This window comes from Spermophilus citellus, assembly GCF_964194105.1.
Source record: "Spermophilus citellus genome assembly, chromosome: 1".
In the NCBI taxonomy this organism is placed as follows: domain Eukaryota; kingdom Metazoa; phylum Chordata; class Mammalia; order Rodentia; family Sciuridae; genus Spermophilus; species Spermophilus citellus.
In genome coordinates, this window is record NC_138182.1 from 223,475,765 (window position 1) to 223,536,712 (window position 60,948).

The 60,948-nt window shown below is 40.9% G+C and overlaps 1 protein-coding gene across 1 annotated transcript; it reads right to left on the reverse strand.

Annotated features, from left to right (window-relative positions):
• Positions 1-34,266: 34,266 nt before the first annotated feature.
• BHMT (betaine--homocysteine S-methyltransferase) lies at positions 34,267-60,612 on the reverse strand (the record flags this gene model as incomplete). Its single annotated transcript, XM_081305556.1, has 8 exons — positions 34,267-34,453; positions 36,695-36,923; positions 37,254-37,436; positions 41,646-41,793; positions 42,138-42,329; positions 43,725-43,843; positions 56,315-56,447; positions 60,580-60,612. The coding sequence occupies 8 exons, from the start codon at positions 60,610-60,612 to the stop codon at positions 34,267-34,269; spliced, it is 1,224 nt and encodes a 407-aa protein (XP_081161682.1).
• Between the last annotated feature and the right edge of the window lie 336 nt (positions 60,613-60,948).

The following is a 60,948-nucleotide window of genomic DNA, read 5'->3' on the forward strand; positions in this document are numbered from 1 at the left end:
TTTTCTCGTATTATTTCATTGAATAGATTGTTTATTCCTTTGGTTTGGAGCTCTGTGCCTTCCTGTATCCCAATGAGTTTTAAGTTTGGTCTCTTTATGTTATCCCATATTTCTTGGATGTTCTGCTCATGGTTTCTTTTTTTTTTTTATTTTTAGAGAGAGTGAGAGATGAGAGAGAGAGAGAGAGAGAGAGAGAGAGAGAGAGAGAATTTTTAATATTTATTTTTTAGTTCTCGGCGGATACAACATCTTTGTTGGTATGTGGTGCTGAGGATCGAACCCGGGCTGCACGCATGCCAGGTGAGCGCGCTACCGGTTGAGCCACATCCCCAGCCCTGCTCATGGTTTCTTAGCAGTCTTGCTGAGCTGTCTATGTTCTTCTCAAGTTGAAATACTTTGTCTTCATTGTCTGATATTCTATCTTCTAAGTGATCTACTCTGCTGATGGTATTCTCAATTGAGTTTTTAAGTTGGTTTATTGCTTCCTGCATTTCTAGGATTTCTATTTGTTTTTTATTACCTCTATCTCCCTGTGTAATTGATTTTTTGCTTCCTGGATTTGTTTATGTAGTTCCTTGTCAAAGTGATCTTTCATTGTCTGATTTTGCTGTCTCATGTCTTCCTTGAGACTCCAGATCATCTGAAGCATGTATATCCTGAACTCTTTATCTGACATTCCATCTGTTGCAGCTATTACCTCTTCTAAAGTTGAGTTGACCTGCATTGCTTGTGGTCCTTTCTTTCCTTGTCTTTTCATACTGCTCGCGTTTCTTTCTGCTTGGTGAAACTGTTGTGTTTTTGAAATTTTCCCCCTATTTATTTATATTGCTCTTGTATAGTTGGAAAATCTCCCTTGCAGGGCGGGTAGTGGCTGTGTTCCTCCTCTAATTAGGGTGATCTGTCTACCACGCTGGTCGGTCGTAGGTCTGCCCCCCTGCGGGCGCGGGTGGCAGCTCTGCTCTGCCCCCACTGCAATTGTGGTGACGTGTGACGTGTCTATCACGCTGGCAGGCCTTTGGGCCTGTTCCTCCGGTGGGTCGCAGGTCTGCCTACCTTGCGGGCTCAGGTGGCAGTTCTGCTCAGCCCCCACTCCAAATGGGGCTACCTGACTGCCTCTCCAATGGGTCGCTGGTCCTTTTCTGGACACGGCCGGCGGCTCTGCTCCACCCCCACTCCAACCAGTGTGACGTGACTGCCTCGGTGCTAAGTGTCCACCACGCTGGCAGGCTACCGGGCCTGTCCTGCCAGTGGGTCGCAGGTCTGCCTACCTTGCAGGCTCAGACGGCGGTTCTACACAGCCCCTACTCCAAATGGGGTGACTTGGCTACCGCGCCGCCGGGTTGCTGGTCCTGTTCCAGGTGTAGGCGGCTACTCTCTTCGGCCCCAGCTGCAGTTGGGGTGTCATGATACCACACCGGTGGGTCACTTGGCCTGTTCTGGGCGCAGGCGGCAGCTCCCCTCTGCCCCTCTGGCCCCCACTGCACCCAGCAGGACCTGGACCGAGAAGCAGTTACCACGGGGTCCCTGTCCCTGCGCCAAAGCCGCTCCGGGAGCCAAAACCCAGCCTCTCCGAGCCCGGTGCACGCACCGCTAGGAGCAGGCTCCAAGGAGCGATCTCCGCGGGTTCCCCAGCCCTAGGCCAAAGCAGCTCCAGGAGCCAGAGCCCGGCCGCTCCAAGCTCTCCGAGCTCGGTGCACGCTCTGCTGGGAGCAGGCTCAAAGACGCAGACCCCGCGTGTTTCCCAGCCCTGGGCCAAAACTGTTCCGGGGGTCAGAACCCAGCCGCTTGGAGCTCGATGCACGCTCCACTAGGAGCTGTCTTCAATACACAGTCTCCGCGGGTTCCCCAGCCCTGGGCTAAAGCAGCTGCGGGAACCAGAACCCGGTCGCTTAGAGCTCGGTGCACGCTTTTCTAGGAGCGAGCCCCAAGGAGTATTCTCCACAGGTTCTCTAGCCCTGAGCCTGAGCGATCTGTCTGCGAGACGCAGGCAAATGCCAGCCTGAAATCACCTGTTCTGTAGCTGAATGAGCTGAGATCAGTAGAAAACAGGGATGATTACATCAGCTCTCCAAGATGGCGGCCGCTGTCCTCCTCCGTGGTCCAACCAGTGTCGAGAACCGAACTGGACCGCTTCTCTCCTCCGTCTCAAAGCCAGAACTCAGCACTAAGCACGGCCATTATGCCGCTGGCAGGAGCCCCCAGAATCTGCATCGCTGCACCCCTGCTCCGGCACCTCGCCGCTTCCCAGCGCGCGCCCCAGACTCCAGCCTCGGGACTATCCACCGATCAGGCAATGCGACCCTCCGTGCGGAGAAATCGCCCGCGTCTGAGCCCACGCAGCCGAACCTTGCGCGATGGAAATCCCTCTACTAGATTCTGGAGCACCTCAATTTTGCTGGAATTTCCCAACAAGATAGCCTTCAGCTGTTTCACCTCATCTTTCTCCCGCACAGTGACGCGGCGCATGGGGGTGATGCACTCCCTTCGCCGCCATCTTCAATCCCCCCCTTTTCAAAGTTAATAGGATAAATAGTATTTCATTTTCACTTGTATTTGCATACTTTTTATTATTAATAATATTCAAGATGTATGATTACTATTCATTTATTTTTATTTGAATAATTTAGTTCTTAACTGTTACCAATTTTTAATTTTTATAGTACCTTGAAGATTAATGGATTTTATTTTATTTTTTTGGAACCAAGTATTGAACCCAAGGTCACTTAACCACTGAGCCACATCCCCAGCCCTTTTTAAATATTTTATTTAGAGACAGGGTCTCGTTGAATTGCTTGGGGCTGGCTTTGAACTTGTAATCCTCCTACCTCAGCCTCCTGAGCCACTGGGATTATAGACATTTGCCACTATTTCCAACCAGACTTAATTTTTTGAAATAGTTTAGGTTTCCAGAAAAAAAATCAGTTGGAAAATAGATATTTCCTATATTCCTGCCCACCTTCTTAGCAGCTCCCCTACTCCTTCCTACCAATTTCTCCATTATTAACATCTTGCATTAATGAAGTATATTTGTTATCATTAATGAGCCAATGTTATTCCATTATTATTAACTGAGGTCTATAGTTTACATGGAGTTGACTCTGTGTTGTAGCAACAGTTGTCTTTCAGTAACTTAGGAGATTGATTCCAAATCCCTCCCCTAGGATGCCAAAATTCACAGATGCTTGAGCAAGTACCTTATGTAAAATCATATAGTATTTGTATGTAACCTGTGTAAATTTTCCCTTGTACCTAAAATCATCTCTATACTTAATATAAATGCTAGTTAAATAGTTTCACAATGGCATTGTTCAGAGAATGATGACAAGAAAAAACAGTATGTACATGTTCAGTACAGGGGCAGTCATCACAGGCCTAAAACCACATTGTATCCTATCTGAGGCTGGTTGAATCCAGGATGCAGAACCCACAGATACAGACCAACTGTACATTCAATGGGTTTTGACAAATGTATAATGATATGTAACTACTATTATAGCATCATAGAGATGAGTTTCACTGTCCCAAGAATCCTCTGTCCTCTGCCTATCCGTCCTCTCTTTCCTCTTAACCCATGGTAACCACTGATCTTCGTATTGTTTCCATAGTTTGGTTCTTTCTATTGTGTCTTGTAGTTGGAATCATAGAATAGGTGGTCTTTTTAGACTGGCTTCTTTGTCTTAGCAATATGTATTTAAGATTCCTCCATGTCTTATTGTGTCTTGATAGCTCAGTTTTTATTGCTGAATATTTTATTTTACGGATGGCTTATTTACTCACTGATTGAAGGACGACTTGGTTGTTTCAAGTTTTGGCAATTATGAATAAACCTGCTGTAAACATTCATGTGCAGGTTTTTGTGGGGATATAACTTTCAACTCTTTTGGGTAAATATCCAAGAGGATAATTATTAGATTCTATGGTAAGAGTACATTCAATTTTGTAATAAGATGCCATACTGTTTTCCAAAGTGGCTGCACCGTCTCATTGTACCACCAATGAGTGAGAGTTCTTGTTGCTTATAATACTTCTTAAAAATCAATGCATCAGCTATTTGTCTGGGAGGAAAACCCATTTGTCACATGTGGAGTAGAGCTTTTTTCCCTCAGCTTATTGATTATATTTTAATCTTTTTCAATCGTTGAAGTTTTACTGTGAAGGATCTGCTTAGGATAAATCCCTCCAAAATTCTATTGTTCATACTGGATGCTTTGAATTCTTGATTTTAATAGTAATTAAAAATTATTTTCTCAGCTGGGCAGGGAGGTGGTGTGCCTATAGTCCCAGATACTTAGGAGGTTGAAGCAAGGATCACTGAGCCCAGGGGTTCAAGACCAGCCTGAGCAATATTATCAGGAGCCCATCTATAAAAACTACTTTTGAGGGTGAGGGGGATAGGAAAGATGGTGGAATGAGATGGACATCATTACCCTAGGTACATGTATGACTGCACATATGGTGTGACACTACATCGTGTACAACCATAGAAATGTAAAGTTGTGCTGCAATTGTGTACACTGACTGCATTCTGCTGTCATAATTAAAATAAATAAATAAAATTTAAAAATTACTTTCTAAATTGTAATAAACTCACATGCTGCGCTCATGGAGCCCACATAGCATGCAATCCACATTTTGCCCTATTTGTTCCACATTGAAATCTCTCACCAGCCAATTTTATCTGCAGATATAATTCACTTTAGTGGATATGCTTCAAAGACCTTGAGTGTATTCAGCTGAGCTATTTTTTAGATTCAGGAAAAATATTTTGTTGAAATAACTTTCAGATTACTTAAATATCCAAAGAAAGACTGCGAGACCTTTAATGAAGTCAGTGCAAGGCTCACCTGTCCTCTCCTCACTGTGGAAGGACCCAGGTTACACCGCAGAAGTGAATTAATTTGATTATAGACTCATGAGCTAGAGAGGAGACTTCTAAGGTGCAAGTTCAGCTATCAGTCTGACCTAATTTAAGTCATGTCCAACATAGGATGTTTGTTCATATCTTCCAGAATTCCAGATATTCTATGCTTATTAAAACAGAAAAGTCACTAAATTTTTCTTTTTTGGATGTATTTTTCCTTAGGCAGAACTAAACTTCTTTATGTGGAGTTAGAAAAAATCATTCCAGGCCTGGAGATGTAGGTGGTAGTGGAGTACTTATCTAGCATGCTCAAGGATTTATTTCCCAGCACCATAAAAACAAAACAAAGCAAACAAACAAACACACAAAAAACTGTACTTTTGTTTGGAAAACACCCATGATCATAATCTTTTGTACACATAAAGATGTTACTTTCTTCTCTTGCTTCTGTGTCAATATCCTTAAATGTATCTTTGTGTTTCTAAATTTTATTATTCTTAAGTCTCCATATTTGTATCTTTCTAGATGATTAATTACCACTTACTGAGCACCTACTATGTGCTGAACATTGGGCTAAGATCTGGGAACTATCAAAGACAAGGGCTGGACAACTTTTTGGGTAAAGGACTAGGCATTTTAGACTTTGGGAGCTATGCAGCTTCTGCCACAACACTCAACTCTGCAGTTGTGTGAAACCAGCAATAGACAACACATAAAGGAAAGGGTGTGGCTGTATATAAGTGGGTAGCAGAAGCCTCATGGAGGAGATTACTGAGATTTGTCAAACAATGTAGATTAGAATATATTGAATGTCCTTCTTGCTGGGCACGATGGTACATGCCTGTAATCCCAGTGGCTTGGGAGGCTGAGGCAGGAAGATCCGAGATCAAAGCCAGTCTCAGCAACAATGAGGCACTAAAGCAACTCAGTGAGATCCTGTCTCTAAATAAAATACAAAATGGGGCTTGGATGTGACTCAGTGGTTGAGTGCCCTTGAGTTCAATCCCTGGTACCAAAAAAAAAAAAAAAAAAAAAAAGAGTGACCTTCTCTAGTGCCGTGTGACAAGTGAACTATATTTGCAGTGTGAACAACTTGTTGCCAGAATATAACAGTGAATAGTCATTTTTTTCCAGGGGAGCTGAGCAAATTGTCCTTTAGGAGGTGACTTTTAGGACTTAAAAATTTTGAGAAGGGCCAGGTGTGGTGGTGTACACCTGTAATCCTGGACACCTGGGAGTCTGAGGCAGGAGATCAAAAATTTGAGGGTAGCCTCTGCAACCTAACAAGACCTTCTCTTAAAATAAAAATAAATAAATAAATAAAAGGGCTGGGGATATAGCTTAGAGGTAGAGCACCCCTGAATTCAATCCCCAGCACCAGGAAAAAACATCCAGAAGGAAGAAGGAGTTTCCTAAAGAGAATTTCAAGTGGGTGAGCACAGGGTGTGGGCATGAAAGAACATGTCATGTTTGGGAAGTCTTGAGTACCCTTTTGTGGCTAAAACACTGTATTTATAGGAAGATGTGAAGGAAAGTTATGCTGGAGCCAGACTGTGAAAGGTCCAGAAGAACTGGATTTTAGCTGTGGGCAGATTAGGACCCAGTTAGCTCTGGTAAAAGTGAATCCTGGAGGTCTACACCTTGGGTGGGATAATTTTAAGTGGAGGAGAGAGGTGGGGAAACAAATCATAAACTCATTTCTCTTGTCCAGGGAGGGGCTTGAGCTGAGACTGTGGCTATGGAATAGAGAAGAGGTCCATTGGGAGGGTGAACTGACAGAATGGCCAAATCATTATTTTCAGAATTCTGGGAGGGCCAACTGGTTGGCTGTCAAGCCAGTTACTCAGATTTGCTCCCAGACAGACCCATTCCTTATTCTTTCTTCCTCTCCATTTTGGGGAGCGGATCCCTGCAAGCCTCACTGCCCAGCTTCCTTGCCAATGGGTTTTTAGTTGGGCACAGTCACAAGGGAGGTGGCAGAAGAGAAGCCAGAGCACTTGTTTGTGTTAGCTTTCTGTTGCTGGGATAAAATATCTGACAAAATCAACTCATAAGAGGGAAGATTTATTTTGGGTCATGGTTTCCGAGGTTTCAGTCTATGATCACTGGGTTCCATTGTCGCCGAACCTGTGGTGAGGCAGAGTGTCATGGCACGGAGCCCAGGGTGGAGCTAGGCTGCTCACCTCATGGCAGCCAGGGAGGGTGGGGGTGGGGGTGGGTGGAGAGAAGGAATTTAACATTGGCCACTGAGGTTGCAAAGGTGTGAGGAACACTGAAGGAGGAAACAGAGGAAGGTGGAACATCCCACAGATTAGCAATGGGAGAGAGAAGGTAGCCAGGGATAAGATACAGCTTTCAAGAGCCATGTCCCCAAGAACCTACTTCCTCCAACCAGGACCCATCTCCTTGGTTTCTACCACTTCCCAATAGCACATTAAATTATGAATCCATCAATGAGTTCATTCATCCATGAGGTTGGAGCCCTTATGATCCAATCACCTTACAAAAGCCTCACTTTAAAACACTGCTGCGCTGGGGACCAGTGATGAGCCTTTGGGGGACGTTTCTTATCCAGACCCTAACACTTCCCACCTCCCTACTCCAGTAGCATCACCAGCAGCAGCTGAGTCTCCTTCATTATCCTCCTGTGGCCCAAGGTTCCAGCTCTCACTGGGTGGCCTTGGATCTTTGGAGCCATAACACCAACACCTCATGTTGCTTGAGGCTTCACGGGAGTAGCAGCTTCCTGCCATTGCTCGTCTTTGGGATGTCCCCCCTTCGTCTGTGTTCTCTCAGTTTTTCTTACACCTTTGTAACCAATCCCCCATGTTCAATTCCTTCTATTGAACTGCCTAGTGTAGCTTCTATTTTTCTGATCTGACCTTGACTCTCAGAGATATAATGACTTTAAAAGAGTTGGGCAGTGCAGCAGATGAAGGTAGGAGGGGAAGATAATTCAGTTTTGAGATTCCTATTGATACAATTTGCTCCCTATGCCTAGAATGCCCTCTTCGTAAAGCTATTCAGAATAATTGTTTTTAACACCTCGGATTAAACTCTTTTAGTGACTTTCCATTGCACCTGGAATAAAAGCTAAACTCCTTACTTAGGCAAATTGATCTTTACCTGTTCCTACTTATCTTTCCTCCCTCATTCACCTTGCCCAATCACGCTGATGCACTTGCTGTTCCTCAAACTCACCAAGGTAACACCTATCCCAAGGCGTCTGTACTTGCTGCTCCTTCTGGGAATGATTCCCCTTGCTTTATCTTCATGCAGGTCTCTGCTCTTGTGCCACTTGAAACGTTACCACCACCTATTTCTTTATTCTTATTTATGTTCCTCATTGCATGTATTACTCTTTGAAATTATACTCTCTGTTTCCTTCTATCTCCAAGTGTGAGGACAGAGACTTGGGCCTTGTCCATCTTTCTATTCTTTGAATTCCTCTGCACCTACTGCAGAGTCTGGCATAATTAAGGGCTATATAACTATTGGTTGATGAATAAATGAGTAACTAATTTTACCTTTCAAAAGTGTTATATAGTAGAGATACTTTGCATATTTATTTTGTTACTTTTTATTATCTTAACTTCCATAATTTCTTCTACTGAAATGTCCTGTTCTATCCTCACTATTCACCTTTCACAATGATTGAAATCCTTTCTTCTGTGAAACTTCTCTCTTTTTAAAAATTGATTTTATTATTTTTTAAAAATACACAACAACAGTGGAATGCATTACAATGAAACTTCTCTTTTTGTGGCTAGAAAATTGGAAGGCTTTCTCCTTTGGGTTCCACTATACTCTATTAAGACTCACATTTCATTTCACTTATTAAATCTTTGTCCCCTTTTCCTAGATGGAAGTAGAGATCATAAAGTTGTCACCCCTATAGTTTAGTATCTATACTAGTGTCTGATACATAGTTGCATTTGGTAAATATTCACTGAACGAATGGGTGAAGATCAGATACAGAGGTTTTAACTCTGCACTTCTATTTGTTTCTCAACATATGAGTTGCTGGAAAAGAAAGATGGCTCCCTATTTCCAAAATGGCAATGACAGTACCAACCTCATAGTATTTGTGGAGAAAACAGAGGGAAGGAAAGCTCCTGGGAAATATTATATAAATAAAACCTCTTGTTTCCATATTTGGGGAAAATGCTTGCACTGACAAAGATGGATCTTGGTGGCAATATCAGTTTTACCCACAACTTGTCTACAAAAAGCCTTAAGATTTCTAGAATTTTTATGACAACTTGGGGAAGATGTCCTTCTGAAAACAGGGTTAAGAAAGACTTCACAAAAGATGGGGAAGACGTTCCCAGGAGCTTATGTTCAGGTTGCTGTAGAGATTTGGCCAATCCTCTGAGAAAGATCGTATGCTGAATTCACTAGGAAGGAAACTTCAAAGCCACAGGTGTGAGAAGCGCACGTCTGACCCACAGCTAGATTGAGGAGCTAGTCCAAGGTGCACAGGTTCACTGTATAGCACCCAGTTGCCCCTTCCTTCTCCGGTGTGAACCCAGGCCCCAGCCTGCACCATGTCCAGGCCTATCAGAGAAAGAAGCCTGGCTTCAGGCTGTTCACTGAAGGACTTACTTTCACCTGAGATTTGGAGTCCTTCAGACTCTTGCTCCGATCAAACCAACTCATTCTATATGGAACTTCAAGAAGCAAAGGGCAGGTGGAATCATATGACTCACATTTTTCCACCCACCATTTCGGCCCTTTGCTATTCCACCAAGCCATTTGGAAAATTAGAGGTTGTTTTGCCTCCAATCTGATTTTGCACTAAGTACCACTAAGTACAAACTCACTACAGCCGTACACCACATAGCCATGTTTCAATCAGGGATGGATCACATACACAACAGGGGGTCCCTTAAGATTGGAGCATTGCTGAAAAAATCCCTCTCTCGTCACATTGTAGCCATCAAAACTTCAGTGTAACACACTCTCACGTTCTTGTGGTGATGCTGGTGGAAACAACCTACTGGGATGCCAGTCGCATAAAAGGCAGAGCACAATTGAACAGTACCAATTATATGATAATAATAACAAGTGATTGTTGTATATTTATGATATGACTGTGGCTTATGTTTACTATATATATTGTTATGGTTATTTTAGAATGTACTCCTTCTACATGGGTTAAAAAAAAAGTTGACTGTAAAACAGGGTGATGTGTTACATTGGCAGAGACCTCTCCTGTTCACTGTCTCTTGATTGCATCACTTTCTATTAGGCTTGGTTTGATCTTAGGCTATTTGTTCATTGTGGCCCTGGAAGCAATAAGCTGGGATACACACACACACACACACACACACACACACACACTCCCCACATAGGGTGTGGTCAGCTATCTCACCTAGGCTTGTAAAAGCACATGCTATGATGTTCCACTAAGGATGAAATTGCCTAACCACACTTTTCTCATAATGCATCCCCTTTGTGAAGCGACACCCAACTATATTAATAAGAGACCAGAAGGGAGAAACAGGTGTTAAAATGTTTAGAATACTCAGTGCCAAAGTATTTTTCTAAGGATGTAACTCATGATAAGATGTAGAGTGTTGGGGCTGGGGTTGTGGCTCAGTGGTAGAGCACTTGCCTGGCATGTGTGAGGCCCCAGGTTCAATTCACAGCACCATGTATAAATAAATGAATAAAATAAAGGTTCATCAGCATCTAAAAAAAACTATTTAAAAAAAGATGTAGAGTGTTTCACTCAAGATTTCCTTGAAGACAAAAAAAGATCCATTAGAGTGTAACTTGAGGGCCATGTGGGTGGGGGACAGTGGGTTGAATTAGCGTCTTTATGTAAAATTAATGGTGGTTCCAGAATTTAAGATGAAGTCATCATGTGTCTAGGTACCTTCTCACTTTGTGTCTCCCTTACTGCCCTTTCAGATAGAATCTCACCATCATTTCTGTTTCTTTTCTTTCTTTCTTTTAAAGAGAGAGGAGAGAGAGAGAGAGAGAGAGAGAGAGAGAGAGAGAGAGAGAGAGAGAGAGAGAGAGAATTTTAATATTTATTTTTTAGCTATCGGCGGACACAACAACACAACATCCTTGTTTGTATGTGGTGCTGCGGATGGAACCCGGGCCGCACGCATGCCAGGCAAGCGCGCTACCACCCTCCCTTCTTCCCTCCCTTCCTTCCCTCCTTCCCCAGGGATTGACCTCATGGGCACTTAATCACTGAGCGACATCCCTACCTTTTAAAATTTTTTATTTTGAGGCAAAAGTCTTGCTAAGTTGCTGAGAGCCTTGTTAAGTTGCTGAAGTTGGATTTGAATTTGAAATTCTTCTGCCTCAGTCTTCTCAGCCTCTGGGATTACAGGCATGAGCCACCACGCCTGGCTTCTCACCATCATTTCTGACGTATTTTTAGTTAAAGCACCTTTTTACAAATCTCAATTCTATTAAAGCATCTATGGATATTTTTACTAATCCACAGAGCCAAGTTTTAAAGGACACCCAAGTAGATCTTCAAAAAAAAATTAAAAAGCATTCATTGTCTGCTTTCCCTAAGTCTCTGCCTTTTAAAAATTAGGTATTTTAGGAAAATATATATGAATGTCTGTTACATGAGTTGCTCTTCTCCATGCTTCCCCCACTTCTAAATAGCATATCGCATCCATCTCCCTCGTTAGACCTCAGATTATCTGGGGCAGATAAGGTCTCACCCATCTTAGATTCATCAGTGCCTATGAGTGTGCCTAGTGCAGAGTTATTTTTCAAAATCTATTTGTTGAATGAAGAAGTAATTTTTAGCTCTAGAATTTTGCTTGGCTCTCAGCCTAATTAGGTAATTTTTAATTCCTAACAAGCACTAGCTCTTAATCAGATCAAAGCTGCTCCGACTCACTTTTTAAAAAAGAAGTACAAATTAAAACTCTATTGAGAGACCCATTTTTCACCTGTCACATCCTTACTGGTAGTTGTGTAAACTAATACCACTTCAAGGGAAGGGATTTTGGCAATGTCTACCAAAATTCCAAGTGAACATACTCTTTGATCCAGCAATTGTGCCTCTAGGAATTTCTTTGACAGACATTCTCCCACATGTGCCTTTCATATCTGTGAGGACATTTACTATGATGTTGCATGGTAGCAAAAGGCTGGGAATGCCTTAATGTCCACTATAGGGGATTAATTAAATAAATATCTTTACAATAGGCAATCTAGTCCAGAGGAAAAAAGAATGAGGCAACTTTGTTGTGTACTAATATGAGACAATTGCTAAAATCTATTAAGAAAAAAAGATTCAAGACTGTATACAGAATACTACCATATTTTAATACAAGATGAAAAGATAGACATACTTGCATGTCATGCATAACTACCCCAAAATGGATTTACAAAACTCTAGTGACAATTGGCTTCTATTAGTGCAGGGAACTGGGTAGATAGCTAATAGGGTGCTGTGGCTTCTATCACTCACAACACAAAAAGTGCTATTCAACCTCCTATGGTATGCTTATGGGGGGTACTAGGGATAGACTCCAGGGCTTTACACATTCTAGGTAAGTGATCTACCACTGAGCTTCATCCCCAAGGCCCCTTTATTTTATTTTGAGACAGGGTCTCACTAAGATGCTCAGACTGGTCTTGAAATTTATGATCCTCCTGCCTCAGCCTCCAAAGTAGCTCATCTGGCTAATTTCCTAATGGTCTGCAGGACTTCAACTTTGAGGCCATGTCATCAGGGTGACCTTTCCTAATTCTCCAGACTAGGCTTTTCTCATATAGATGCTCCCCTGTACCCTGAGCTTCTTTTTCAGTAGCAAACAACAAAATTGCAATTGGTAAATTACTTACTTGAAGTCTGCATTCCTTTCTAAGCTGCAAGCTAATGTCTGTTCTGGTTGCCTCTGTACCTGCGCCTAGCACAGAGCAGACCCTTAATAAACATTTGTAGGGGGAAGGAAGAAAGGTTTTAAAAAAAAAGTAGGGTGGAAAGTCTGAATGTGAGAGGCAGGAAGTGCGGAGAGCCGGCTGTGCCCTGCTCAGTTATTCCATGTCCTATTGAACAGTGGTGCCTAACCCTGGGTGACTCCTTTTTATAAAGCCACAAGCTACTCCATTTTGAGTACAAATGACTTGGTCATTTGTTTGGTCAAGTAAGTAACAACCAAATGTTGGACATACAGAACTCATCAAAAAGAATAACATCCAGTTGCAAAGCACAATCATTAGGCACAAATTGATAAATAAATTAATTGTGCTAATAAAAAATGATCACCTATGATCTTATCCAATTAAATCAGAAGCACATAAAGGGATGCATGGGCATATCAAGCCCATATCAAAGAAACCAGGCCCTTAAGCTTTTCAATCTCACCAGGCATAACCACCAGACAGAAACACAAAAGGAGAGGCACCTTAGACAATGGCACACTGACCTGTCATCAGACCAGCTGGTGAACACATGATATTGGGTGAACTAGTTATGAGGTGATGAACTCCGACTGTTCCTGGAGCTTCAGCTCACAGCTAGATCAACCTGCTCAGCATGGCTCACTTCGAAACTGCCTGCAGTCCAGACCCTGGCCTAGAATAAGCCCCAGTTCCTGATTCTCTGCTCTCTGAGTAATTTTATCTGACCACCTGCAATGACTGCATTTGCATCTGCTTTCTGCCAGCATCTTGGTAGACCTCTTGAAACTCCATGGCTGCCTTAAGGCTTTCTTGGCCTTCCTGTACTCTACGTATCATTCTGCAAAGTGTGATGTGTGCCTCACGTCCTATAGATATGAGCAGGGAAGGTTGGAATGGAATAAAAGAACTTGTGATTGCCTGGGTCATGATACCAAGTGAAACGTAAGTATTTTCAGGGGATTAAAGCTGATGAGAGTAAAGTAGCTTGTCAAGTTATTGTTATTTCATAAATCTTGATATTGTGGAAAAATGGGATCACTTCCAACCTATGTTAATGGCATAGCTCACTCACCACAGGGAGGAGGCAGGGAAGGTAACTGGGGCGAATCCAGAACACCAGAGAGAGCAACCACCAGGACCTCAAAGCCCACTGTAAAGAGATCCCTGTGTACGTGTAGTCTTCATTAGCAATTAGTTGTGGGCTTAGCACTCTCAGATTTACTTGAAATTTACCTTGTTAACTCTGTGGGCTTACAATTGATACTTCACAAACATTGGGTATTTTGGTTTGTGTAGTGAAAAAATTTATCAAGGCCAATGAACTTTTGTTTTACTTTTGTTGAGAATCATTATTATTGGGGATCTTTCTTTCTTCTCTTTTTGTTACCCCTAGGTTTTCACACAGAAGGCAATGATTTCGATCTCTTATGAGTAGGATGACGTTAGGATTTTAGATGGTCATGAGGTTATGTTTAGAATGAGACCCAAACTTTGTGCTCAGGCTCCAAGGCCCTGAGGGAGCTGCCTGAAGCCCTTCACTTCTCTGCTCCAACCACAAGGGCTGAACTACATCCCAGCCTATATATGTCTACACACACACACACACACACACACACACACACATACATATATATATTAAGTTATATATATAGTTTTTAGTTATAGATGAACACAATATCTTTATTTTGTTTACTTATTTTTATGTGGTGCTGAGGATCAAACCCAGTGCCTCACATGTGCTAGGCAAGCACTCTGCCACTGAGCCACAACCCCCACCCCCAGTCTTTTTATCTATTTATTTTATTCTAAGACAGGCTCTCACTAAGTTGCTGAGGCTGGCCTTGAATTTGTAATCCTTCTGCCTCAGCCTTGTGATTTTTTCCCCCATATAAGAGCTCTAAGACTGTAGGGTGTTTCAAAGCATTTTGTTTTAGTGGTGTGTGTGTGTGTGTGTGTGTGTGTGTGTGTTTATAGGGGTGTACATGGTAGGTTTTATCTTATCTGTGTGGCGTGTGTATACTATGAACGTAGCCAAAATTGTGGTTAAAAAAGTACATGTCAGAGCTGGGGTTATGGCTCAGCAGTAGAGCGCTCGCCTCTCATGTGTGAGACCCTGGGTTCAATCCTCAGCACCACATAAAAAAATAAATAAGTGAAATGAAGGTATTGTGTCCAACTACAACTAAAAAAAAAGTATTTAAAAAAAGTACATGTCAGTTAATTAATATATGTTGTTTGTCTAGCTTTTTACCCTAGAGTGCTGGTGTCCCACCCAGGGCTTTGGGAGGGGCCTACGCAGAAATTCAAGCTTCATTAGCTTCCCAGTAAGCCCCAGTTTGTCTTCACTCCAACCACTTGTGATCACTTCATCTGTTTTCATTTTCCTCAACACTTAGTCCAGACTGAGATTATTTTAGTTATGCGCTTGCCTGTTTACAAACTGCCTTCCCCTGTGGCAGCCAGAGCTCACAAGGGACTGGGCCCTGGTTCCCTGGCCTTCTGGGGCCTCCCACAGAAGCAGGCCTAGGCAAGGGGCTTGATAATTTGTTGAATTGGTGAGTGAATGTTAAATGGGATTTAATGTCAATCTCTGGTATTTATGCTTGGAATTTATGAAAGTTGATTTTTCATTAAAGCCATTTTAATTAAACTTGATTGCAAATACTGGAGTGTTGTAAGACTTAATTGTGCTAATAGGATAATTTTCTGACACAGTAGTTTGTTCCTGATAGCACAATGTGTTCCTATCTGGCTGGACGTAAATCTGGAGACTCTTCAGAGTGTGTGTGGCCCTCAGATCTTTGCTACAGCAGTTTTCAAATGTCCTTACCACGCCTCCCGCCCAAATAACTTAAAAATAATTGGCACCCTCACACCTTTTCAAGTCATCAGCTTTTGAAGTCATACATTTAAATGTTTGCAAAGGATATAATTTCTAACCTAATATAAATTGACACTTCAAAAAGCCAAGTATATTAATTAGAAGCAAAATACAAAATCAATCTGATTCCTGACTTAATTCTTTAAAAAAAATACATTAATGATCTGGGCATGGTGGTACACACCTGTAATCCCAATGACTAGAGAGGCTGAGGCAGGAGGATTACAAGCCTCAGTAATTTAGAGAAGCCCTGTCTCAATATAAAACATTAAAAAAGGCTAGGGATATGGCTCAGTGATTAAGCTCACCCTGGGTTCAATCCCTGGTACCAAAATGAAAAATAAAATGATCCATAATGTACTAGTCTTTAATTGTTATATAGTTTTAAATATTATACTGTTTTTTTTTCTCTCAGATACCTGGATTTTCATTATGTTCCTCATCACCCCAACCCTGTAATTTTGTATATTTTTCTGTATTCCCCTATGGGCAGACGTATAAAACTCTGCAACCAAAATATGTATGTATATTTAAATTAAAATTTTAAAAGTTATTGTGATCACAAGTCTCAAGTTGTTAAAAATGTCTTCTGGACTAAATTATTATATAATTATTATTAGTACTGATGATCAAAAAATATAAATATATGATACATTTATTTATGTAATTTGAGAAAATGTAAAATAAAATTTACATGTCTGAGGTGATAGATATTCCAGTTCCCCTGATCCGATCATTACATATTGTAGCACATTTTGAAATTCCACACTGTAGCCCCCCTATGCATATATAATTACTGTGTCAATTTTTTAAAGTACAAAAAATTTTAAAAAGTCAGAGACATTTAAATTTAAAAAGTACAGTTTTATTAGAACTGTTTCTGAAGTAGATAATGGAAGTATTTTTATTCAATTAGTTTTTGTATTCAAGTTTCAATATTATTATTTTTTTATTGGTTGTTCAAAACATTACATAGTTCTTGATATAACATATTTCACACTTTGATTCAAGTGGGTTATGAACTCCCATTTTTACCCCGTATACAGATTGCAGAATCACATCAGTTACACTTCCACTGATTTACATATTGACATACTCAAGTCTGTTGTATTCTGCTGCCTTTCCTATCCTCTACTATCCCCCCTCCCCTCCCCTCCCCTCCCCTTTTCTCTCTCTACCCCCTCTACTGTAGTAATTCATTTCTCCCCCTTGTATTATTTTTCCCTTTCCACTCACTTCCTCTTGTATGTAATTTTGTATAACCCTGAGGGTCTCCTTCCATTTCCATGCAATTTCCATTCTCTCTCCCTTTCCCTCCCACCTCTCATCCCTGTTTAATGTTAGTCATCTTCTCATGCTCTTCTTCCCTACTCTGTTCTTAGTTACTCTCCTTATATCAAAGAAGACATTTGGCATTTGTTTTTTAGGGATTGGCTAGCTTCACTTAGCATAATCTGCTCTAATGCCATCCATTTCCCTCCAAATTCTATAATTTTGTCATTTTTTAATGCAGAGTAATACTCCATTGTGTATAAATGCCACATTTTTTTATCCATTCGTCTATTGAAGGGCATCTAGGTTGCTTCCACATTCTTGCTATTGTGAATTGTGCTGCTATGAACATCGATGTAGCAGTGTCCCTGTAGCATGCTGTTTTTAGGTCTTTAGGGAATAGACACAGAAGGGGAATAGCTGGGTCAAATGGTGGTTCCATTCCCAGCTTTCCCAGGAATCTCCAAACTGCTTTCCAAATTGGCCGCAACAATTTGCAGTCCCACCAGCAATGTACAAGTGTACCCTTTTCCCCACATCCTCGCCAGCACTTGTTGTTGTTTGACTTCATAATGGCTGCCAATCTTACTGGAGTGAGATGATATCTTAGGGTGGTTTTGATTTGCATTTCTCTGACTGCTAGAGATGGTGAGCATTTTTTCATGTACTTGTTGATTGATTGTATGTCCTCCTCTGAGAAGTGTCTGTTTAGGTCTTTGGCCCATTTGTTGATTGGGTTATTTGTTATCTTATTGTCTAATTTTTTGAGTTCTTTATATACTCTGGATATTAGGGCTCTATCTGAAGTGTGAGGAGTAAAGATTTGTTCCCAGGATGTAGGCTCCCTATTTACCTCTCTTATTGTTTCTTTTGCTGAGAAAAAACTTTTTAGTTTGAGCAAGTCCCATTTGTTGATTCTAGATATTAACTCTTGTGCTATGGGTGTCCTATTGAGGAATTTGGAGCCCGACCCCACAGTATGTAGGTCGTAGCCAACTTTTTCTTCTATCAGATGCCTTGTCTCTGATTTGATATCAAGCTCCTTGATCCATTTTGAGTTAACTTTTGTGCATGGCGAGAGAAAGGGATTCAGTTTCATTTTGTTGCATATGGATTTCCAGTTTTCCCAGCACCATTTGTTGAAGATGCTATCCTTCCTCCATTGCATGCTTTTAGCCCCTTTATCAAATATAAGATAGCTGTAGTTTTGTGGATTGGTTACTGTGTCCTCTATTCTATACCATTGGTCCACCCGCCTGTTTTGGTACCAGTACCATGCTGTTTTTGTCACTACTGCTCTGTAATATAGTTTGAAATCTGGTATTGCTATACCGCCTGATTCACACTTCCTGCTTAGCATTGTTTTTGCTATTCTGGGTCTTTTATTTTTCCATATGAATTTCATGATTGCTTTCTCTATTTCTACAAGAAATGCCATTGGGATTTTGATTGGCATTGCATTAAACCTATAGAGAACTTTTGGTAGTATCGCCATTTTGATGATGTTAGTTCTGCCTATCCAGGAACAGGGTATATTTTTCCATCTTCTAAGATCTTCTTCAATTTCTCTCTTTAGGGTTCTGTAGTTTTCATTGTATAAGTCTTTTACCTCTTTTGTTAGGTTGATTCCCAAGTATTTTATTATTTTTGAGGATATTGTGAATGGAGTGGTTGTCCTCATTTCCATTTCAGAGGATTTGTCGCTGATATACAGGAATGCCTTTGATTTATGCGTGTTGATTTTATATCCTGCCACTTTGCTGAATTCATTTATTAGCTCTAATAGTTTCTTTGTAGACCCTTTTGGGTCTGCTAAGTATAGAATCATGTCTTCTGCAAATAGTGATAATTTAAGTTCTTCTTTTCCTATTTTTATGCCGTTAATTTCTTTCGTCTGTCTAATTGCTCTGGCCAGTGTTTCGAGTACTATGTTGAACAGAAGTGGTGAGAGAGGGCATCCCTGTCTTGTTCCAGATTTTAGAGGGAATGCCTTCAATTTTTCTCCATTCAGAATGATGCTAGCCTGAGGCTTAGCGTAGATTGCTTTTACAATGTTGAGGTATGTTCCTGTTATCCCTATTTTTTCTAGAGTTTTGAACATAAAGGGATGCTGTACTTTGTCGAATGCTTTTTCCGCATCTATCGAGATGATCATATGGTTCTCATTTTTAAGTCTATTGATGTGGTGAATAACATTTATTGATTTCCGTATATTGAACCAGCCTTGCATCCCAGGGATGAATCCTACTTGATCATGGTGTACAATTTTTTTTGATATGATTTTGTATCCGATTCGCCAGAATTTTATTGAGGATTTTTGCGTCTAGTTTCATTAGAGATATAGGTCTGTAATTTTCTTTCTTTGAAGTGTCTCTGTCTGGTTTAGGAATCAGGGTGATGTTGGCCTCGTAGAATGAATTTGGAAGATCTCCCTCTTTTTCTATTTCCTGAAATAGCTTGAAAAGTATTGGTATTATTTCCTCTTTAAAGGTTTTGTAAAACTCTGCTATATACCCATCCAGTCCTGGGCTTTTCTTAGTTGGTAATCTTTTGATGGTTTCTTCTATTTCCTCAATTGATATTGATCTGTTTAGGTTGTCTATATCCTCCTATCTCAATCTGGGCAGATCATATGACTTAAGAAATTTATCGATGCCTTCACTATCTTCTATTTTATTGGAGTATAAGGATTCAAAATAATTTCTGATTATCTTCTGTATTTCTGAAGTGTCTGTTGTGATATTGCCTTTTTCATCCTGTATGCTAGTAATTTGAGTTCTCTCTCTTCTTCTCTTCGTTAGCATGGCTAAGGGTCTGTCGATTTTATTTATTTTTTCAAAGAACCAACTTTTAGTCTTGTCAATTTTTTCAATTGTTTCTTTTGTTTCGATTTCATTAATTTCAGCTCTGATTTTAATTATTTCTTGCCTTCTACTTCTTTTGCTGTTGTTTTGCTCTTCTTTTTCTAGGATTTTGAGATGAAGTATGAGATCATTTATTTGTTGTTTTTTTCTTTTTTTAAGGAATGAACTCCAAGCAATGAATTTTCCTCTTAGAACTGCTTTCAATGTGTCCCATAGATTCCGATATGTTGTGTCTGTGTTTTCATTTATCTCTAAGAATTTTTTAATTTCCTCCTTGATGTCTTCTATAACCCATTGATCACTCAGTAACCTATTGTTCATTCTCCAAGTGATGCATGATTTTTCCTTCCTTCTTTTATCGTTGATTTTCAGTTTCATTCCATTATGGTCAGATAAGATGCATGGTATTATCTCTACTCCTTTATATTGTCTAAGAGTTGCCCTGTGACATAATATATGATCTATTTTTGAGAAGGATCCATGTGCTGCTGAGAAAAAAGTGTAACTGCTTGATGTTGGGTGGTATATTCTATATATGTCAATTAAGTCTAGGTTGTTAATTGTGGTATTGAGTTCTATAGTTTCCTTATTCAACTTTTGTTTGGAAGATCTGTCCAGTGGTGAGAGAGGTGTGTTGACGTCTCCCATGATTATTGTATAGTGGTCTATTAGACTCTTGAACTTGAGAAGAGTTTGTTTGATAAACATAGCTGCTACATTGTTTGGGGCATATATATTTATGATTGTTATGTCTTGTTGGTGTATGGTTCCCTTGAGCAGTATGTAGTGTCCCTTTTGATTAACTTTGGCTTGAAATCTATTTTATTAGATATGAGTATGGACACTCCTGCTTGTTTCCGAAGTCCATATGAGTGATATGATTTTTCCCAACCTTTCACCTTCAGTCTATGTATGTCTTTTCCTATCAAATGCGTCTCCTGTAGGCAGCATATTGTTGGGTCTTGTTTTGTGATCCATTCTACTAGCATGTGTTTCTTAATTGATGAGTTTAAGCCATTAACATTTAGGGTTATTATTGAGATATGTGTTATCCTTCCAGCCATATTTGTTTTTTAATGTTACTGAATATGGTTTGTTTTCCTCTTTGATTATTCCCCCCCTTTACTGTCCTACCTCCCACTGTTGGTTTTCATTGTTATTTTCCATTTCCTCTTCCTGTAATGTTTTGCCGAGGATTTGTTGGAGAGATGGTTTTCTAGCTGCAAATTCTTTTAACTTTTGTTTATCGTGGAAGGTTTTAATTTCATCTTCCATCTTGAAGCTTAATTTTGCTGGATACACAATTCTTGGTTGGAACCAATTTTCTTTCAGTGTTTGAAATATGTTATTCCGGGATCTTCTAGCTTTCAAAGTCTGTGTTGAGAGATCAGCTGTTATCCTGATTGGTTTACCCCCTAAATGTAATCTGCTTCCTTTCTCTTGTAGCTTTTAAAATTCTCTCCTTATTCTGTATGCTGGGCATCTTCATTATAATGTGTCTAGGTGTGGATCTCTTATGATTTTGCACATTCGGCGTCCTGTAGGCTTCTAGGATTTGGGATTCTGTCTCATTCTTCAAGTCTGGGAAGTTTTCTCATATTATTTCATTGAATAGATTGCTCACTCACAGTGCTATAGAAAGATCTACAAGAAGTGAAAAGCATATTACATTTGTTTTCTTGTTTGTTTTGTTCTGTTGTTTTTTAATGACAAGGAGTGATTATTAAAGAAAAGGCAGGCAGGAAAACCCACACACCTGGGCCATGGGTGAGTTTTCAGGCAGATTAACTAAAGGAAACAGTGCTTTCAAGTGGAAAACTGATGACCTCTTCTTTGTCCTCAGAGGAAAACCTATGCATTCCAAACCTGTTTCAGATCAGGTGCAGAGGTGTGCTCTTCAAGGGTCAGGCCATGTGTCCTGGGCTGAACTGGGATGGGACCTAGGTATCCTGTGCCATACACCTCTAAACCCTTCACCCTCACATAAATCAGCATTTCCTCTTAGATGAACAAGTAAACAAAACAATTTCAATTAGCTTCTAAAGCTCTAGCAACTTCACTCATGACCAAAACCTGATAAATCCAGGTTTTGGTCATGAGTGAAGAAAAGGGGTGCTGGGCTCAGGAATCACACAGCAGACACTTTTGGAATAGTTACTCCCTTGACCTATATATTCAGGAACTTTGGGCTCAGCAACTGTAGCAAGGCCATCAAGGATGACTGACATATTTATAAGCAATGTGGCTAGGCATGGTGGCATACATCTGTAATCTCAGAGGCTCACGAGGCTGAGGCAGGAGGATTGCAAATTTGAGGCCAGTCTCAGCAACTTAGAGAAGCCCTCAGCCACTTAGTGAGAACCTGTCTCAAAAACAACAACAACAACAAACAAACAAACAAAAAACATAAAAAGGACTGAGGATGTGGCTTAGTGGTTAAGTGGTCCTGGGGTCAATGTACATTACAAAAAAAAAATTATAAACAATACAAAATATTAGTCTTATTTATAGTCACATCTACCAAAGAGAACAACAGGTAACACACTCTTTTATAAAAATAAGCAGAAATTTTAATATTGACGATTTGGTATTTTAGTTTTAATTTAGCAAATATTTTCAGTGTATTCAATATTTAATTCAATAATATTTTAAATTTACCTCAATTATTAAATTTAGCAAATATTTTCAGTTTTCTATTTAGCTAAATATTCCATTTAGCAAATATTTAGACTCTACTATGTGCCAAGAATATATTGGCAGCTAGAAAGTTTGAAATAAATTCTAAACTAATTAGCTTATTGCAGAAGGCATGCATATAATGACTAAGAGCAGCCGACTAGACCACCTGTGGTTTAGTTCCTGCTCCATCCTTTTCATTTAGGTGACTTTAGGCAAGCCTTAGTTTCCTTTCCTTGAAAATGGAAAGAATCTGTAGCATAGATTCTTGTTGTGGGAATCAAGAAGCTCATCTGATGAGCACTCAGGAATTGATGTTATTTTTATCATTCTTTTCTTCCTCCTTCCACCCCAGCACCTGGCATGGTTACTGCACACAGGAGTAGACACTTAGTAAATGCTACTGAGTCAACCAATAACAAACAGCAACAGATATTTTAAAGTGCCTTTCCATTTGAAGACAGGAGTTACATGGTTGGTAGAACAGGTTATTCTCAAAGGCACAGTTTTATTTACAACATTTAATCCATTCTAATGCAAACATCTTACCGTGTTTCTCTCTCTCTCTTTTGCTCTTCAGTGGAGTCATAGGTTTGTTAGCTCTTCTGTGTATTCAAATATTTTCCCATCTCTTTTACTAACAGAGTCTGTGGCATGTGAATTATTGTAGGCTCTTTTTAAATTATACAAAATAGTTCCTGGAAATCCAAAGGTTTCCTAGAAACAATGGATTTTGTAGGAAAACCAGGTCACATCTTTTGAGATTATCCAAGTGGAAATGGGAAACCATCGTTTGAGTGTCATGTTGAGATGAGAGCTTCAAGGACCACTGAGGATGTATTATCATCAGAGCAGTGTTCTTGCATCATCTTGCAGTGTGACAATTGAAGGTGGAGACCACCTACAGAATGGGGCTGGGAGTGGTGGAAGTTAGAGAAGTGACATTTGAGTCTGTGTGACTTATTATAAAACATCATTGTTAGAGTCCCACATCCTGTTCCCAGGTATCGCCGAAGCTCAGGTTATTTGAATACATGCTTTTACACTGACCTGGATCCTATTCCTTGCTGTTAATCATTAAATAGGGTATTGGTCATTAAAATTTAGAAACTTAAACAAAGCCTAGGAACTGGAGAGCAGGCTTGTTAATCACTACCTGCTTACATTAATGTGATCTTGAGTATGCTTGAAGAAATAGTGTATATGCTTAAATTTCCTTCAAAATAAATGTAATTATTCTTAATTATATTTCCTTCCATATGCAAAAATAAATAAATAAATAAATAAAAATCAAACAAAACCCCCAAACATTCAAGCTATCCTTTATCATTAGTGCTTTATGTGATGTTGTTGCTGCCCATCTTTTATCCTGTTTGAAAACTCAAGCCCGGCTCCTGAATTGCACAAGCAGTGGAAGAGAAGAATTAGAAATTTGTTTTGTTCTTGTTGCTAGCTCTGTTTTTCATTCTCTGCACGCCCACTCCTGCCCACAAATCCAAGGCTACCGTGTCTCTCTACAACATATTTCTGCCTACAATGTACTCGCTCGTTAATTTACACAACTCTGATTCATGTTGACAGTCATATGCTTCCGACAGGTGAATACCTCTGGGCAGTCACCTGGAGACACTTTTCTATAATAATACCTATGTTTCATGATGGTGCTATGTGTCACCTTTGTTTTCCAGGCATAAGATGTGACAGATATAATTCCGGTTTCTTGTCCTACACTTTTAAGACGTTGGTACGCCCCCCTCCCCATTTTTCTTCTTAGCAATTATTAGTTTTTCTAACCACCTCCGTGTTCCTGCAGCTATATTATTTTCCCTGTGTTGTTTACTCTTCTAGCTGGTAATCCAGTAATATGTTGCTCTGGTAATATATTAGTCAGAGATGATTTCTGGGGGGCCCTACAAACGGCAGACAAAAAAATATTGTTAAAGTGATGAACCATGGGGTCCAGGGTACAGGGCCTCCCCCCACCCCCTTGGCTATACTTCAGAATCACCTGGAGGAGGCTTGAAAGTACTTGTGGCTGAGTCCCTCCCCAACCAGCCTCTTATGTAACTTAGGTTAGGATGGCCTAGTCATCCTGAGTTGCCATAGTGCCCCAGGGGATTCTAATATTTAGCTAAGAGTGCAAACCAAAGATGTAGATAAGGAAAAGAAGTGAAATTAGACCCACTGAAAAAGGAAGGGATGAGCAAGGTATTAGAGACCCCAGATGTTTTAGGACTCACTGAGACCCAGATGCAGAAGGCAGGCAGCCTCTGTGAGTGGGTTGTCAGAAGTGAAGGGAATCTTCAGTGAATTGGAGGGAGGTCAAAGTGGCTGCTAAGCCTAGGCCTCAGCCTGGGTCCTCTTCACGGATGCTCTTAGCTCTCCTGGATGATGGTGAAACTCATGCTGACGGTGGTAGAAGGACCCGGAGGTAGAAGATGGAAAGAACAAAGAGAGGAAGAAGGAGGGCCGTGGCAGGAAGTGAGCCTCCAAGGAGAGGGGTGGGGAGAGGAAGGTTGGCAGCTGAAGTGGGAGTTTGGAATTTTCCCTTGTGGTGGGTCTAGGAGAAGGCAGGAAAATGAGCATTCTGTCACAAAACAGAGCCGCTGCAGAGGTGGGGCTCAGGAAAGAGAAATAGTCCTCAATGTTATTGAGATTTGGTTTCTAGAGGACTGAGGATTTCTGTGTAAAAGTTGTTCCGAATAGAGTTCTTACTTATTTGGGATCCATGATTTAGTCTGTGCTGTGCAGAGGTCACAGATTGGCTGAATTCAGGTTCATTTTGTTCATCTCACACTAGAGTTTGGGGAAAAAATTAAATTTGACCATCTTTGCATAGAGACTACTATATCCAGTTTACCCTAGGTCCCATGTTTGAGCTTAAAACGGAGACACTTTGTATATTTGTACTTCTTATGAGACTCCAAGGTTTGTTCCCTTAATACTTCCATTATGAAATTTTTCAAAATATTAAAGTTGAGAAAATAGTATAATAAATTCCCATCATTATACTATCACCTAGACCTGAAGACTTTTGACACTGGGACCCCTGGGGAGGTAGAAGAGTGGCCCGATCTATTTCTTTGCAGAAGATTTCCCCCTGATATGGAATGCCCTGCTCTCCCTGACTTACTACCTACCATTTTTTATGTCTCTATAAAAGCATCATCATTTTATTAACTCTTCCAAATAATTATTCAATTAATATTTATTGAGTCCCTTGTGTGCACTAGGCCTTCTTGTAAGTGCTGAAGCTAGAACATTGAACAAGATAAACAAGGTCCCTGTCCTCATAAGACTTAAGGTATAGGCCAGAGGAGACAGACAACATACAATACTCAATAAGCAGATCATCGAAGGACAAAGACGAGGCTGTTTGGCAGAGTGATCGATCAAGGTATAAGGATTAGAGGGAAAGAGGTGGGTGGGTCATTTTAGATATTTGTGAGGGCCTCCCTGAATGGGTGACATTTGATCTGAGACATGAATGATAAGAAGTTACCACCATGTGAAAATCGGGGACGGGGTACCACAGTCCAGGCAGAGGGAGCAGCTAATACAAAGACCCTGAGATAGAAGTGAGCTCAGGGGTGTTTGAAAGAGGTAAGCAGGTTGGAGATGTTTCTCTGGACTTCCTCAGGATACCCCGCCCTCCTTGAGGCTGGGTTACTCAGCTTTTCTCTGTGCCTCCACAGCATCATCTGAGATATCTATTACAACACTTAATTACTTTAGTGAGAATTGGTCTGTCTCCCTGAAGGGTCCAGGGACTGAGTGAAGTCAGGGACAGTGCTTTTTTTCAACTTTGTCTCCCCCAGCCCTTGGCTCAGTGTCTGGCACATAGATGGTGCTCAACAACTGTATGAAGCATACAAGTGCACATAGAGGAATGAAAAGGATGGGCATGGGTTCATATTTGGAAGTTACAAGCAAATCACAAAAATTATCAGCTATTAAAATTTTTTCTTTACATATCTGAGAAAACATAATGAAGTATTTCTGTAGCTTTCAAGTTTCCTTCTTTCTAACAGGGGTCTTCCAAACATGCATTCATTTTTTTTCATTCATTAAGTATTTATTGAGCTCTTACTCTACCCAAGGCACAATTCTAAGCACTTGAATATAGAAGTGAATGAAGCCAAGTTCCAACCTTTGAGAACATTCATTGTATTCTACTGTATGTGTAGACAATGCTGGGTATATGTATCTTTGAGTGAATGAATAGAAAAAATAATATATAGCACGTAGTAGCACGGAGAAGAATAATCAGGGGTGTGGTGGTGAGATATGCTGCTATTTTACATGGGGTGGTGAGGGGAAATGAGTCATTCTTGGCTTCTCTGAGAATCAGAAGCTAAGGATTCAGAAGAACAAGAAGGGACACAGAAACACTAGTGAAAATTAAAAGGGAAAGGATGCAGTAGTAGGTAGAGACCCTTCAGACTACAATAGAGGTTTGACACCCAGAAAAGAGGGCGAGGAGATAGGATTGGGCTGAGTTTGAAGTTAACTGTGATGCATGTATCAAAATGCTTTGGCCAGGCTGGTAATGAGTTCTGAAGAAAATATCATCTGTCAGAATTGTAGCTCATTGGGCCCAAATCCCAGGCTTTCATACCATTACTTTGCTCAGGGATCACATGCAGGCTGGCCTGGGCAGGGTGTGACCTTGAAAAAAAAGAGGCTCTTTGCAACTTTGACCTTGAAGGAGCTGCCAGCTGGTGGCTGTAATCTCTTAACCCACAGCAGGGCAGCTTATTCTTCCCTGAAGGGTATCTGGACCCATAATTCTCTCTATCACAGAAAGCAACCAGAAGATTTTGAATTATGGAGTAACATGATCTGACTTAGTTTTTTAAAAAAATTATTCAGGATCCTCAATGAAGATTAGATTCAGGGGAGGCTAGAGAGGAAACCAGGAGATTGGCTGAGAAACTTGTGCAGTATTGTAGGTGAGAGATGATGGTGGAGAGATAATGGAGAGAAGGGACAGAAGACTAATCAGATCTGGATATATTTTGAAGGTAAATCTGACAGCCTTTGGGGAAAGATTGAATTTGGGTATGAGAAAAAGAGGAGTCAAGGATGGCTCTAAGATTCTGGTTTGAGCAACTGGAAGGTTGGGGTTGCCAATTTCCAAAATGGAATCTCCTGTGGGAGAAGAAAGTCTACACAGACCAAGGAAGGACAGGACTTTTTTTTTTTTTTTTTCAGAGTCAAGCTGGTCTGCTCGAAATGTGTGGAGGATTCTGAGAATTTTTTTTTTTTTTGTGTGTGTGTGTGTGATGCACCTGTTTGTATATATGTGCAGATGTCTGTGATTTTAAAGTGTGCTTCAGGCTTGGTGTGTAGCTGGGTGGTAGAGCATTTGCTGAACATGTGCAAAGCCCTGGGTTCAAGGAAGGAGGGAAAAGAGAGAAAGAAAGGTTCAAAGTGTACTTGATTTTAAAAATGTGTTTTTAAATTCCTGGGCCTCTCCGAGGTGTAGTGACCTGTCAATGACGATTTAGAATAATGCATTGAGCAGAGGACTTTATATACTAGTTTGAAGCACAAAGAATAAAGAAATCTTTTTCTATGGAGCCTCTTCAGAGCAGGCAGACACCATCTGTCTCTATTAAGGAAAAGGAACCACCTCTTGTTATTTCTTATCAAATGTGTTACTTTTGTGTACCCCATTGTGAGAAAAGGTAGAAGTGCTAGTGTTATCCACAATGCCATGGTTCTTTGGAAGGTGTTTGTGTGGAAACAATATAGATCTTGCCTCTGCACCTCCCTGGTACCATCTGTTTAATGCTGGTTACATTATGACAATGATACCGCATCACCCACGGAGCCACTGCTGCCTGCTGGCATCTGGTGGCTCCATCACAGGTGGTTACTGTACTTTGTTGATCACGACCATAAGTGCACATCTTAACATGGGTACAAGCCAGTAATTAATTTTAATATTCATTTCTGTTAAATTTATTGAATTTTATAGTGTAAATACAGGGGAACACATTTTCTAGGCTTTTCTTGGGGTTCTTTAGGCCATTGCAGCAATGGGACCTCCTTGGATGTCGACCACACTCCTGCCTGCCACTTACCTTCATCGGGAGAGAGGAGACCTGGCTGGAGCTAGGAGAGAGGTACCATTCACTCAAGGAACATCCATCCCTCATCTCCTGTGGTTTATTACCCATCTGGGAGACCACAGCGGCACCACATCCATAAGGGCCAGGGACATTGACAGGAGTAGTCTTTTGACATTGAAATCCCAAAGGATGAGGCACAGCCCTCCACAGAGGATGGCCTGACATGTGAAGTGGAGCCTGTGAAGGGGTGTGATGACCACCCTGGGTGGCAGTGATGATGGGAACAGGAAGGTAGTGGCAGTGCCCAAAGGAAGAAGGCAGGCCACTCCCCTACCATACAATGCTCAGGGCAAGGCACAGCAAGGAACTTTTGTGTCCCAGACCCCTGAATTTGTCCCGTGTCTGATGTGAGTCACTCCAAATAAGAGTGTCAGCACCACACAAGGCAGCCCATTCTCACCCCATCTTGGGACAGAAACACTGGCCTGTCAGTGGGAGTCATCCTATTACCAGGAAGAGTCCTAGAACCAGGGTACACAGAAATCCCAGGGCTTCTTGGGGGAAGTAGGTTACTCCAGGAGTGAGGTGGAGGTGAGCAACATGAGAATAGCACCCAGAAGGAAGAAACCAGGACTTGGTCCCATGCTGTCCAGTCTAGGCTTGTGGTGCCCCTCCTGGATGGCACCACTGACTGGACCAGGCCCAGACACAGGAGAGGGCTCAGACATTTCGAGGAAGGTGACTCTGACCACCAGAACTCACATGGGATCTGGTCCAGATTTGGGGCTCCCTGCAGGGCTCAGGGAAGGGACCACTGACTTGGGTCTATAGGCCAAGCCAACATCATGTGCCAATGTTCTTGGGAGTGGCTCAGGCTGAAGGTGCACATCTGGGAGTCATCCAGTTGCTGAGAATAGCTTTATGGGAACAAAAGATTCCGAGGCTGCTCATTCCCAAACTCACCTTCTCAACATGTGAGAAGCCAGTTCTCTCCATCTCTAGGCAAAGGACCAAGAATTACCCACTTGACAGTTTCTAGAACTTCTTTGTAGCTTATATAAACCTACAAAGAACTCCTCACCCTGAATATAGAAACAGTTCATACTATGAAAAACCAGACCTAAATCTCCTTAGGGAACATACCTGGGGAGGCTGACATTTTCATTTTTCAATGCCAGGCTGAGCCTAACATTTCCCCTGCCCTCTGAACACTATTATTTGTGTTAGTCTGCAGTCTGTTTACCTAGGGGAATTATTAATGAACAATTCAAGTTTGCTGAAAACACACCACCAAGTGGCTCTCAGTAAACATTTTTTGACAATCATCAGGCCATTATTCATTTATGCCATCAAGGCAGAAACAAAATTGTGGATTTTTTTCAGCAAAATATGAGAAGTTTGTCATCCTACAGATGAGAAAAGTGAGGGCCAGAGAAGCAGAGGTGATTTACCCAACCTCTCAAAGTGAGGAAGGGGTCAAACTAAAACTTGGGCCCCAAATTCTCGATTTTAAATGTATTCATTGCTTTTTCTGCTACACTGCACTAGCGTTTTGGAGAAATGGCTGAATTCCACTAAGCCAGTTCAGATGTTTGAGACGTTAACCTTTCCAAAGAACAGTAAAATCTCATTAAGTCAAAGTAATTGGAAGAATAGCCAGGCTGAATTGGAGAAAAGTTTGAACTATTTTAAAAGATATTCAACTTTATCCTTTCAAGGCCATGTAGTAAATTAGAACAAATAAGCACAGAATGGGGCCAAGTAGAGGTCTTACAGAACCTGCCTAAAGGGACAAACATTTGTACAATTTATAAATGATACGTTAACTGTTGTTTGCATGTAAGCACGCAAACTTACGACTGCTAAAGTTATTTTAGGTATTCGGGAAAATGCATGTTTATTAAAAATAAACAAAATGTTTCCCTTGAAAACTCATTTTCATGTGAAAACACAGATTGGAAATCCAAAAATTTAAAACTAAACATCAGTACAACCACATTAAAATTATCATATGTTTGCCTGTGTACAGCCAGAAAATTGAAATGTTTCGCTCCATTTGTGGACGATGAATTGAAATGCATTCTGCTGTCATGGACAACTAAATAGAACAAATAATAATAATAATAACAATAATAATAATAAAACTGTCATGTGTTTGAACGGCACACAATCAACTAAATTTAACAACACATTGTAGAACTCAAATAAGAATCAAATACAACCAAGACAGTCTTATTGCTCTTCTTCTTAATAGCTGAAAAAAATTTACAATTTCAATCAGAATAGCTCAACCAATCCAAGAACGTTTAGAGAGCAGTGTGTACTCTTTCCCCTTACAGTCAGGGCAGGGGTAGCCATGTTTGTCCTAGTCATCTCGCATCTTCTGGGTGAGCTCTCACAGGAGAGCAGATTTTTACTTATCAGGCAAAAACATGATTCTCAGCCTGGGAGTCCTGGCTAGTGTTTGGAGAATCTTATTTTACAGTTTTGTTCTTCATGACTTGTTTGGCATTATTTCTGCAGCTCACAGCAGCACAGATGATGACATCTGTCTCTCTCACTTTCCATCCCCTTGATTTTTCATCTCTCTGACTCCAGCTGCTTGAACACGGGCAGCATCTTCAGGCTGTTACTTGCCCTCAGCTCCCTCCCACCAGTTTCTCGCCCAATGATCCCAAGCTCCCAGCCACCAAGTGTGAGAGAAGCATTTGGCTGTTCTCAGTCATTTTGTTTTGTTTTGTTATTCACACACTAAACATTGTGATGTTTAGATATATTTGGCCTTATTATCTCTAGTTCTTTGTTTAACACACATCAAGCATATTCTGAAACAGTTCACGAGTTTCTCTATTTTTTTTTTTTCCTCTTCAAATTGACTTCCTCCTCCTTTGCTGGCTAAGACTTAGGGTTGTTGACCCAGCAAGTAGCATATGGGAGGATCCTGACTGGCCAAGGGATGGTTGACTAATGGGAGGCTATTTGGGGAAGGAGTCTGTAAAGCTCTCAAAGGCATCAGTGTGGTCACAGCTGGGGGAGAAGATTTGGTTGGAGACATATAAGGCCTTCCTTGCTGGGTGAGTTGTCCTGGAAGTGATTCAAAGATCCACATATCTTAGGGGGTAAAAAAAAAAAAAAAAAAAACTCGACCAAAACAAAAAGGAGGCTACAAATATTTCTGCCATGTAATGTTAGAATAGCCTGATGAAACAGCTCAAGTTCAAAGCAACAGCATGGCTCTCAGGCATTCCTGCTGGTGACATGCTGCCCCCCTCTGGAGATAGAGGGAACTGAAGCTCTTGATCCATTCTAGTCCAGTTCTCAAGTCCATTCTGGGTCTGCATTGGTTGGGCTGTTTTATCCAAAAAGTTATTTTGCTACAGTGTGAAGAAATGTCAGCTCATAAACTGAAAACAGTTTATTCAGTGAGTTTATGTTGATTTTTAAGTAATGCCAAGGACTTTTATTTCCTGGCTGAGGATGACTCCTTAGTTTGGTGAACCATGGGTCCTTGTTCCACCCTTCTCTTCAAGAGGCTAAACTAAAGCCATCTTTCTTGGCAGCCTTGGACTAGCAAGGAGTTCTTCCTGACCTGGCATCCTGCCTTAGTAATCTTATCCTTAAAAGGAAGAGTTGGACTTTTGATTTTGAAGGTCCTTCAGGCTCTGGTTCCATAATAATAATAATAAACCCCACAAGACTTTGTGAGACGTATTTAGCATAAATACACTCTTAGGTATTAAGTGAGCTTTGTTTATTAATGAACAAGATTTCTGGAAATAAATGTGCTTAGGGGAGGGGCTGGATTTCAGTTTTTCAAAATATGAAAGCTACCACCAGAAGGCAGTGTTGACATATAGTTTGATTCAAGAAGAGCTTCAATAGAGTTCCTTCTGATGAAAGCATTTTAAAAATCAAAGGATATAAGAATGATTAAAGGTTACATTTTTTTGTGGTAATAAGTTCTGAAAAGAATATTAAAGGAACGTGCATCTTACACAGTAATAGAATAGTAAGTCCAATGAAGTTTCCATCATCTATGAAGGATAGTTATTAATTATTGAACTTAGATTGAGAATATAAGAGAAACAGAAGATGGCAACTTCACAAAAAAAAGGTGGGAGGAGTTCACTTCTATTTCATCTCAGTCCTAGGCTACTACTGGCCGAAGACTTGCTTTGCCTCCTTCTGTGCACAGACAAAAGTAGATTATTAATTCTCTTAGTAAGAAAGTTCTGGAAATTTCCTCTCTCTTTAAATACTACCGACTCCTTTAAAATTCCAATAGATAGTGTTGTTAATATTTTTAATAGATGGAGAAATTGAGGTATAGAGATTTTATATAGGATTTAGCAAATTGTAGAACTAAAATAAGAACCAAATACAACCAAGAGAGTCTTCTTTTTTTAATGGCCCCAAATTTACAATTACAGAACAGTTCAATCAATCCAAGAATGTCTACAAAGCAGCATGAACTCTTTCCTCGTAGGGTAAGGGTAGTGATTTTTATGTGAATTGTCCTGTGTCTTCAGACTTGTAACATCACAGTTCTCAACCTAGGAATCCTGGCTAGCATTTGGAAGATCTGTTTTCTTATTGTATTTTTAAAAATTTAATTAATTAATTAATTAATTATACTTTTTTTTAAGCTATTAAAGTAACAAAAGTTCACTGCTCCTCAACCTGACCGGAGGCATTTGGGTAGGCAGTTTTAAGTGAGACAGAGATAGCTTATGTGCCAACCCCTCTCCCTCTTCCCATCTGTCTTAATGGTAGACATGATCTGGAAAATAGAGAAAACCCTATAACTCTCAGGGAAGGACTGTGGGCTTTAGATACTTAATAATCAGCTCAATAGGATTGACTTATAAGAATAAACTTACTTTGGATGGTCTCCCATGATCAAAGAGTCCATAGCAATGTTTTTCAAACTGGGTCAAAAACCCATTAGTGGGTCATAAAAATCAATTTGAATGGTCACAACCAGCATGTTTTATTAAGTAGGATGGAAAGGAAAAGAATATAAAGTATCAGAGTGGATCACACACATTTTACTCCCTGGTTTATGTTACATGTTTTACTGGATCATTAAATAAATGGTGTTTCTTATGGGGTGTCACGTTCAGAGAGGTTGGAAGTCATTTTTCATAGCACTGTATCTGTCCCTGGCTGATTGCTGTGTCATATATGACAGTTCATATTTCATCCTCCTTGGAAGCCTATCATTTCTTAATTAAAGTTCAAATTACTTTTCCTGGTTTTTTTCCCCCCATGGTGCTGGGTTTTGAATTCCAGGGGCACTCTACCATTGAGTTACATCCCCAGGCCTTGTTGTTTTTTTATTTTGAGATAGGGTCTCATGAAGTTGTTAAGGTTGGCCTCAAACTTGCAATCCTCCTGCCTCAGCCTCCTGAGTCAGGATCACAGGTGTGGGCAACCAAGCCTAACTGAATTACCTTTCTTCGATGCAAAGATTTTCATAATACCTTAAACACAGTGGGTGCTTAGGAAACCTGTTTGAAATTTCTTTTTTCTTTCTTTTTTTAAATTTTTTTTTGCTTCTAACTAAACTTCTAAAACATACTTTTAGAACTGTCAAGTGCTATTTGTAATTCTACTTCGTTTAGCTGATACCAATTATACATGTAGGCTGGCGTTAACATAAGCATTGCCTTCTAACTATCTTTTCCTTATTTGTACGCACTGGGGCCCAAACAGAGGAATTTGCCAAAAATAATTGCATTGTGACTACTGTGTCGATTTGAATTTTTGTTTTTCAAAGAGCTCTCTCAGCTGCTGCTCGGTGGTGGCTTCCTTCTGCTGCATCAACTCAGCGGTTCCTTTGGTCACACCCCAGGCATCCGGTTTTGACATGGAGGGGTTGTAGGGCCTGCCGGAGGCGATCCGAAGATTCTGCCAGTATTCCTTCCTGGCCCTGTGAGAAAAAAACACATATCAGACTCCTCCCCCAGCATGGGGCTCTAGGTCACCAGAGCCTGAAGCCATCTTTGACTCTGGGAGTATGTCCATTAAAGCCATTTAATAATTCAGACTAAGACCTTTAACCCTCCAAAGAATATGTAGGTCTACAACACATAGGGATCAAAACCTTAAGAGTGGATATTTTCCTTCCAATTGATGCAACCTCTCTGTCCCCACATTGTGACACTGGCTCCGTCCACAGGTTTTGCTCATCTCCAAATCCAGGATAGCTTTGCCCTCTACAACCCTGTAGATTCATTTCAGTTCTTCTTTCAATTCTCATTTTCTCCTTCTATTTCAAACCTCACAATGTCTTGTAGCACTTCTAGACGCCTTCTGCGCAAATGATTAGAGTTTGACAACTTGCTCATCTACCCTTACCCTGGGCTTTGTGAGACCCTACAGGCTCCTCATTATCTTTGGGATGAGGTCATGTGTCGTCATAGTCATGAATAATAAAACACCTCTTCCTCCTGATCCTCCTGGAGTGATGTCTTCTATCAAATCTGTCTCTACTGTTGTTAGAATTCTAGTTTCTCCAGGCACCATCTTCTTTCCACCTCTCAGTACCTTCCTGCAGGCTGTTCCTTTGTCTGGCCATGAAATCCATCCCTCAAAATTCAGCTCAGGCATCAATTTTCATAGACATTCATTAATTCCCTTCATTAATTCCCTTCCGTCTTTCGCTCCTGAAGGCCATCACTCAGCCCCGGTACTACTGTGCAAGTCTCCATTGTTGAAATTCCTATACCATTTGGATGTCTGCCCACTAGGTTGCTCACTCATTGGGGTTAGGCGTCTGCCTTGGGCTAGTTGAGCATCCACAATGGTGCCTGACAGATTACTGTGTCCAATTAATGTCTGCTGAATGGAGCAGACCTGGTCCCTCTGCTTGGAGTGCCATCCTCTTGCTCCTTTCCTTTTCTACCTAGAATCTTACTTAGCCTTCAAAACAGCCCAAAATACCCCTTCTAAAATATCTATTAGGCAGAGATAGTGATTTTTTTCTCTTGTAACTTTTTTTTTTTTTATCCATGCCTCTACTGAAGCAATTACTGTTGGGAAAAGTATAAACGGCAGCCGTACCCCAGAGAAAAAAAACCCCAACATGGCGCCTAAGGACTTCTTCTTCCTACCTTCTTCTTCTCTGCAGTGGCACGAAAAGTTCCCGCCTTTGTGAACTCTCCCGCCAGCGCCAATTTCAAACCTCGCTGGCGGGGAACCTTAGCCCCAATGGGAACTAATTCCTGGGCGGGGGAACTGATATCTGGAAGAACTTGCCAATAAACGGGTGGCCTGCCATTTATCTAAGCCCTACCATCTCCCCTTTAGTTCTATATAAGCACACAGCTTTTTGCAATAAAATTGGAATTCTCCCGGCGAAGTGTCTTTGCGTGGGGAATTCTTTCAATTACCACATTGGCTTTCTTATTCATTTTTCACCAGCAAACAAGTCTATAGACCAGAGGTTACATATTTCTGTTTTTACAGTATTCCTAGGGCCTCGAGCAAAGTGTGATGTTTTCTTTTGTTGTTGTTGTTTTAGTACCAGGGATTGAACTCAGGGGTGCTTAACCACTGAACCACATCCCCAGCCCTTTTTAAAATTTTATTTAGAGACAGGGTCTCGCTGAGTTGCTTAGGGCCTCACTAAGTTACTGAGTTTGGCTTTGAACTTGTGATCCTCCAGCCTTAGTCTTCCCAGCCACTGGGATTACAGGGGTGTACCATTATGCCTGGTGCAAAGTTTGATATGAAATTTATTTCCTTGTTTATTTTTCTCCCCCGCTGGAATGTAAACTCTGAGGGCAAAGACCTTGCCTATTTTAGTCACCATTGAATTCCCAGTTTCTTGACACCAATAGACTTAATTAGTATTGTTACATTTCGGTTATATTTAACTCTTAAAAAAAATCAATGTGATTCAATGTTAGTGTCCACCACATGGATGGTATTTTACTGGAACACAAAATCACATTTCATTGCCACTTAGATTCTTCACATTTTATATTCTTAAGGCTTTCTCTAGAAATCACTCCATAAGGATGTTCTATAAACATCTCTCTGAGAAAATGTAAGGAAGATGACTAATTCTTCATCCTCACATGCAAATTAGTTGCACTCTTTTAGTGACCTCACGTGGACATAATCATAATCTAGATATATTTGGGTTAGCAAATTGGGAGGTTCTTACCTTGCTCTAATCCAGGGTTTGGTGTGCATGTCCAAACCACTCCCCCAGCTGCCATGTTTTTCAGACGCTGGTGGCAAAAATCCCCTTTCTGGGGCCAGCTCCTCTGCAATTGCCCTGATGTGGTAGGGCTCAAATCCACAGCACCCACCGATGTACCTGACCCCCAGGTTGTAGGCCTCTCTGGCATATTTTTGAATGTCCCATCTGGTTGCAACTCTGGGCTCCAATCCTGTAATAAATGGCATTATGTCTGAATTCTTTTTATTAAAAAATATCAAGATAAATAGTCTTCAGATGTGTATAATTTTCAGTAAGTAAATTGTAAGTTTTAAAAAAAAAGTTCAGAGTTTTGCTTTGGTTTTGATAGCTGGTTCCATTTTCCCTTCTTCTGCCATCTAACATGAAGGGAGGGAGCTTTGGCAGTGGACAGAAACTTGGGGCGAGAGAAGAGGAGCTACGCAGCCATTTCTTTACTATGATAGAAGCTCTCTGACCATAGATTTATGTGAAATTTATCAAGCAAAGCTATTGAGATAATTTAGAAAAATGTCTGTCTTACCAAACGGGAATTCTGGGAGATCAATAAATCCCTGTTTGCCGCAGTCGGGAGTGTGGTAGGCCAAGGGCTGGCTCATCAGGTAAGCTTTCAACCCTGCGGCCTCCAAGCCCTCTTTCATGAGCTTCACCGTCTGTAAACTAATTGTGGGGTCAAAGTGGCAGTTCACACCGACGATGGAGGCTCCTGCAAGTGGGGAGAACATCTTAACTTTAGACTGTGCAGATACCAGTAGGCCCGATTCTCTCCTCTTCAGGAAGGTTGTATTTGGAATGATGGATTGGAAATGTAGCATTTGGTCCTCACTCCCCACAAACCTATCTCACCTATGAGCAAGAATGATTACTAGCAGGCAGGAAGTGCTTTCTGCGAAAAGTGCTTTGAAGAGTCTGGTATAATTGAAGTGTCACTTATGCGCACTGGGCTGTCCATCTTTTTTTCCAAAAAAATCATTATTAGAGGTTTTTTTCTACTTCAAATTTTAGTAGTCAATTTTTCAATGTTTGACGTTATGTTGCAAGCACAATAATTTTTCAACACTCCCAGCTGCTAGATTGCACCTGTGTTTACCATAGTGCTGCTCATTTGAGGCATAAATGAATGTTCCCTATCACCAGGCCCGTTTAATAATTTCACTAGGCTTTGTGGCACAGTAACAGAAAGTAATTTAGGAAAAAAGTTTTTCAGAAATCTGTTTTCTAGAAGAAATTTTCTGTCTAGGATTAGTGGTTTGGAAAAAAAAATCTTAAAAATCTTTTGACTTGAGCTAATCAATACAGTTAACAGCCTATCAATCATTTTGACAAGCTTTTCATTTACATTTTAGCCTTCCTAGACTCACAACAATATGGGGCTGTCTGCCTAAAGCTTTCTTCTAAAATTTGTTGCTGTGAAGTTTGATTTAGTGAGAACAAAATGCTTTAGATACTCTTTTTTTCCCCCAAAAAATTTTCCTTATAGTCATTATATACTTAATTGGATCTGGACCAAAGATGCTTTATCATGGCACTTGTTAGACATGATTCTGGAAATTTCCTCCACTAGCCGATTTGAAGAGGCAACATGACATTACTCTGTCCTATTAAAATGGGAGGAATTCCCAGCTAGAACTTTTTCTTTTGGCGTTTTAAAATTTTTGGTAGAATAGACAATCATAAAATTGTCCATCTTAGTCATTTTTTGAGTGAACAATTTAGTGGCATTAGTTATATTCTCAATATTGTGCAATCTTCATCACTATTTACACAATTTTTCATCACCCCAAAGAGAAAGCCCATGACCATTAAACAATTCCCAATTTTCCCCTCCTCTTACATGTCCCTCATAACCACTAATTATGTCTCCTATATTGCCCATTCTAGATATTTTGTATACTTGAAATTATATATTTGCCTTTTTGTAAATGGCTTAGTTCATTTAGCCTGTTTCCAGGATTCATCCTGTTGTAACATCTATCAAAGCTACATCCCATTTTATGGCCAAGTAATATACCATTGCACATATATATCACATTTTGTTTATTATTTCATTTGTTGAAGGACTCTTGGGCTGTATCCATTCCAAAAAGGACCTTCTTTTGGATGGGCTCATGTCCTAAGATTTTGTACCTTATCATAGAGATACCAAGAATAAGGGCAGGAGAGATTCTTTTTGGATAGTGACACCACATTCAGATGCCAGGAGCAAATACCACTGATGCCACAACCTTTGGCATCCAGTATTCAGAGTTGGGTGTCTCAGTGGTCCTGACTGAGCTGAGTCTGCTGTTTGTTCTTCATTCTTGGTCCACTTAGACTTCACTCCTGTCACTGACAGGTTGCCAATGACCTCAATTGTGCCAAATCCAGCAGTGTATATCTCAGTAGCAAACGACCTCTACTGACCCTCCTCCTTTCTTAGCTCAGACCCCCACACTCTGAGTGTTGCTCTCACCTCCTTTGCTGCTTTTTTGGGTGTTCCATGCTGAATCCTTTTCAATTCTGAGGTGCCCAGGATCCCACTGAGTCATCTTCTCTATTTACACTTTCTCTTTTTTGGTCCAGGGTTTCAGTGCAATTTGTATCTGGATCTCTTCCTAGTTTCTTTCTCTAATCCTGACCTTTTCACTGAGCACTGCACTTGAATACTCACCAGCTTACCTAATACCTTCACTTGGCTCTTGACTACATTTTAATTAATTTATTTTTTGGATGTTGTGCTGCAAGTGTTTCCCTTTCCTTGCTTAACTTTATTATGCTAACTAATTAATCATATGTTGGCTATTTATTGGATACCATTATTATTTATAGATAATAAATATCTATATGTATGATTTATAATAATAGATATCCAATATATAACAATGGATATCCAGCTATTTATTGGATGCCGTTAGGTATAGGGTTCTTTGCAAGAGGTTGGAGAGAAAAATAAATACAGGACACAGTCCCTAACCCCAAGAATTTTATAATTAATTTCAGCACTTTCTAAAGTTTGGTCCATAAAAATAAGGTTTTATGATTAATTAAATTAGGCAGTGGCTATTTACTACATCTACTTCTTGAAGACTGACAATACATATGAATATATCAAAGGTTTTAATCAATTCTGTAGTAAAGAAATGTGCCTAATTTAGTTTAGCATAGCATTATATATTTGATCACAGAGTTCTATTAACGTTTTTACAGATGGGAAAACGTCAACTGAGGATATTCCAAATGAGAGGAATAAATGAAAGAGTTGAGAGTAGGGAGTGATCACTTGGGGCAGGAATGATCATGGAAGCAGAATACACAAAGTAGTTCAGTGATAGAGTGTTTGACCAGCATGTGTAAGGGCCTGGTTCTGGTCCCCAGGACCATTAAAAAGGAGAAGAGAAAAAGGAAAAGAAGAAGGAAAAGAGGAGAAGGAGAAGGAGAAGAAGAATTTGAACTAAACATTGAAACATTGGAAAATGTACTAGATGTATTAGGTAGATGTTTATTAACTACCTATGATGTGCTGTTCACTGTGCAAGGCACCAGGGTCTTCTGTGCTGAGCCAAGCAGACACAGTCTCTACCTTTATGGATCTTATAATATAGTGAGACATTAAATAGATAAATAGGAGAAAGGAGCAGGGTTGTGGAGGACATGCTCAGTGTACAGCGATGTCAACAACAGCAGCCTCCGACTCTGAGCTAAAAGAGGAAGGATCAGATGTAGGCCAGGTACCTCTGCCAATGAATAGAAGCAATGACAAAGGTCTCCTCTGATCTTTTGAAAATAGTTCACTTGCTTCCCCCAACTCTGTTTTTATATGTCCCATAAAGAAATTGGGATTTTGTGATTTCATTAATAAATTTAAATATTTGTTATTGTTGAAGACAAGTATGAAAAAGTTTTATGAAAAATCAGGAGTTGGATAAGAGTCAGAAAGGAAATAAATCACCAGTCAAAATTTCTCTGTTTCACAGAGTGAGCAGGACTCTTCCCCTGACAGTTATTCCTTACATTTCAAATGAGGCAGTTTTGAAAACAGTGAGTTTATCCTAATTGAAATGAAATGCAATGTTGGGAATACAAACTGTATAAAAAAGATAGATTAGGTGGTCAGTGTTTCATATCAAATATTTTTTTGATTTATTATACCAATTACAAAAAGCAAAGTACACTAGCAATTTATGAGAATGGAAAAACTTTGGCAAAGAGGGCAACAAACTTCGAAGTTATTAATATTTAAAGACCTCTACTTGAGGCAACTTATTCTAATGTTTCTTTTCTTTTCCTTTTTTTGGTATGGGGATGGAACACAGAGGTGCTTTACAATACCGAGCTATATCAGTAGCCCTTTATTATTTCTTATTTGGAGGCAGCGCCTTGCTAAGTTGCTGAGGCTGGCCTCAAACTTGCAATCCTCCTGTCTCAACCTCCTGAGTTGTTGGGATTATAGGTGTGCACCACTGCACCTGGCTAATGTTTGTTTTGACTTGCCAAAACATTCTTCTCACTTCTAGGTATTAAATAACCAGCATAGATCCAGTTGCTCCTTTCAAAAAGCTGGTGTACCTGTGTGTGTGTGTGTGTGTGTGTGTGTGTAAACTTTTTTTTCATTTGGAACTCAATAGTGATATTATTAATTATTAGCAGAATCATAAAAAAGTAAATTATTGGTTTTCCTGTTAACCAAAAGAGTCTGTGTATTTTGTATATTATTTAATATATATATATATTTTTTTCATTTTGTTTGGTACTGGGAATTGAAACTGGGGTGCCTTACCACTGAGTTAGTCCCCCCACCCCTGCCTTTATTTTTTTAATTTTATTTTTAACTTGCAATCCTCCTGCTTCAGCCTCCTGAGTTGCTGGGGTTAGCCTGTACCACTGTACCTGGTTGTGTATTATTTGAGAAGACTGCGTAATGGAAATCTATCCTCACCTGCTTTCACCAGGCGCACTGCACACTCGCCAGGGGGCACGCCATGCAGATCTCCTTCGGGGCCAATGCACATGGTGGCTGCCACTGGTTTTCCAGATGTCTTTAAGGCTTCCACTGCCCACACAGCTTCTTCAACATGTTCGAAATACTGAAACAAGTTAAGGTTAGCATACTTTTAATCATGTTTTCCCACAAAACAATGAGAGCATCCATTCTATAAAACATCGAGTGATAATTATGTTATCAAGCATTTTTAACACAGAATAGAATGGTATGGCGATTTCTCAGTGTGAATTGCAGTCAGAAAGTTTGGAAAACACCATTTGAGTCAGCTGAATCAAATTTAGCAGCATCCTTAAGCTGGAAAAAGATTTCAAAAATGAAATATTACAGTTAACTTGTCATGATTGGCACCTAACCCCACACGAGAGCAAAAGGTAGAGAAAAATGCATCAAGTGTCCTTGTCTATCTTTGATCACAGCTGTGTTTACCTCTGCAATAAGGAAGTCCACATTCTTCTTCATAAAGACTTCTAACTGCTGGTGAAAGATTTTTTTAACTTCAGTTTCACTCTTGCAGCTGAGGTATGAAGGTGTCTGACTCACACCTCCTGCAACCAAAGCGTCTCCCTCATTCGCCACTTGCTGGGCGATGTCACAAGCTGCTTCATTGACTTTCTGCCCCTAAAATGGGAGAAAATAGGATACACCTAAATTTCATGTGAAAATGAAAAAAAAATATTCAGACTGCACATCTTGGTTTTATGTTTATGATAAAGATTTCATCCCAGATAAGGACGGCTATGGAGTGGGGCAATGCTTTACCAAGTTGAGTAGTTTCCAAAACAACACTAATAATAACGATGACAACAATAAACCTAATAGTGGTATCTCAGATATAGCCTTAGGCCAAAGATCTGTGAGAGGGTCAGAGTTTTTACACGCAGGGATCTGATCTGGTATCTTCCAGTGTCTAAGCTGCATTGAGATGAGTGCAAATAAAGGTGGTGGTTGTAATAAGGATTGGCTAATTTATGATTAATAAGATTAAACTTCAATTAAAATCACAACAAATTCAGGACTTTTTGTTATGTATTTTCTTAAATGATTGATAAATGTATAAATCATTAATTTAAATAAATAAATAAAAGATCTTTTCAAATTATGTAAACAGTAAAACTTGGCCCTGAACTTTTTTTTTTTTTTTTGTACTAGGGATTGAACCTAGGGATGCTTTTCCACAGAACTGCAACAACAAACCTTTTCTTTTTTTTTTTTATTTTGAGACAGGGTTTTGCTAAATTTCCAAGGCTGACCTTCGACTTGAGATTCTCATTCCTCAGCCTCCAGAGTCACTGGGATTACAGGTGTGTGCCACTGTGCTGGGTGGGTTTGTTTCTGTTTTTTAAAATGGGGACTGTGATGCGCAGACTGACCTTAAAGTCCTGGGCTCAAGGGATCCTCCTCTGCTCCAACCTCCATAGTAGTTGGGACTATAGGCACACCACTGAGACAGCTGGGACTTAAGTACTTGGCTAGCCCATGGGAGGCCCTGAATTCCAACTCATCACCCCCCCCCAAACAAAAAACAACAGGACCCCCACCCCTATCCTAAAACACAAACAATAAAACCACCAAACCACAGAACTGTAGATCATATAAACTCAAGGAATTTTAGAACTCTCTGTTCATATTGGAGATGAACAGCTTTGGTGGGTAAAGGGTTGCCCAATAACACAAAGCTGGTTGTAACTGAGTCAGGCCCTATTCCAGGTTTACTGACTCCTTGGGTTTATTGTCTTTCCTATACTCTGTAAGACGGTAAGGATGTACGAATTTGTAAGGATGCCCTCTTTACTCAGCAATTTAACATGAGACTGGAACAATGATTATTAAATAACTCCTCACTAGATGCCTTTCTGTTACTTTCAGAGATTCCAGCTAAAGCCCAAGAGTGTTATTCACAAGTGTTTTTGTAGTAGTAGAAATAAAACAAAACTCTGACGAGGCTCTTATTTTTCTGAGTGATGTGGTGTATCTGTGATGCCTTTTACAGCATCTCAGGCTGGTTGCACTCACGGATATTTTCTCCAAGACATAGTTTCCCCTGTTCTCCAGCTTGTCTTCACTGGCATAGAAGGTGAAGGTCTGCATAACATTCGATCCAGCTCTAAGAAACTCTCGATGAAGCTGGCGAACTGGGAGATTGCACAAGGAAAGGTATAATTTCTGTTTTCAAAAGGCTCTAAATAAACGTGAAAACAACTACAACTACTTAGATTTCTAGTTGCTTGGTATTTGCACATCTTGGGGATTAGTAAAGAGGCAGATCTGGGGTCTCCTAGCAACTCCTGCAAACCTGCTTTGGCTAGATGGATGGGTGCTTCTCTAAGTTTGACTCCCCCTGAGATTCACCTGGGGCCAATTATAACTGCAAATTCCCCAAACTGCTCCAGACCCAGCCAACTTGAATTCATTGCCAAACTCAATGCTGCTTCCACTGGGTGCAAGAATCAGAGTTTTGAGCATAAATTTAAGCAGGAGAAATAAGCTGACAGTTTCTGGATATCCTTTCAACTTCCATTTCTTGTTTTCCTTTATCATAAGGTTCCTAGATCCATCTTCTAGCCAATAATAGGATGTGTCTGGTCCCCATGACACAATATCACTTATACTAATTACTTTTATTTTATGGTCTTCAATGCCTCATTATGGTAGTGTTATTTTAACATTATGGAAGCTAAATGAACAGTGTTACATGGTTATATACATACATAGTTAGAAATTAACTTGTCAATTTAGCATGAGAAATGCAAGTATTTGAAATTACAAAGCAAATCCTAAATGGTCAAGTAAAATTCTACATTTCTTCATTAGAATAATATGTCTGCAACAAAATCATTTTCGAGCAACATGTGACCCGAATGAACACGAAGGTTGAACTCAGTCCACTTAATAACAGTAGTAATACATATGTTGCTTATGATTCCAGTTAGTGTGGGTAGACATAGATGTCAATGTAAAAAAGTATTAATGTGGTGTAGAGCCCAATGGGAGTGTTATATAATATACACATACTCACTGTATTAACTTTCTAAAATCCCCAAATTTGTCTATTCCATCACACATTTGGTCCCAACATGGTTTGGATAAGGGATTTGCGGACCTGCAGCATATCCTTACCTTTCTTACCACCTAAAAACTTAGGTGCAGGCACCAGACATGTAAAATGTTTCAGATGAAGTCCAACTTGCAAGGAAATTTTGGGGAATCTATGTCAATTCTAGCTACCACTCAGTCTAAATTATATTTGCACTTACAGATAAACAGCTTCATTTGCAGAAAACAGCATGAAAACAGATTACTCCTCTTCTTCAGAGTATGACTGTTTTACACACCTTTCACCTAGCCCTCAAAGGCAAAATACAATCACCGTCCTGTGGGAATGGTCCTATGAAGGTGCGTTACAGGAGACCCGTCTTTTCTGATGCATCCTGTGGTCCACTGTGCTTGACAGAATTTGAGCTGAATGCTGGCAGAATCAAATACCATATGGGATTTGGTCTGTGGCAGAGGGATTAAATTGAAAGACTTGGTATCATGGATTTTCCATTAATCCTCGAAAATCATGTAACTTCCCAGAAGAAAACATAAAGCAAATGCTTGACACACTCAGACAAGCTCAAAATAATAAGGAGTCAGCTAGCCAAGAGATAAAATGTGCTATTTCTATACTAATAGTATCAAAGAAAATGCCAGAATAATTTCTTTTGAGCTCCCGGAGTATGAAATGTTTTTTTTATTTTTTATTTTAGTTGGACACAATATCTTTATTTTATTTATTTTTATGTGGTGCTGAGGATCGAACCCAGGTCCTTACATGTGCTAGTCGAGCACTCTACTGCTGAGCCACACCCCCAGCCCCTGAAATGTTTTTTTAAAAATGTGACATAAAATTAGAACTTGTGGTTTATAATAATAGTTTTATTTGGTCTACATGGCATGGTCCAGGCAAGAATAAGTTCATCATAGTGGTTTTGCCCAAGAAATGTTTTATCCGGAACTTCACCTGGCAAGCAGACCATAGAAAGCAAATCATGGGGATGTGTGAAATCTTCATTCAAGGTTCTTAGCCACCATTACACTGTGCTCCTAAAAGCCCTTTAGTGCAAAGCTTCTTCAGGTGCATTCATTTCACAATCACCTTGGGGTGATGATTGTAAATGCAAGTTCCTGGACTACTTCACAGACCTAATGAAGCTGAATTTTCATAAGTGGGGCCCAGGAATCTGTAATTTTTAACAAACTTCACTGGTGAAATGACAATGTGAGATTCTTAGTTCTACATTTCTTTTTTACAAGGATAGAACACAGTATTATTTCTACTTCTTTTTGGAAATATGAAAGTTGTGTACATTTGCTGGGTTGTACCTTGTGAATATAGATCTTTCACTTTGGGTACTGTTTAGGGACTGTGTGGTTTGTACTTCTGTTCTTCTTTGGAAGAAATAATTTTTGTACTTTTCTAGCAGAAACAGGTTAATAAATGCAAGAATACTATCGAGAGAAGATACAACTCAGTCAACTTAATAACAGTAGGAATACATATGTTGTTTATGATTGCCTGGTGTTATTTTAAATACTTCCCATATAACTTAATTAACCTTCCTAACAACTTTGTGAGGTAGATGTTAACTGTTCATGTGCATTGTTAGTTTCCATCATTTATCACTGAGTTTGACAAAATATATATATATATATATTTTTAATGATCATAAAAAAGAACTGTTCCTCTTATATAAGTCACTGAAACTTTCTCTACTTTCATCTCAAAGACTCAACATCGTACAAGTAATCTGAGCATACTCAAGTCCACGCTTTCGTCCTGCCTTCTTACCTCAAGCATATACAGAATCTACTTAAATCCCCTTCTTCCATATCTGTCCAAGGCTATCCTCTGAAACAAAGCCATCAGCCTCTCTCACCTCCCTCTTTTCCAGACCAGGAAGATCTTCTAAAATCCTTCTTTCCAGTATACTATCCAAACTGATCAGAGAAGTCCCATCTCTCTCCCCTTGCTCAGTCTAGCTCTGTAACTGGAATCCATTGTTCACTCAATCACATATGCCAGACCTTGATTGTTCTAAGGGATACTTCATCGAACAGTGAGTTTTCATTCCAATACAGGTGGACAAATAAAGACTAATAATAAACAGATAATTCAGTGCCATCAAGAAAGTGAGACAGAATAATACAGAGGTAATAAAGATAATCAAGGATGACCATGGGGCTAATTTAGGTTAAGCACACAGGGAAGGCTTTTCTGAAGTAATGCTGATGTTGAGTCATGGGTCCTATAAACATAGAGGAAGAGTTGGGAGAAGGAACAGAACGAAGGTCTAAGTGGGATGATGTGAACATGCTCAAGAGGACAGAACAGAGGCCAGGTGGCTGATGCTGTAGGCTCTCAGATCTTCAGCCCATGTGCCTCTTTTCTGTGGTGGCCCACAGCACTGGCTGCTGAAAGTGCCCAGGTAGAATATTCTCCAAATGTAACCAAAGTCAGAGGGGGCTCCCTTGCCCAGGGTTCAGTCCACTCATGTGGGGAGAACTGACAGCTTGCAGGTGTGACTTCTGTTGGTAAGCGAAGGACACCAACCATCTTACCTCAATATGGGACAACTCAAAAGGACCTGTCTACCACTAGAGTTCCAGAAGGCTGGCTGAGGCCTCTGATATAACTGTATCCCAGTATAATCCCTCCCCCTGTCCAACACTGTTTCTCTCCCTCCTTTATAGATATTGTTTCCTAAAAGCACTCCCCAATAAAATTCCTGCACATGAATCTCCAAACAAACAGAATTTGTTTCTGGATGTCCTGACCTGCAAGAGTTGGATTCAGAACAACTCCTAGGAAACAACTAGAAACTGTCATTTTGGAGTTGGAGCTCCCTGAGGCCAGTAATAACTCTGATACGAATGAGCATCCCCCATCACTGGAGGTAGGAGGCTTTTGACAACTCCTTGCATGCTCTAGGGATGCTACTATTAAAAACATTAAACTCAGAGAGAGGAAGATGGCGGCAAAGGGAGTGCATCACCCCCGTGTGCCGTGTCACTGTGCAGGAGAATGACGAGTTAAAACAGCTGAAGGCTGTCTTGTTGGGAATTTCCAGCAAAATTGAGGTGCTCCAGAATCTAGTGGAGGGATTTTCATCGCGTGAGGATCGGCTGCAGGGGCTCGGTCACGGGCGATTTCTCCGCACGGAGGGTCGCACGACTTGTTCGGCGGACTGCCCCGCGGCCGGAGTCTGAGGCGCACGCTGGGAAGCGGCGAGGTGGTGGCGAGGAGGTGCAGCGCTGTGGATTCTGTGGGCATCTGCCAGCGGTGTGATGGCTGCGCTCAGTGCTTAGTTCTGGGTTTGAGACGGAGGAGGGAAGCGGTCCAGTTCGGTTCTCCACACCGGTCGGTCCACGGAGGAGGCCAGCGGCCGCCATCATGGAGAGCTGACGTAATCATCCCTGTTTTCTACTGATCTCAGCTCATTCAGCTACGGAAGAGGTGATTTCAGGCTGTTATCTGCCTGCGTCTCGCAGACAGATAGCTCAGGCTCAGGGCTAGAGAACCCGCGGAGACGGCTTCTTGGAGCCCGCTCCCAGCAGAGCGTGCACCGAGCTCGGGGCGGCCAGGTTCTGGCTCCCGGAGCTGCTTTGGCCCAGGGCTGGGGAACCCGCTGAGACTGCTTCTTGGAGCCTGCTCCTAGCGGACCGTGCACCGAGCTCTGAGCAGCCGGGTTCTGGCTCCCGGAACTGTTTTGGCCCAGGGCTGGGGGAACCCGTGAAGTCTGCTTCTTGGAGCCCGCTCCCAACAGAGCGTGCACCGAGCTCGGGGCGGCCGGGTTCTGGCTCCCGGAGCTGCTTTGGCCCAGGGCTGGGGATCCCGCGGAAACTGCTTCTCGGTCCGGGTCCTGCTGGGTGCTGTGGGGGCCAGAGGGGCAGAGTGGAGCTGTTGCCTGCGCCCAGAACAGGCCAAGCGACCCGCCAGTGTGGTATCACGTCACCCCAACTGCAGCTGGGGCCGAAGAGAGCAGCCGCCGACGCCTGGATCAGGTCCAGTGACCTGATGGCGTGGTAGTCAAGTCACCCCATTTGGAGTAGGGGCCGAGCAGAGCCGCCGCCCGAGCCTGCAAGGTAGGTAGACCTGCGACCCACTGGCGGGACAGGCCCGGTGGCCTGCCAGCGTGGTGGACACGTCGCACCGATTGGAGTGGGGGCTGAGTGCGGCCACTGCCTGTGCCCGGAAAAGGCCCAGTGACCCACCAGCGTGGAAGTCAAGTCACCCCATTTGGAGTGGGGGCCGAGCAGAGCCGCCACCCGAGCTCGCAAGGTAGGCAGACTGGTGGCCCACAGGCGGAATGGGTCCAGCGGCCGGCCGGTGAGGCAGACACGTCACACTGGTTGGAGTGGGGGCGGAGCAGAGCCGCCGCCCATGTCCAGAAAAGACCCAGCGACCCGCCAGAGTGGCAGTCAGGTAGCCCCATTTGGAGTGGGGGCCGAGCAGAGCTGCCGCCTGAGCCCGCAAGGTAGGCAGACCTGCGACCCACCGGCGGAACAGGCCCAGAGGCCTGCCAGCGTGGTAGACACGTCACACCAATTGGAGTAGGGGCCGAGCAGAGCCGCTGCCCGCATCCGGATCAGGCCCAACGACCCGTGGGAGTGGTAGTCACATCACCACAATTGGTGTGGGGCCAGAGCAGAGCCGCCACCAACGCCCGCAGGGTGGGCAGACCTGCGACTGACCGGCAGAGCAGGCCTAGCAGCCCGCCAGCATGGTAGACAGATCACCCCAATTGGAGGAGGAGCACAGCCACTACCCGCCCTGCAAGGGAGATTTTTCAACTATACAAGAGCAATATAAATAAATAGGGGGAAAATTTCAAAAACACAACAGTTTTACCAAGCAGAAAGAAACGCGAGCAGTATGAAAAGACAAGGCAAGAAAGGACCACAAGCAATGCAGGTCAACTCAACTTTAGAAGAGGTAATAGCTTCAACAGATGGAATGTCAGATAAAGAATTCAGGGTATACATGCTTCAGATGATCTGGAGTCTCAAGGAAGACATGAGACAGCAAAATCAGACAATGAAAGATCACTTTGACAAGGAATAACATAAACAAATCCAAGAAGCAAAGGATCAATTATACAGGGAGATAGAGGTAATAAAAAACAAACAAAATAGAAATCCTAGAAATGCAGGAAGCAATAAAGCAACTTAAAAACTCAATTGAGAATACTACCAGCAGAGTAGAACATTTAGAAGATAGAACATCAGACAATGAAGACAAAGTATTTCAACTTGAAAAGAACATAGACAGCTCAGCAAGACAGTTAAGAAACCATGAGCAGAACATCCAAGAGATATGGGATAACATAAAGAGACCAAACTTAAGAGCCATTGGGATACAGGAAGGCATGGAGGTCCAAACCAAAGGAATAAACAATCTATTCAATGAAATAATACGAGAAAACTTCCCAGACTTGAAGAATGAGACAGAATCCCAAATCCTAGAAGCCTACAGGACGCCGAATGTGCAAAATCATAAGAGATCCACACCTAGACACATTATAATGAAGATGCCCAACATACAGAATAAGGAGAGAATTTTAAAAGCTACAAGAGAAAGGAAGCAGATTACATTTAGGGGTAAACCAATCAGGATAACACCTGATCTTTCAACACAGACTCTGAAAGCTAGAAGATCCTGGAATAACATATTTCAAACACTGAAAGAAAATGGGTTCTAGCCAAGAATCGTGTATCAGGCGAAATTAAGCTTCAGGATGGAAGATGAAATTAAAACCTTCCACGATAAACAAAAGTTAAAAGAATTTGCAGCTAGAAAACCATCTCTTCAAAAAATCCTTGGCAAAACATTACAGGAAGAGGAAATGGAAAATAACAATGAAAACCAACAGTGGGAGGTAGGACAGTAAAGGGGGGGAAATAATCAAGGAGGAAAACAAATCAGGTTTAGTAACATTAATAAACAAATATGGCTGGGAGAACAAACCATATCTCAATAATAACCCTAAATGTTAATGGCTTAAACTCACCAATTAAGAGACACAGGCTAGTTGAATGGACCACAAAACAAGACCCAACAATATGCTGCCTACAGGAGACGCATTTGATAGGAAAAGATATACATAGACGGAAGGTGAAAGGTTGGGAAAAATCATATCACTCATATGGACTGCGGAAACAAGCAGGAGTGTCCATACTCATATCTAATAAAATAGATTTCAAGCCAAAGTTAATCAAAAGGGATAAAGAGGGACACTACATACTGCTCAAGGGAACCATACACCAACAAGACATAACAATCATAAATATATATGCCCCAAACAATGGAGCAGCTATGTTCATCAAGCAAACTCTTCTCAAGTTCAAGAGTCTAATAGACCACCATACAATAATCATGGGAGACTTCAACACACCTCTCTCACCACTGGACAGATCTTCCAAACAAAAGTTGAATAAGGAAACTATAGAACTCAATACCACAATTAACAACCTAGACTTAATTGACATATATAGAATATACCACCCAACATCAAGCAGTTACACTTTTTTCTCAGCAGCACATGGATCCTTCTCAAAAATAGATCATATATTATGTCACAGGGCAACTCTTAGACAATATAAAGGAGTAGAGATAATACCATGCACTTATCTGACCATAATGGAATGAAACTGAAAATCAACGATAAAAGAAGGAAGGAAAAATCATGCATCACTTGGAGAATGAACAATAGGTTACTGAGTGATCAATGGGTTATAGAAGACATCAAGGAGGAAATTAAAAATTTCTTAGAGATAAATGAAAACACAGACACAACATATCGGAATCTATGGGACACATTGAAAGCAGTTCTAAGAGGAAAATTCATTGCTTGGAGTTCATTCCTTAAAAAAAGGAAAAGACAACAAATAAATGATCTCATACTTCATCTCAAAATCCTAGAAAAAGAAGAGCAAAACAACAGCAAAAGAAGTAGAAGGCAAGAAATAATTAAAATCAGAGCTGAAATTAATGAAATCGAAACAAAAGAAACAATTGAAAAAATTGACAAAACTAAAAGTTGGTTCTTTGAAAAAATAAATAAAATAGACAGACCTTTAGCCATGCTAATGAAGAGAAGAAGAGAGAACTCAAATTACTAGCATACAGGATGAAAAAGGCAATATCACAACAGACACTTCAGAAATACAGAAGATAATCAGAAATTATTTTGAATCCTTATACTCCAATAAAATAGAAGATAGTGAAGGCATCGATAAATTTCTTAAGTCATATGATCTGCCCAGATTGAGTCAGGAGGATATAGACAACCTAAACAGACCAATAACAATTGAGGAACTAGAAGAAACCATCAATAGACTACCAACTAAGAAAAGCCCAGGACCAGATGGGTATACAGCAGAGTTTTACAAAAACTTTAAAGAGGAACTAATACCAATACTTTTCAAGCTATTTCAGGAAATAGAAAAAGAGGGAGCTCTTCCAAATTCATTCTATGAGGCCAACATCACCCTGATGCCTAAACCAGACAAAGACACTTCAAAGAAAGAAAACTACAGACCAAAATCTCTAATGAACCTAGATGCAAAACTCCTCAATAAAATTCTGGCCAATCGAATTCAAAAACATATCAAAAAAATTGTACACCATGATCAAGTAGGATTCATCTCTGGGATGCAAGGCTGGTTCAATATACAGAAATCAATAAATGTTATTCACCACATCAATAGACTTAAAAATAAGAACCATATGATCATCTCGATAGATGCAGAAAAAGCATTTGACAATGTACAGCATCCCTTTATGTTCAAAACTCTAGAAAAATTAGGGATAACAGGATCATACCTCAACATAGTAAAAGCAATCTATGCTAAGCCACAGGCTAGCATCATTCTGAATGGAGAAAAATTGAAGGCATTCCCTCTAAAATCTGGAATAAGACAGGGATGCCCTCTCTCACCACTTCTGTTCAACATAGTTCTCGAAACACTGGCCAGAGCAATTAGACAGACGAAAGAAATTAACGGCATAAAAATAGGAAAAGAAGAACTTAAATTATCACTATTTGCAGAAGACATGATTCTATACCTAGCAGACCCAAAAGGGTCTGCAAAGAAACTATTAGAGCTAATAAATGAATTCAGCAAAGTGGCAGGATATAAAATCAACACGCATAAATCAAAGGCATTCCTGTATATCAGCAGCAATTCTTCTGAAATGGAAATGAGGACAACCACTCCATTCACAATATCTTCAAGAAGAATAAAATACTTGGGAATCAACCTAACAAAAGAGGTGAAAGACTTATACAATGAAAACTACAGAACCCTAAAGAGAGATATAGAAGAAGATCTTAGAAGATGGAAAAATATACCCTGTTCATGGATAGGCAGAACTAACATCATCAAAATGGCGATATTACCAAAAGTTCTCTATAAGTTCAATGCAATGCCAATCAAAATCCCAACGGCATTTCTTGTAGAAATAGAGAAAGCAATCATGAAATTCATATGGAAAAACAAAAGACCCAGAATAGCAAAAACAATGCTAAGCAGGAAGTGTGAATTAGGCAGTATAGCGATACCAGACTTCAAACTATACTACAGAGCAATAGTAACAAAAACAGCATGGTACTGGTACCAAAACAGGCGGGTGGACCAATGGTGTAGAATAGAGGACACAGAAACCAATCCACAAAACTACAACTATCTTATATTTGATAAAGGGGCTAAAAGCATGCAATGGAGGAAGGATAGCATCTTCAACAAATGGTGCTGGGAAAACTGGAAATCTATTTGCATCAAAATGAAACTGAATCCCTTTCTCTCTCCATGCACAAAAGTTAACTCAAAATGGGTCAAGGAGCTTGATATTAAATCAGAGACACGGCATCTGATAGAAGAAAAAGTTGGCTATGATCTACATACTGTGGGGTCGGGCTCCAAATTCCTCAATAGGACACCCATAGCGCAAGAGTTAATAACTAGAATCAACAAATGGGACTTACTCAAACTAAAAAGTTTTTTCTCAGCAAAAGAAACAATAAGAGAGGTAAATAGGGAGCCTACATCCTGGGAACAAATCTTTATTCCTCACACTTCAGATAGAGCCCTAATATCCAGAGTATACAAAGAACTCAAAAAATTAGACAATAAGATAACAAATAACCCAATCAACAAATGGGCCAAGGACCTGAACAGACACTTCTCAGAGGAGGACATACAATCAATCAACAAGTACATGAAAAAATGCTCACCATCGCTAGCAATCAGAGAAATGCAAATCAAAACCACCCTAAGATACCATCTCACTCCAGTAAGATTGGCAGCCATTACGAAGTCAAACAACAACAAGTGCTGGCGAGGATGTGGGGAAAAGGGTACACTTGTTCATTGTTGGTGGGACTGCAAATTGGTGCATCCAATTTGGAAAACAGTATGGAGATTTCTTGGAAAGCTGGGAATGGAACCACCATTTGACCCAGCTATTCCCCTTCTCGGTCTATTCCCTAAAGACCTAATAAGAGCATGCTACAGGGACACTGCTACATTGATGTTCATAGCAGCACAATTCACGATAGCAAGATTGTGGAACCAACCTAGATGCCCTTCAATAGATGAATGGATAAAAAAATGTGGCATTTATACACAATGGAGTATTACTCTGCATTAAAAAATGACAAAATCATAGAATCTGGAGGGAAATGGATGGCATTAGAGCAGATTATGCTAAGTGAAGCTAGCCAATCCCTAAAAAACAAATGCCAAATGTCTTCTTTGATATAAGGGGAGTAACTAAGGACAGAGTAGGGACGAAGAGCATGAGAAGAAGATTAACATTAAACAGGGATGAGAGGTGGGAGGGAAAGGGAGAGAGAAGGGAAATTGCATGGAAATGGAAGGTGATCCTCAGGGTTATACAAAATTACATATAAGAGGAAGTGAGGGGTAAGGGAAGAATAATATAAGTGGAAGAAATGATTTACAGTAGAGGGGTAGAGAGAGAAGAGGGGAGGGGAGGGGAGGGGAGGGGGGATAGTAGAGGATAGGAAAGGCAGCAGAATACAACAGACACTAGAATGGCAATGTGTAAATCAATGGAAGTGTAAATGATGTGATTCAGCAATCTGTATATGGGGTAAAAATGGGAGTTCATAACCCACTTGAATCAAAGTGTGAAATATGATATATCAAGAACTACGTAATGTTTTGAACGACCAACAATAAAAAAAATAAATAAAAAATAAAATAAAAACATTAAACTGTGGTGAACTGGGGTGGGCTGCTTCTAGGAAGGTGTGCACTAGCAGATTTATGAGAAAGTATGCATGTATTCAGATGTATGAGTGGTTTGGAGGAAGTAGTAATTATAAGGACTATGGAATGAAATGGCTACTATTGGGTACCATTGTTGCACTGGAGGAAAATAATGAAAGCCTAAGAGTAAATTATCTCCAACCTAAGTATCAGTATGAAAGACAGCCTCCTGGGTGGCACATAAGGAGACCCATTTTGTGAAACTAGAGAGCAGAAAGAGCTGAAGATCTGGCTCTGGACTAAGGTATATAGGAGTAGAAGTCCAGAGAAGTTGAACTGTCAACCAGAAAGCCTGTAATACTAAAGTCAGTGCCTTGATTAGGAATATATGGGACCTCGAGGCTGGGGGTGAAGACATATAGGTGGACTCACCCAAGAACCTTAAAAACCCAGATCCTTCCTAAACACTCTGAGCCTGCAGAAGTGGCCCATTCCTTCCTTTTAAACAAGAACACTTACCTCTTGCTTGAGGGACCATTCAAAGGCTTCTGTCTTGGAAGACAGCATTTATTACCCCAGGTTCCCTCCTACCTCCTCTCTCCTGGCCATCAGATATTTTTGGTCAAAAATGTAAAGTGAGTCTAAGGCACATGGGTGTAGGTGTAGAAGAGGTGGATATTTGCATTTAAATAGGGTTGGGTTAGTACAACACAAATTGAACCTGTTGGCAAATAAACAATGGAGGCAGTACAGTGATTATGATATGGAACCTCAGACAGTAAAGTGGGTGATAATAAAGGGGTGGACATATGGGGAGAATGGATTGTACACTAAACTGATGTGGACAAAGGGCTGACCTTGATGAGGCAGAGGAGTGGGAGAACCAGAGAGAATGAGCAGAAGGTGGGAAATGGTGGGCAGCTCTTGGTGATGACAAAGTCTAGGAGTGGGTCTCTTTGGTGGTGGTGAAGAAAATATTCACAGGAGATAGGAGGGGATTCAGGCACTACAGGAAAGTGCTGAAAAGATCATCTGTATGGAAACTGAAGTCATCCAAACTGGTGAGGGAAGAGGGACAGAGAGGAAGGTTCTAGGCTCATCTAGGTTCTAGACTCATCACTTCCTGGCAGGGCCCAGGAAGTGGACAGCTGATGCATCATGAAGGGCTGTTTTGCTATCCAACATGTGAATCTATAACACAGCTAGTAGTACCCAGGAGGCCATGACACGTAGCTGGCCATGACATATGCCACTTTTTGATAGTTTACTCTTGAGCTTAGATCAACATAGTGCTCATCATGAGAACTTAGAATAGATTCTGTACTAACCTGCCTCAGGGTGCTCCACAGCAGCTTCTGGGGTCCAGGGTCCTGCCTTCACGTAGCCCCTCTTCTCCAGAGCAAAGACAAACCCTCCATCTCCAATCACAACCTCTCCAGCGTTTAAACGTTCTAGGATGCCCTAAAATTCCAGACAAGGGGAAGAGAGTTACTTGAGTTTTTAAGACAATTTTCCATTTAAAAAAACTATTCTTGAGAGGTATGATTTCTCCCAAAATATGCATATTTTATACATCAATTTATGGCAGAACACTCATATAATGGAAATTTGTGTATTCTTGTGTATGTGACGGGCATGTGTGGGTATCTTTCAGAACACATTAAAGAGTATTTGGGCTGGGGGTGGAGTTCAGTTAGAACAGTTGCTTGAAGCCTTGGGTTCAATCCCCAGCATGACAGAAAAAAAAATGTATTTGAAGAGTATCACAGTGGGAGGATATTATGTTTAAAGAACCATCTGCTAAGGGATTAAACTAAATGATTTTGTTGTAAAGCCTCAAATCTATACTGTAGTACATATTCTTTTTTCATTCAAAATTAAAATTAAAAAATATGTACAATTTAAAAAATTGTACATATTTCTGGGGCACAGTGTGATAATTCAATCATGTGTATAATGCATAATGATCAAATCAGGATGATTGATATTTCAATCTCCTTAAACATTTACCATTTCTTTGTGATGGGAACCTTTGAACTTCTCTCTTCTGGATCTTTATAAAATTAGAATAAATTGTTATAAACTGTACTCACTATACTTAAGCACACATTTTGTTGTTGTTGTGTTTTTTCTCCCTCTCAGTGCTAGAGATTGAACCCAGGACTTCACGAATGCTAGGCAAATGCCTTTTATTAAGCTACAGCTCCACCCATTTAGCGCACATTCTTAAAATGGTGATTGTTAATCTTCTTACACTATCCATAAACTAAAACAAGCATTAAAATCATTTAAGAGGTCGAAGTGGCATATAATACTATTAGGGCATTTAGAAGACTGAAAAATTACAAGTAATTTAGTAAAGGCAGAAGGAAGAAGATTCTAGCACAAATGTGATCAAGTAATTTAAAAGATCCTTCTCTTTGCTATTAAAATTCATTTTCCACAACAGCAGCTATGTTATGCATCCAGAAAGTTGGAAATATGCACATTCTGTACTCCATGCCAGGAACAGGGAAGAGACAAATACAAGTATTTCCAGCCTGTTTGCCATACCTACTCCATCTACAATACTAGGCAAGAATCACCCAGTGTTAATGTTTAAGAGATAAATTTTGAATGGAATATTTTAAAAGGGTTTTATAGATGAGACAATAATTTACTATTATAATTGTATTTTTTTAACTTCAAAGAACCATAGACTTTAAGAATAAAAGGTATCCTTTTATTCCTAAAGTCACTTTAGGGTGCCTGCTCTGATTTTCCAAATGGGGAATGAAAGCCAAGAGTTCCTTAGAAATTTATACACTGTGTCCCAAACTAAAGGACTCTTCCTGACTCTTATCCTTAAGTGATATCTAGATTTGATTTTTAATAGGGTGGAGGAGGTTGGGAAAATCCTGAAGAAACTGTGAAGGGTAAAGGAATAGCTTGGAATTCACCTACTATGTTCCATTTACTAGCAATACCAGCGGCTAAAACAATTGCTGATATAACAAGGGCCACATAAATCTGCTGGAGGCATCCATAGGGTTTTGCACCCAAATTCCTTTCTATATTCTTACAGCCTCCTTTATTTTAACCCTCTTCCCTTTCACAGCCCCACCCCAGACCATTTGGACAGCAAGCACTCAGAGAGAAGAAGCAGCTGTCATTTTCACCTTAGAGGAGAAAGTCAATTATCTGCTCTCTAATACTCCTTTTGGATCCAAAAAATTCCAAGTCTGGAAGTCTATAGTTAAAATACAACTACAAAAATATAGAATTTCTCACATGTAATTCTAAAATCCAAATGTCATTATTACAATGTGTCTGAATGCTACAATCTGGATGGGTGTAGTGGTGCACACCTGTAATTCCACTGATTTGGGAAGCTGAGGCAAGAAGGATTTTAAGTTCAAGGCCAGACTAAGCAACTTAGTGAGGCTCTAAGCAACTTAAAAAAAAAGGGCTGGAATGGCTCAGTGATAAAGCATCCTCAATCCCCAGTATTACTACTAGTAATACTACTAATAACAATAATAAAAATAAAATAGATGTCAAGATACTAAAACTATAACTTTGATTATTTTGACCCAACTAACAAGATGTGTGTGTGTGTGTGTGTATAGTCTTTATATAATATACATATAGACACACATAATGTATATATGTATATCTGCATATATACAGTTAAATCAAAAACATGAACAAGGGTCACATAAATGAGATATGACTTTCTACTAACTTTCATCTGGGTGAAATAATTCATGAGATTTTGGCAGTTAATAACAACTCTCATTGAAAATATGTTTCAAATTTTAGTACCATGACATTTTTAACACATAGCATAGCTAAGAATCTCATATCTGGTAGTGGTGGACTGGTGATTCCATTACTATGCTGATCATAAATCTGTCCAGCAACTATAGCTGCATATACTACCTCTTCAGAGTCTACTATATTTTTCAGTTACCTCGACTACAGATTTTAAAAGTGCAGTGTGCTAGGAAAAAAAGATGTTGTTTTGTGAAAAGGTATTACAGAACAGTATGTGCAATATCAGCCCATTTTTGTTTAAAAAGTACCCATTTGCCTAGACAACAAACTAGTAGAATATATATGGAAAAGTAGTAGCCACTGTACTTTGTACTTTTACCAGTTGCTAATAATGAATATGTGTTATCTTTGAAACATAGTTTAAACTCAAATATGTAGATGCATTATGGTTCATGTTTTAAACTGATATGGAAACAAGGTTACTAAGGAAACTTTTCTCCCCATTATGTCCATCTGTGGCTTAGATAATTCTTTAGAGATAATTCTTTAAAATGTTAATGTTCTGAGTTTTGAGTTTGGGGAATGGGTTAGAATCCATGGCTATGAAAATGGAGCCACACCAAGAAAAAATATTAATTAAATCTCCAGAGGACTCAATCTTTCCAGTGGATTTATGAATTGGCAGCAATTCTCAACCTACCTGAACTGGGTTCATTCAGCCCTAATCATTCGTCCTTTCAACACACTCCTCACACCTTCCATTAATAGGGTATGGTATTTAAAATACCTGATTATTCTTTCTCCCTGTGTGGAGTCTTTTTGATTTGGTGGTCATTCCTTAGAAACTGGGCACAACAGGGCGGGGTTGGGGTAGGGTGGATGGGTGGTGTTCCGGGTTCCGGCCCTCATGGTCCTCACAGCCAAGGGAGTAAATGGATGTGGTCCCATTGCCTTCCAACAATTTTCCGAGGGCCTCTGTGGTGCAAGGTTTGGGACTGGGCCTGGGGGCACCAAGAGCTCAAGTATATTCCTTCCTCCCACCATTCTTCTCTATCTTCCCATCCGTCCATCTGTCCATTCCCTGAACTAGATGAAGATAGACTATGTGGATTGAAAACACTCACCCCAGCAAGCCCCTGGGCTGCTTGTAACCAGGAGCAAGAACTGCTGGGGTTTAGGTGTTTACAATCTTATCAACAGCCCTTCCTCAACATCTTACAGCCACTCTGCTCATTCTCCTGCGGTAGTTGAGACAAATCGCGAATGAAACCTACCATCGCCCCACCAACGCCTGAGCTTTGGGTGCGGCGCGCGCGCGCAGCGGGAACCGGGTGGGGAGGAGCGCGCGCTACCGGCAGGACCGTTTCCCGCCGGCGCCGCACGGCACAGGCTCTGCTCCCTTCTTGCCTGGTGCGCGGGCCGCCAGCCTGTGCCCCGCCCTGGAAGCGGAAAATCGCGCCTGTCGGGGGAGTTCTCTGGTCTAGCGGGGCTGGACTCAGAAGGGGTTGAGTCTTGAAGCTCTGGGGGAGCCCTCGAGTCGGGGATGCCTCAGTTGGGTAGAGAAGGATCACTTAGGTCCAGGGCGCGCTCTGGGCTGTGAGTGCCCGGAGAAAGGGACTTTCGGGAGCGCACTCTGGACAAGAGGCAGGAATGGGGGCGGACTCAGACGCCACAGGGTCACTCCGAAGTTTTGGAAACACCTTCTGGCCCGAACGCGGTGGGTAGGAGGACGCTGGGTCCACAGCCGGACTCTGAGGGTTCCCCTACGCTGCTGAGGGTGGGGTGCCCTGCCGCTGAGTGGGATTTGAGAATGCCGTCGGGCTTTCTGGAGACTCACCTTCTTGGCCTTTTTGCCTCCGACGGGTGCCATCTCCGTGGTGCTCAGACCGGTGCTTGGCCGGATCAGAAGCGAGTTTGCCCCTTGCAAAGCTGGTGCAGCCCAGCGGCAGCAGCAGGCCTCTTTATACCAGCTACTCGGAGCAGGGTGGGTTTCCCCACCCTTGGCGCGGTCCAACGCGGGCCTCGGCCTTGGAACACGCCCACCAGGCTTTTATTCTGGCCACTGGGAAACTGCCCGGTGGAGGAGATGTCGAGATTGTTCTCTCAGATATGTGGAAACACCGAAAAGTAAAATAAATAAAGAGATTGCCACTTGCTCATCTGCACATAGTCCCTTGTGCACTCGGGGTCTCCGACCTTGATCCAC